The sequence below is a fragment of the Akebia trifoliata genome, chromosome 16 (assembly GCF_017979445.1).
Source record: "Akebia trifoliata isolate Shusen 1 chromosome 16, ASM1797944v1, whole genome shotgun sequence".
NCBI classification, from domain to species: domain Eukaryota; kingdom Viridiplantae; phylum Streptophyta; class Magnoliopsida; order Ranunculales; family Lardizabalaceae; genus Akebia; species Akebia trifoliata.
The window spans coordinates 21732333-21804421 of record NC_141390.1 but is presented as its reverse complement, the minus strand read 5'-3'; the positions used below and the strand labels follow the sequence as shown (position 1 = coordinate 21804421).

Sequence of the window (72089 nt, the reverse complement as noted above, 5' to 3'; positions counted from 1 at the left end):
TTATCGCTCAAGCCGTTTCTTCCTACTCCGATGTTTATACCATTGTATTCTTGCCCCGCTCTACAAGGTAAAGGATGAATTAATTGAATTTCTACAAAAAATGGAAGAGAAATCGGCACTTAAGACAAGTTTATTGATTTTTGATTGTTTTTTATTTCATCACAGGTCACCCTACCAGATTTTTTCTTGGGAGACCAGCTCACTAGTCAGCCCTATTTTAAAGAAATATTTCTTTCATTTTAAGTGTGGTTCCATCTTTTATTATGTCAGTTGGCATAGACAGTAAATCCCATGTGAATGGGATTGAATGTCAAATTTATTTACACGCAGTTGAGAGGTTTTGAGTTTGCAAAAGCAGTGACTTTAGTGCTCGAATCATTTACTTTGGAAAAATGGCCTTCTTACTCCGACATTCAAGGCAAGTGTTTCATTTCAAGTTTTGCTGCAAACTTAATTTCTAACTTGATGATCAGACCACCTAAAAATAATATTTAAAAAAACTCCATATTACAATCAATATAAACCAATTCAAGATGGGTCAATCTCCTAAATCCAAATGATTCCAATATTTCTCATTGATTTTCAAATCATATTACAATCAATTTTTATAGACTAATTCTCTAAACAACTAATTCTAATCCAAATTCATCCAACTCCATGTTTAAGCAACTAGTTATACTACTATGGAACCTAACTTATATCATATTATTGTGTACGCCTAACTGCTAATGTTCATGTGTTTAACTGCTATCAACAACCACAAAACAAAACAAAACAAAAAAACTGTAATTGAAATGCCTCACTATGCTTTGCACCTTTACTAATACCAGATCAAGAGACCTCAAGCAAGAGCTTACTTTGCTAAAGCAATATCAAACATGTACGCAGAGCTGGCCAAGTCCAAGCCAACGACACATAAAATTTTGTGAACTAGAATTTATAAGGAAATTGAGGAGAATAAAAGATCATGATCTCCAAAACAAGGAGACTCGTTGTTTTTCCCTTGGTAATAAAGTTACAAAAACTGATCATGGTGAAATTTTTTGTACCCACCTTGATTGTTGTTGAATTATGAAACCAGTATTTAAACATGTCTTCCTTTCCACCAAACTGCATATTTAAATGACGTTGAGGTTTTGAGAGCCCTTGTGCTGATTAAATCTTCATTTCATTCGTTTTAATGCACCAAACTGGCATATTCCTTCATCTTTTCCCAGTGAGAGTTTTTCTGCATATGGTTCTCCACAAGTGGACAAGTCAACAGATTCTTTCTCATGGAGAAAGCCAGATTTGTTTGTTCTTCACAAGTGAGTCATATTCCCTTCTTTTTAACCATTAATTTTTGAATTGTTGGACGATTTATCACATTTTTAATGCCTTACTGTAAAATATTGATGCTGGATGCCCATGATACACCTGGTAAGAAGGTTAGACAGTTTCCTAGTCAATATCACTGCTTCCCTATACATCTTTATTTTGGAAACAGATGCTTTTTAATCCTCTTATACCTGTTAATGGTACTATCTAAATTGTTCCAGGTGCACTAATTTATTTTTGGTTATATATATATATATATATATAAGAAAGATTGTATGGGAAAACCTGCCAAGAAAAAAAAAACTAAGAAATTAACTCAACCTTGAAAGTGGAACTTTTAAGGTTATGGGGGGTTTTGCTACCCACTGATGAGGTAACAAATTATTGGGTTTTTACTCAGTTTACTGAATGGCATCTAAAATCTGGAATTGGTATTATTAGTTATTTTACTGTGAAAATTGATTATGTTGCAACAATCTATCCTTTGCACCTATTTTAATGCTAAGAGCTTACTCTCATGCTGGTGCTACTTACTATAGGTCAATGTGGACAATCTTGTTGTAATGGTGATTATTTATATTTCCATATCTTTATTTTGAACCCTGAACTGGTGTACCACTTCTCAAAGACCATAGCCCTCAAAAGAAACAGTTTAGATGATCTTAACCACCCGAACATTTAGGAAAAAATATAGTCAGTTCAAGTGGCTTTAAGAAACAGTTTGGTGACAGTGTTCAAGAACTGCTGTTAAGATCTAGAACTGTGATTTTTTGGTAAAAGTAACTTATGCATACTAGATAGTGAAAATTCTTGGTTGACAAAGAGAGGAGAGAGGTCTAGTTCAAGGACTTCTTTTGCGCCACAGCGAAGGTGACCACTTTCTTTTGTATTGAACCCAATAATGAATCAAGTAGAATAAATAGATAAGCGATTTTGATGGGGTTTGTTGCTATTAGAGATAAATTTGGATGATATTTTATTTTAATTTTTGGCATGACATAGGTTAATTATGCAGCACTGGAGCGATATAAATTGATCATACAAAGGTTCGCTCATATGAAATGAAGGTGATACTGACTTTGTTCCACCACTCACTTCTTCCATGGGCTGGAGAATATGGAGGATGGAAGCTTGAGAAAACAATTGATTATTTTATGGATTTTATAAGGTTAGTTTCTTGCTTGTTGATCAGGTTTTTATTTTATCAATTTCATTTTCATCGCTTCTTCATTGAGAATCCTTCACTTGGTAATGTTGAAAAACTGATAACATCAACTAAAATTTGATTTTTTGTTGTCAACACGGACTCTGGGTCATTTATCTTAGGTAATTTAATTTGTATTCAATTTAGTTATGCTTCTGATTGGACTGTCTTTAGAGCTGAACAGTGGACATGAAGGTTTCTTACCTTATAGTCCTTGGTTCTTTGGTTGATCAGGAGCACTTGCTTCTCAGACATTCCTTTGAAGGTGCGGAAGCTCATCGCGAGAGTATGCAATGTGGTTATACAAAAGGCTACTCGATTGGCAGTTGCGGGCATTGTGAGGTTCTTAAAGAAGAAAGGGAGTGATGACATTGCTTCCTTGTAGGCACTTGTGTTTGTGTAACGATTGTGAAGGATTTATCGATGCATTGTAATTTTTGATTTGTAAATTATGACTCATTGCAACTCTTTTTGTGTATAAATTAATGTGATAGAGAACCTCGATGTTCTCTATTTGGATCTATTTTAATTGTGGGTAATAGGTGAATAGAAAGAAAAAAAAAATTTAATTGATTTTTTTTTTTTAAGGTTAGATATCAGTTTATGACAATTTTAGATATCGGTTTGTAATTAATGTCTAAAGTTTTACACTTAAGACATCCGTTTTATAAAATCCGATGTCTAAGATATTTTTTTTTGTTAGTGGGTATTGATATTTAAACGCATATTTGGAACGGTTTTCCACCGTTCCAAATCATGAGATCTAGAACCGTTCCCAACAGTTTTAAATTCATTAATGACGCCTCGATTAGAGACGGTCTGAAAACCATTCCTAATTGAGATATTTGTTGTAGTGATATAAGGGATAAAATGGTTCAAGTTCTTAATCAACTATAATTTTGTGAAGGAACCTCTTAATCCTATCCCTGAATTAAGGGACAAAATGCTAATTCACTGTCCTTTGTCTATAGGCACCTTTATCACCAATGAGATTAAGGGGAGATTACTAGCTAACTAAATCCAAAAGAGCCTATAGATTAAGCGCCAAGAGGCAAGTCTTCTAAAAGCCTTCTTGAGAGAGGATGACATGTGGCTTGGATAAGAGTTCTAGAGAAGTATCCCCACCTTTTGTTGTTAATCTCACACACCTTCCCACCGAGTCACATGTTAGGACAGGTAAGTAGTCACATTTACTGTGGAGGGGTGTTGTATAAACATTTGAAGTCACTACCTGGGAGCAAACCTAGTCGCTTCCTTGCAATCTCAGCTAACCCCTGATGGGTACCAAGAATGTATGAAAAATCCCTTAAACTCATCCTTAATTATGTGGGCAAAGAGGGGATTACACATCTTCTATGATCTCTTGGTAATTTAATTATCCAAGAGATGAAGGATGGCAATTTCCCTTAATCTGTTAAAATTAGGGTTTCATCTAGGATCGTAGGATCATGCCCCGTATCACCCCCTCTAAAGACTGAGCCAAGTGAAAAGTAAAGGAAAGATTAGAGATTTCCTACTTAGATCTAGGAATGAGCTTTTAAAAATGAGGACCCAAACTCAAATTTTAATATTTTGGGCTCGAGGCCCAAGAACAAATTGATTGCTTGATTATTAAAACCTTTTTTGAGTTTTGACCTACATAAATGAGTTGATCATTTTTTTTTTTTCCAAACCCAAGTTAACAATGCCAAGACCTGACCAAGTTAGGGTTCAATCCGATAGGTTTGGGTTTGGGTTTGGCTGACTCTACAAACTTACATCCCTAATCTAACGGGTTATCACTTACCTTCCTTTAGTCAAAATAGTTGTCGATAAAAGAGTTAAAAATGGAACTTTTTACTTTTTATAAAGACCATTCTACCTATTTTATTTTAAAAACAATGTCATTCTTTTCCATAGACAAAATATCCCTGCAAAAGATGGGTTCATGCATACGTGTGAGAATGGATCGATGGGGGCATGTTTATCATTTTAAAATTTAATTTTTTGGCAATGAAAGGGTAAAATAGTTCAATAACATCCAAACATTAACACAGTCTCTTAACAGCGGAGGTAAGTGCAATTGTTATAATATTAGGGCCTCGACATAGTATTTACATCAATCCATAGTTGGTCAAAGTGTAGTTTACACTAAATATAAATCCCTTACTTAACTACAATTATTTCCCCATACTCCAATAGCCACCCCTAAAGAAAATGATAAGTTTTTGTACCTTGGAGTCTTTTAAGTGTCATGTGCGCTACTTTACTACATTAATATAAAAGCTATATGAATCTTCAAAGAGCAATATCCTAAATAGTTGACCAACATGATCCTTGTGTGGTACTTCAAAAGAGACCTTGAAATAAGTTTAATGACTTTATATACTTGTTATAGCCTTTAGAATCCTAAGTACACTATTTTATTTTATTAATGTAAAATCTTTGGCTTTAAATGAGTCGTATAACCACCATTATTTATTTTTGAGAACTGATGAGTAGGTTTTATACCTACGAATTAACCACTTTTAAATATAATATTTTGTTAATTTTAAAGTCTTTTAGTTGTTTTTATTTAAGTTTAGTTAGTTTTATACTTTTTATGTGATTATATATTTTTATTTGATTTTTATGCTTATTTTACAGATTATGAACAATATGGAACATTGGGATAAGTGCATACGTTTAGGAGAAATTCTGACTCCAAATTGGTTCACTCTCGGAAGAAGGAAGCTAAGCATACAAGCTAAAAAGTCTTCAAGCCGCAGCTTGATAGAAAATGAGGCCGCGACGGGAATTCAAGAATGGCATAACAGAAATATAAAAGTACAAGCCGCGGCATGATATATTGGGAGGCCATGGCTTGCTTACGTTTCCAACTTTACACGTTAATTTGTGGTGATCGAATTAGAAATGGATTTTGGGACTCTTAAACCCTAATGACTCCATATCTATAAATAGGAAAGTTTAACCCTTATTTGGGGACAGAAGTTTTGGGATTTTTCTTGGAGGCACAAGATCGAGAAGGAGGACGAGAACTGGAGATTCGACTTTTGAGTTTTATCTTTCTAAACTTTATCTCTTCTCTTGATTTTTGTAATCTCTAAGAATGGCTGAATACTTTTGTGATTTTGTTTTCTTTTCAATGATGAACTAATTTCTATTCTAGGGTTATAATGGAACCCATTCATGATATTTGATTAGTTTTATTTCTTTCTTCTCTGATTTCACATGTGATTGTTTATTCTATCTTATGTTTAATGCGATTTAATTAACTGGCCATTGATTGAATTGATTCGGTGAACCTTAATAATATCGACAGAGTTATTTTGTGTTCATGACCTAGATAGAGTAACATATGCTAATTTGAGATAGACATATACTCAAGTTGTATGTGCATCCCTTATGAGAGCTTATTCTTAATGAATTCTTCTTAATTTAATTCTCATAGACATATAGGGAGTTAGTTTAGAAGGGTATTTTTACATGACCATCGGCAGAGGCTTGTAGAGAATTTAGTGTTCTTGGGTGACAATTGTAGTGGATTAATTTATCATGGAAGGAAAGATAATCTAATTAAGTGGATTGTTTGGGGGAAATTATAAACCTAGATTTCATCACTTATTGATTTTAATTTACAAATTTATTTTCTCAGTTAGTTTTCTTGTTTAGTTTTAATTCCTATTTTTACTTTTGTTTTGATAAAATTAGAGTGAGATAAATTGGTAATTAGCAATAGATTGGTATTTAGTCTCCGAGGGAACGATACTTTCTTATCACTTTATTACTTGTTTCGATACGTATACTTGCGTGCGTAAATTTAGACAACAAGAACCATGCAGGGCATTGACTGAGGTCCACATTTGAGTCATGTGGACTGCCACATTGGTTCAAATGGCATCTCATCCCTCTTGATTTGTGGTCTAAATTGGGTTTGAAAAAAACATCTAAAAACAATTATGTTTTTAGATTAGATATTTGAGTTTTAAAATAGATGGCCATTAAACTCCCAAATTTAAAATTAAAATCCAACCGTGAAAAAAATATTATTTTTCAATTTTTTTTTTCTGTTAAAAAGTTCATAAAATATCATGCTCTACATATACGTGGCACATGATGGTTGTTTTGGGCACCATGTTGGCATGTGGTCCATAAAGATAGATGATCCTTTGGTCCATATCATCCCATCTATCTGGTTGCTAACTATTTCATCGGTATGATCCCTTCTAAGATAGGAAACCTCTTACATCTCCAATTTCTATCTCTTCAAGACAATAACCTAGCTGGTGCGATCCACATGAGCTTAGTAATTTACAAAACTTAGAGATGCTCTTTCTTGGTGGAAACTCTCTAAGGAATCCAGATCCGATTCATCAGTTTTAGGGCATGGCATCATTGACAGAGCTCTACCTCCAAAATAACTCACTGGGACATAAGGTTCCCCCATTCATCTTTCACTGCCCCACACTCCAAGAGCTGGATCTGAGAATGAACAAGTTCAATGGCAAGATACCCCACGAAATTGGTCTTCTAACTTACCTCACAATCCTTGCTTTATCTAATAACCCGTTTACTAGTGGGCCCATATATACCTTCTTCCATAGGTAACCTTAGGATGCTCTACTCCTTATATCTCTCGAATTCAAGCTTGAATTCCAGCATTCCCAATGAGCTTGGATTTGGCACCAACCTTACTCATCTTGATTTTTCATCTAAGAACCTCTCTTGTCCTTTGCCTCTTTCCATGGCCTCCCTAACTCAACTCCAATCCTTGCAACTCAATAATAACAAACTATCTGGTCAAATCTACCCACATTTTCTGTCCAATTGGACCCAACTCATTTTCTTGCAACTCAATGATAATGAATTAAATGGAGAAATTCCTGAATCAATTTGCAATTTGACTTTTGTGAATATCTTTCAAGCCTCTCGTAATCAATTGGAAGGATTTATTCCAAGATGTTTGACTAATTTGGTTTATCTAAAAATTCTAGACCTTGGAAACAATAAATTACATGATACATTCCCCTTCTGGCTAGAGTCATTGCAATCATTGAAGGTCCTTATATTGAAATCCAACATATTCTATGGTCCCATTGTAAATCCTCTAACCAATTCTGGTTTTCAAAAGTTGCATGTCCTAGATATTTCTTCCAATGGATTTACGGGACCTTTGCCTGCAAAATACTTTTAGAGTTGGTAAGCGATGATGACACCACAACAAGCGATGATACCACAACAAAATGAAGATATGGTGGGGGAAAAGTCTCCAATGTACTGGAGTTGGAGACCAACTAAATCCATATTATAATCTCTCAATTATTCTCTCGTACAAAGGACAAGAAAGGGCACTAGAGAAGATCTTGACCACCCTTGTCTCTGCAGATCTCTCCAACAACAGATTCCAAGGTGAAATTCCAAAAGTTATAGGAGATTTCAAATCACTTATTCTACTAAATTTGTCTCACAATGACCTTATAGGTCCCATCCCATCCTCGTTGGGGAACTTGAGACAGCTTAAGTCATTGGATCTCTCACAAAATAAACTTTCAAGGGAGATTCCTCAACAACTACTTCTTCTTACATTCCTTCCAGTGTTGAACCTTACACAGAACCATCTTGAAGGAAGCATACCACAAGGTAAACAATTTGATACATTTTCAAATGCTTCTTATGAAGGTAATCCACAATTATGTGGAATTCCATTGTCAAGGCTATGTTAAGATGTCAATGCGATTTCACCACCAACGACATTCCAACAACGCAAAGATTTAACATCTACAAGTGACCTTGATTGGAAAATATTTATGTTGATAGGATATGGATGTGGAGTGGTTATTGGCATTGCAATTGGATATACTATGTTTGGGAATGAAAATGGATGGCTCACAAGGATGTTTGACAAGGAAAGATGCAGGCAGGTCAAAAGGTCGAAGAGGATCAATGGACTCCAAGTAAATTGAAGAGAATAAAGGTTGTCCAAAAAAAGTTTAGTTTAAATATAAACTATGTTACCAATGTGTTTGATGAAAGGTTGTATAAACTATTATAATCGGTAGCATACATCTATAAATAAAGTTATCTCGTTTTTCAAATATTATTTTTCCCAAGGAAGCAAAAAAGAAAAATCTATCATAAAGAAGCAAGTCTATGTCTTCTAATCCTTTCAAAATGTCTGGTAGACTTTGATTTCATTGCATTAGATTCTAAAAGCATGACACTCATGATTTTGACTAGAAGACCTTGGTACCAAATTTAACTCTTTCAAGTCCTAGAGAATTTTTTTTATAAAAAAAATGGCATGACTTTTACGACATTTATCAAGACAGATTAATCAAAGTATTATAGTTTATTCCTTTCCTGAGAACCTATGCTTCCTTAGGCATGGTCCAATACATTGTGTTCGTTTTGTAATTATAATATATTCATTGTGTGTATCTTAAGAAGACCTATCTAGTGGCGTGGTTGAATGAAAAAAATGAAAAATATGAATTGTAGAGATGTTTTTTTTTGTTCACCTCGAGATCTACAACTCCTATTAAGATACGCCAATAAATAATTAAAATAATTAAAAATAAAATAAAAAAACACTAAGGAATTTTTTACGTGGTTCGCAAACATGCCTACGACCATGGGCTCGGGGAGCCATTCCACTATATTATGAATCTCCCTGTTACATGAATTTCATATGTATGATCCCTTTTGAGATAGGAAACCTCTTGCTTCTTCAATCTATGTTTCTTCAATACAATAACTTATTTGGTGCGATTCCACATGAGCTTAGTAATTTACAAAACTTACGAACTCTTCCTCTTGCTGAAAACCATCTAACAAATCTAGACCCGATTCAGTTTAAGGGCATGGCTTCATTGATAGAGCTCTCACCCTTTCATAACTCAGTGACAATAATCCATTAGAGGGATAGATTCCATAAGAAATCAAGTATCTTACCAAACTCCATTCCTTACATCTCAATGACAATAAATTTATTGGTATGGTCCCTCCTGAAATTGGGACTTGTCTGCAAACATTCTAACTAGACAAATACCTATGGAACTTGGTGACTGCAAAGAGCTATTATTGTTGAAACTCAGTGATAATGAATTAGTTAGAGAAATTCCTATAGCAATTTGCAATTTGAGTTACATGTATAAGTTATATGATGATGTAATCGATATTATCATATATCAGTGATGATGTCATACAAAGGACTTGATATGATATTAGAAAAGATCTTGACCACTCTTGCCTCCCTAGATTTCTCTAACAATTTATTCCAAGGTGAAATTACAGAAGTGATCGGTGATTTCAAATTGCTTATTTTGTTAAATTTTTCTCATAATGACCTCACGAGACACAGACCATCATCGCTAGGAAACTTGGCACAGCTCGAGTCATTAGATCTCTCGCAAAACAATCTCTCAGGGGAGAATTCTGAGCAACTATTTCTTCTCACTTTCCTTGCCATGTTGAACCTGACGAAGAACAATCTTGTCAGCAGCATACCACGAAACAGACATTTTGATACATTTTAAAATGCTTCTTATCAAGATAATCCAAGATTAGTCCATTATCAAGGCAATGCATAGGTGTTGGTGCGATTTCGCCACCAACAATGTTCGAATAGCTCAAGGATTCAATATCTACATGTGATATTGATTAGAAATTCATGTTAATGGGATATGGATGTGGAATGGTTATTGGCGTTGCAATTAGATATACCGCATTCTGGAATGAAAATAGATGTCTTACAAGAATTTTTAGAGGAGAACTACACAGGCGGATCAAAAGATCAAGGCAAATTGGTAGACTCCAGTCAAATTAAAGCGAATAAAGACAGTGCAAAAAAATCTTCTGTTTAGATTAAATAAAAGTAGCTACCAAGGTTTATGATGATATTTTGTGTATTGTAACTAGTAACATATTCACTAAATGATTATTTTTTTAATCTTATTTGACTATTTTTTTGCCCCCAAAGCCTTAAGAACTTTAGTATTAAATCGTTTCAGAAATGGTTTGGCGCTAAGATTGAACATTTGCTCAGCTAGAGGTTTAACATCATCGAAAACAGAGTTGTTGTAAAGAATCTAAAGTTCCCAACAAGAAATTCGAGGAAATTATTTAGCTAATAAATCAACCTAGTTATTGTTCCAACTTTTGTAGCCCAGAAAATACAACAAAGATAAACGAGGGGGAATTGGCTTATCTAGCAGAGCAAGGACAACTTTCTACATTGATTCTACAAAAGACATATTTAGAACAAATTCACAATCTTTTAATTCAATTAACGTCCACTAGGTAAGCATTATGTATGATTTTCTCTACCAAAAGATTTATTTTTGTAGGGATCATATTTCTTCAAATCAACTTCCACTTGGCATTTCAAGCACCCATTGAATTTAATGTTTCCCATGCATATTTAGAATGAAATAACCCTGAAGATGATGGCGCCCATATGTCTAGATTTACATGAATATGTTAAAATCCCATATGCCATCTCCCCATTCTTCTTTTATTGAAAGATCTGAAGATACAAAAGAAAAAAAAACTCTTCAAAAGTTGATCACTTTTTCGTAAATATCCCTTATTATAGAAAAAGATTTCTTTCCTTCTGTATCTTCGTTGCTGTTCTAAAAAGTTTTATAACGAAAATGTGATCATTCACGTTTTGGTAATTAAAATGAACAGTTAGCCGGAATAGTAAATAACTCATTTTCAGCTCACAAAATGGTAATTCACCCCAATGATAAATAGAGTAGGTATTCATCGTAAATTTGATGCTTCTTTGTTGATGTAAATGAGAACAAATAATTTTACCTTCTTGGGTTGGCAAGTAAAGGTCGATCCACAGGAAAACGTGGGTTGTCAAAATTAAATGAAACTTAACAAGAAAAACAATTGCTTGAAAAAACCGACCATCTAAAAAGTTTTGAAACAACTTTATTTTGATAATTTAACTTACCACTATCCCCTCCATGTTTTGGTTAATATAGGAGGCATCCCTATGTTTTCAAACTGATGACATGCCCCCCTTGACCTAAGACTAAAGAAAAATTACATTAATACTTTAATTTTCAATTTTAATGGGAAAAAAAATCCCTAAATCTTCACCCCAAAACTAGTCATCTTCAACAAGAAAAGTTTTTTGGGTAGACAATTTTCTCAACAACAAAATAAAATTTTATCAAGTACAATGATAATCTAATGCTCTTTTTTCATGTGCCCCTTTATGCTCTTGACATGGCAGTTAGATAACCATAAATCTATTTCTTTTATACCCCAAAGCAAAGGATCTACGGTTCTGTGATGGGGGCGTCTGAAAAAAGAGTGTTAGATTATCACAACTCTTTTATAAATATATTGTCTTACTATCACCCATAATCGATTGATAGTCATTTAGATTTGTTCCACTAATCTTAAGACCATCCAATGGTCCAATGACTGCACATTTTCTTTTTCTTTTCTTTTTTGAGTGATTTAGACTTGTCCCTCGACCTTTGGTGAATGTTCGAGATATCCCTAAATTTTCAAAGATGACACCTAGTCTATAGACTAATGTCAAATAACTAAAATACCCTCATCTTCAACCTTAGTCAAAATGCTTGAATTTTATTGGAAAAATCACTAATCTTCAACTTCTTTAACTGAATTTCATTTTCCTTAACTTTTAAGAATGATAGGAATATTTTTCTGAAGAAGAAATTTGAAACTTCATATAGAAAAATCAAGAGTTTTAACAAAGAATTATGAAGAGATTGAAAACCATGGATTGAAGATAAGATGGCTTGCAAATAAGGTTGAAAAGATTAAAATCGATATACAACATACCTTAATGAGATTGAAAATGAGATTTTTTACTAGACGCCGAAGTTGAAGGCATTTAAATTATTTTTTATTAGTCTATAAGAGGACCACATTCAAGAGGCATGTTCTAAGTTTGAAAATATATGAGAAGTAATTCAAACATCACCAAAAAATTGTAATAGTTATGTCTAAATCACCTTTTTTCCACTTATTTTTTGTTTTTGTTTTTCTTTTAATTTGAAATGAAAGAAAGAACATTGTTTCGTGGGGTTCCTTTGAACATGACTTCTCTCCTTTGAATTCCTCTCTAGCATTTAATGCAATGGTAAAAGATGATCCGTGACTCTCACAAGTCATAACAAATGAATGAGATGTTTTAAGTTGAACCAATGAAAAAGTCCATAATATCCCCTGTTTCATGCTATATTTACTCTCCTCTTTATTTTGGGATGCCCACACATGCTTCACGTGTGGAGGCAAGGGTCCTGTGTGGATGCACCTTTCCGTGCAAGAGCAGAAGTTCAATCTCTCCGCATAAGAGCAGAGAAGTTCAAATGTTTGCTAGCTCACCGTAGGAACAAAAGTCGTCAAAAATCTCTATCCAAACGCAGTGAAGGTTACTTCCATTTGAATCACTTCTATAAGAATTGTTCTTTACTAATTGGATGTTGGACTTTCTAACCTCAAATCATGTTTTGATGTATTACATCAGATAAACAGTTGGGATGCGAAAATTCATTTCATTTGGGCACGTCTCTAGGGAAAATTCTTCGATCTCAGCCTTTCATTTGAAGGCGATTGTCCACCCTTGTTCGAAGGAAGTGCTTTTAGGATATTTGGTAACTTTTGAGATCCAAAAGCAATTGTTTTGAAAATTAATGTGTTTGAATGACTATAATGACCATTAAAGAGAGCCACAGAGGTGGGAAACTATGTAAAGCTAATTTGCTGATTTGAGAGGGCGTGGTAAGATTTTTTTGAAAAAAGCTTCCATAAACGGGCGAAGCCAGGAGCAATCCTAAACCTCGTTTGATTTTGATCTGCTTTTGACTTTTTTCTTTTTTGCTTCTATATAAAATGAAAAAATGGTGGATCACCGAACACTAAATTAAAATCAGGGAGCACTTGTGAGAAATCTACCGACACATTTTCAAATAAAGCTTTAATTATTTTCTAGAATTGAAATCAGTAGGCACCCAACATGAAATGCCAACCCTTCTAAATGAGAGATACAAATTTGGAACTTCAGGTATTGGGGTTTCGAGGAATTTCAACTCCTACGAGATTGAGACCTATGAGTTAACAATTCCAACTCGATACTCAAAACAAGCTTTTATTCCTATCCTAATTACTTGTCAAATCATTGTGCTTAATCAACCTACTTCGTCTGTAATTATAGAGATCAACCCTATCAGAAATGCTAACTTTCACCGTACGATGTTATGTTCATATGTTAGTTTGGGCAATCATAATAATATTAAATACATGCATAATTAATATAAATGATTCCAAACATTTGTCCATATTCATAGATCAAAGAATTCCAAGAAGTTTAGAAGGATATTCCTTCCAAAACTTGATTTTTAATTGGGATATGCAATTCTAATATATTAGAGTAATTTAATAGATTTTTGTTTGCTATGGTTTGTTTTTTAGATAGTAATCCTTAATAGGTTATCTCGACTCTTCTTTTTGGATTTTTAAAGAGAGTTGCCATTGCCACACTAATTTATATTAATGCTGCACCAATCACATGCAATTCTTATGTGATTTATATAAGAATTGATGTGGCATTAGTAAAAGTTGGTGGGGGTAATAACTCTCTTTTTAAAAATAAAAATAAAAAACTGAAAATGTCAAAAAATCTCTCACTTGATATGACAATAGTTTGGTAAACCATTGTCTATATATGCCTGCTTGCTTTGCAGCTTAGGTTTATCTCTTTTAAGTTAAAACTATTTATGAGCTATGATAATAAATGATTATATTGAGGTGGAGTTGTTGGTTGCCCACTATTATAGTTATTTATTTTAGGGGTGGAGAGTGTTGTAGGGGTAATTTGGCATACCCCTCCAAGTTGTTTGAACGTCTAAAATGTCCCTATGTTTTCAAATCAATGATATATCCCTTGTCCATGAAATCTAGCAAGAGAATTATCAAGATATTAGCCAAAGCTTTTTTTTTCCCTAGAGAACTGTAGGTAAAATAGACTACCTCATTCCCATAATTGAATTTTGATGATGATCTCTCTTTGATTCTTGTAAAAAATCATAAATCTAAGAGGATTTTTTAGATCAAGACTCTCTAATGATCAAATTAATAAAAATATCAAAGAATGAATTGGATAATCAGGCAAAAGTCTTTTACCCTTTGTGATGTATGGCGAGATTGTCATTTGTTCTTCATACAATTTGATTAATTATTCAATTTTTTTATTCTTTCATTTTCTAAATCAATAAAAAGAATAGAAACAATTTTTTTTTAATAATGGCTCTTGTGGGTGTGTATGTTTGATAGCGTGAATCAATATAATACTACCCCATGGCCACTCATGCATGAGAAAAATGGGGCCGGACAAACATGTGTAATGTATTAAAAGTTAATAAGGCTTATTTGACGAATAAGTGATTCCACCTGTGACCCCCACATGTCAACTCCTCTGAGTCCAGAATAAGGCTGAGTTAATGCGATAAATGATAATTATTGATCATTGGGTTAAACACGTCCGATTGATCCTTGTAGTTGAGGAATGATAATAGAAATGGTATAGGATTACACACAAATTTTAATAGAAGAATCCTACATATGATCGGGATTTTTTCTAATATTATGATTCTTAAATCAAATTAGAAGTTTCTCAAATAAGGAAGACTTGTGATTATACATGAAATCAAGATGATAACGATAGAAAATTCTTAATTCACTATGGGTAAGGATTAATTGCAAAATTTTCAGAAGGAAGTTACTTGTTGAGAATAAAATTTTCCTCATCTATAATTATCCAAGGTTGAAGATGAAAGGTCTTTCACCATTTTCGTTATTGCCATGTGAGGGCATCAAAAGTGTCGAATTTTTTTTATTGATGTGGGGATTATGTTCAATGCATTATGCTTCATATTGACTATTAATTGACGACGCTCGACTAAATTGCTGTGGAAAATCTCAACTATCTTGGAAACATCAACAACAGTCTCACAATTTTTTCGAATATAGTCTTTGTTTGGAGTAGAAAATAAGAGTTCTAACAAAAAATTGAAGATGTGGATATTTTGGTAATTCAATCTACGACGTTCAGGAGTAATTTCATACGAAATTACTTAAGTCTTTTAGGAAGAATAATTCAAATAATGCGAGGTTCATTAGAAGATTCTAATGGCCCTACATCCCTAAAATGCAAAAAGAATATGTCTCATATATATTTCAATTGTTCCATAGTCAACATCTTGACTCCTAGGGATTGACTAAACACGTGGTGTTAAATTCCCCCAAGGAATTGAGTAAGAAACTCTACTCCCTGTAGTATAGGATCCAGTAACCTTTTTGCGTAGTGCGTGATCGGTTTACCTAACAAAAGGGTAACCCTCCATATTTAGATAATTATTGGAGAAACCCCTGTGTTTTTAAACTGATTAAATAGCCTCCTTGACTTAGGTTTTGTTTGATAATAATATAAAATGACCTACATACCCTTATCTTCAATCTCAAGTAAAAAAAATTTGTCATCTTCCAACTGTAAACTTGTGGGTAAATTAGTTTTATTCTATTGTATTTAATATCTTGTAGGAAACTTTTGATTTTTCTAATCAAAATATATCATCTTTCTTTGTCTTGAAAAATTGTAAATTGTTCTTGAGATTTGAAAGTTGAAGGAGATATAATATTAAGATTGAATTCAAGTTTATCATAAAAATTCCAAACATCTTCAAGTTGTTCATCTTTGGAATAAGTTATTTTTAATATATTCACGACTACTTAAAAAATTTGCCCAGGTTGTCAATGGATCAGACTTTAAATAGGTCGGAAGCCAAAAAATTAGGTCTTAACCCAATCCATCTAAATATCGATCTGAGCCAAATTTTATAAATAAAATCTTAATCCAAACTTGGCCCACTTCCACCTACATTCAAGTAATTTGCGGGTGGGATCACCCATCTGGCTACATTTGAAATCCAAACCTACTTTTAAACGTGCTTAGTCTGATCCGATAATTAAATGGATTTAATAATTAAATCCAAATCAATTCAATATCGATCGGGCCAAAACCTTCCCATTGACAACTCTAGTTTCAACTAGAATTAAAGATGAAGGTATTTACGTCATTTACATTAATCTCAAAGTCAAACACTTAGGTAAAGCGGAATGTCTAGGTCTATAGATCGATCCTCTAGTCTAGAAATAAAAACAAAACAAAATCTTGAGTGGCAGTTCCGATAATACTTATAAGGTGTAAGGGTAATAAAAAGAGAAATCGAGCATATCTTCTTAGCGTAGGCATAGCTTCTCTCTCGCTTCCTCTAATCTAATTTTTTCCACTTTGTCCTCCCACTATAAATAAATTACCATAAAATTTTAAACAAATTCTCATTTCGGTCGTCTCCGCTTACTTTCGCCCAAAAAATACAAAAACCGAAGAACCAAATCACAAATTATTCTCCTTCTTCGTCTCCATTCTTACCTCTCTCTCTCTCTCTCTCTCTCTCTCTCTCTCTCTCTCTCTCTTTCTGCAACTTCTAGGATTAGGGTTTGCGAAATGGGGCAACAGTTTCTGATCTACAGTTTTGTTGCTCGAGGAACGGTGATCCTTGCTGAATACACCGAATTTACAGGGAATTTCACGAGTATCGCATCTCAATGCCTTCAAAAGCTTCCTGCGAGCAATAACAAGTTCACCTACAATTGCGATAGTCATACCTTTAATTATCTTGTTGAAGACGGTTTCAGTAAGTCATCTCTAGATTTAGATTTCGTTTTCTTCTTGGTATTCATGGATTTGTGTTGTTTATGATGTAGGTTTTTTATTTGATCTATGTGTGGATCTTGTATTTGATCCGATTAGGGTTTATTTTTCGATGATCTACTCTTTTTTTCTAAATATGTTCTCTCTTTGATTATTGGTTGATCCGATTATTCTAATGGTTGTTTCTGATTATATTTGGGTTTTTGTGCTCTCTTGTTCATTCTCAAATGTTATTTTGTGATACATCTCCTTTAATTGATTATTGCTTGGAATTCGGATCATTTAATTCTTCACTTTCTTATTATTATTTTATTTTTTTAAATTCTCCATTTTGGTGGGCGTGCGAGGATTCCATTAAGAATTGGTATATAGTATAATCTACATCAAAAGGTTGCAATGGTTCCAATCTTTGATCAGACTTTTCTTTTTTTATTTGTTTGTTTAAGAGAACTAAAGCCTGGTGAACATTTTGGATCTGTTACGAAATAGGTGAACTATGTGCAAAAAAAAATTAAATAAGGGAAGATCACTTGGAGTTTGGGTCTTGGGCATCATTGTCTTTCTTTTGTTTTCCAGAGTTGGGTAAGATAATTCTAATTCTAAAAAATAAAATTACAGGAAACCAAATGAGGCATTAGGTGATGACACCTTCCAATAGGCAGGCATTGTTACCATTATACTCATGTGAGATGTTATTTTCATTCATCCCATTTTATTCTTAGACTAGAAGGTGGCACGTGCAAACACACACATATCAGAAGGCTTATTTGTAATTTTAAACATTAATTAAAAGGATTTTTGAAGATTACTTGGTAAAAAGGATATTTTTGTAATTTTGAAAATTAATCGACTTGATTATAGGGCTGTGGGATTGCAATTGTCTTGGTTTTTTACCTAAATGACCACTTCTAAATATATTCAATTTAAATGTAAAGGTGGGGGCATTTGTGAGATCAAAATTTTGGTGTCAAACCACTTTTGCTCCCCCTTCTCTGGTTATAAGAGTAAAGATATGTGGAATTTAGGCTATTTTAGACTTCTAGCTGGAATGCAAGGAAGGTTAGATATTTAATATTGGTTTTAATCAATAAAAGTTGGTTAGCTTAGGCAGACCTTACTTTGGCTTCTTTTTTATGTGACTCTGAAGGCTTTACCATTGATAAATTAGAGAGAGAACCGAAGCTCCGAGCAAATACGAGAGATCTAGAAGAAAATCCAAAGATGGGTTTTATAAATGAAAATTGATTTTGTGAGAGAAAGGTTGACCTCTTTTGGAGAAAATTGTGTTGACTGATTACTTGGGAGATACTTTTTATTGTCAAGGAAGACATTTCTTTTTACTGATGGCCATGTTTCAAAATATCAATGCATGTTAATTTTTGGTATAAAGCCCATGGGGGCTAGAGATATGGAAATTCCCCCAGTTAACTTAATCGTTTCCTGTTGTTGCTTTGTTGCATCTGTTCTCTTCCATTTCCATTAGTAACAATTTGTTAGTTTGCTTTTGAGTTTTTAAACCTCGTATTTAATTAAAGAACTCATTGGGTTCTTGATGTGCAAATGTTGCTTTATGGGTCGAATTGAGAATTCAATACCAAATGATATTCTATCCCTTACTTATCATCGATTCTCTATATTTACCATGGTTTTCGTCTTTAACCGTTTTTGCCTTCTTCCATTCCATATCCATTAAAAATGACTTGTTGGTTTTCTCTCGAGCTTAGTGTTGCATTATTGTATTAATTGAAAATACAAAACGAAACCATATTCTACCCCTTACTTATCATCGTTTGTCTATATTTCCCGTGCTTTGACTCTTTGACCCCTTTTTTTTTATATAAATATAAAATTTTCCATTGAAAAGAAAGGGGAAAAGGTGGCTGAGTTAGCCCCTAAACAGCAAGACAGAAAAAAACACGAACATTCCAAAAACAAAGAAAGAAAAAAGCCAAAACCAAAAGAAAAAACAAAGGAAAAGAAAGTTACACTTCCGAAGGGGGGCTACGAGCCCCAAATGGTATCCCAATTGAAAACGAAATCTTGGAAGCACACGCCCTCGAAGTCCTTACGCATCTTCAACCAAAAGAAGAGTAAAAACAATTTATTAGTTTTCTCTTTAAGTTGAAAAACCTCATATTTCAAACTGAAGAATTGGTGCAAACACATCTTAAATTTCAGGGGCTTCCCTGGCACCAAATTATGCATTTTTAGCTGGGATTATATGTACTTGGATGTGTTTCCTTATAATGGGTTTATCTCAGTATCTGCTTATACTTGAAATATTTAAGCATGTCTATTTAATATAACATATCTTGGCATATTTTATCCGATCTTAATTTCTCTCAGAACAAAAAAATATGGCACTTCATATTAGTTATTAATGTAATTTGTAAAGGTAGCCTTATTGCTTTAGGCAATCTTATCTAGAAGAGAAAGGTGATGATTTCCAACCCTTGTATAACTATAGTACAGGCTAAGGAAGAATCCAGTTATTACATTATAGAATTAGATAAATTGATTATTAGCTTGTTTTTGTCTCTTCAAATCTTATCTTTTAATCCAAATGGAGCTATGTTTATGTTTTTTTATCCTTGGATGTTGCAGCCTACTGTGTAGTTGCTGTTGATTCTGCTGGCAGACAAGTTCCCATTGCCTTTTTGGAGCGAGTCAAGGAGGATTTCAACAAGAGATATGGAGGAGGAAAAGCTGCTACTGCTGCTGCCAACAGTCTGAACAAGGAATTCGGGTAATTCTCCATATGTCCATTACCCAATTCCATTGATTTAATGTGCCTATTTCTGTTAATTATATATTATAGATGCATAATACATTGTCAACATTTTAGGCCAAAACTAAAGGAGCATATGCAGTACTGCGCGGATCATCCAGAAGAGATCAGCAAGCTTGCAAAAGTGAAGGCTCAGGTTTCGGAAGTCAAGGGTGTGATGATGGAAAACATTGAGAAGGTTAGGCATTATTTTCATAGGATTTGAATATCTGATATTTCTTCTTTATTTACACCAATAGTAACAAACAAAAAAAAAACCGTGTTTAAAACGATAAAAAAAAGACTTTTGTTTTCGTTTTAATCATATTTTTTTTTTCAAAACAAAACCGAGCACTTTTTTATGACCTTATCATTGTTTGTGATTTGGTTCATGAATGTTGTTTAATGTAGATTTTATTGGATTCATCGATTCATTATTATAGAAATATGGGATTTGATGTTATGCTTTTATTTTTTCAATAATGTTTTATTTTGAACAAAAGATATATTCATTAAAAAAAATTAGTATCATAACATGTGTAATTATGGGTGTAGACATGTTATCATGCATAAATATTCAATAGTGTGTTTTCTAGCTCAAAATATATTGACTTAGAATAAATGTTTAATGTATTAAATATATAAATATATAAACATTTTTCTTAATTTTTTATGTTTTATTTTTTTCCCCCATTTTTCCAAAGTTTTCCCTTGCCGTTTTAAGCCCATACTCCGATTTTGTGACTATGTTATACCTGATTCTGCCCAATTCTCTTTTTTGACATTTTCTTAGGTGCTGTCAAACGCTAGCGACATTTTCTTAGAACTATTTTTCCTCGGAAATTGGTTTTATAAAATGTTTTCTCTGCACTCATGCACACACTTACGGAAAAAAAATGGTATGTAGTTTTGGTTAAGAAATGTTATTTTTGTGCAGGTTCTCGACCGTGGTGAGAAAATTGAGCTTTTGGTGGACAAAACAGAAAACCTTCGCTCTCAGGTCTGTATGACTCAGTATAGGGATAGTGGGTGCATGTTTTCTATACTACTCTCACAACAATCTGATCTTTATGCTTGTGATTTTGTTTTAGGCGCAAGATTTCCGACAACAGGGAACTAAGATTAGGCGGAAGATGTGGCTGCAGAACATGAAGATAAAGCTGATCGTCTTGGGTATTCTCATCGCTCTGATTCTCATCATAGTTTTGTCTATTTGTGGTGGCTTCAAATGTTGATCAGAACATCGTCTTTCCCCCAAGCCTTCACTCTACAGCCATTGCAATTGATTAGGAATATCATAGTAGATTTATATATATAGCTTTGATGTTGTTGTTCTAGTGTTCCCCATTTCAATGAGTTTCTTTGGTTCCCTTCCCCCCCTTTTGCCCACAACTTTTGCTTTTCTGCTAATCTTTTGTTTTTTTGTGGGGAAGTGGAATGGTTTGTATCTTTGTATGAGACGCCGCATGTATAGATTGTGTACCCATGAATTCTTTCTATTCTAATTAAAGAGTCCCAGTGATGGAGATGGAGCCTTGTGCTTGGTAAGTTATATTACGCAATAACTCTTTTTGGTCATGGATAAATAATAATAAAAAATTTAGTAAAAGGGCAGTAATAAGACTAGTTATGCTTTAGAGCTGAATGTAGTGGTGTCAAGAAATACATTGAGCGGAATGGGAATTGAGATGTTGCGAATCTTGTTTGGAAATACAAAGAAAGGTAAAATTCAACACAAAATTGAAGGAAAAAATAAATAAGAGAAAGCCTTGACAGATGGATTTGGAAGGTTTAATAAAGGTCAATTCAGAGAATGAGATCCAAAAGAATGTGGATAAGAGGCAGTGAAAGCAGATTTGAACACATCAAATAATGAAAGACTAGTTCTGTACAAAATAGGGAGGAATATGATTCATCCAAGTGATCCCAAATTTGGGATGAGACCTAACCCCAAGGGGTTGGCCCAGTAGCAAGCAGAGCCTTGATAAGCTCCTCATGAAGGGTACGTCAAGTCTTTGAAATCCCATGAAGCAATGAATTCCTTGGGGCCACCCTCAAGTTGACCCTCAAAAGAAGGGGTGGGGGATATGGCCACGATAAGTAAAAATAATAATAATAATAATAATAAATTAATTGGGATGAGACCTTGAGGAGGATGATTTGGATTTTTAAGACTAAAAGTGAATATCGTTTGTAAAGACAGATACGTAGCTAAATCATTTTTGGCCATGGAAAATCGTTTATTGGATAAGGCTTTAAAGTGAATGGAAAGGGAGAGCAACCAACAGCTTTCTCTTCCCTTTTTATCTCTAGCGCTATCAATGGGCAGCTTTCCAGGGATGGACTTTGTTGACAGATATATAGCGAAGTTCTTTACTTAATTAGGTTAAATTTGGATCGTTCAAAGAGTCAAGACTGAAGAAACCTCACCAGGTTGGTAGGCGTTGAAAATCTTTAAATTTGACCAATAAGAGGGCCACTTAGTGGAGGGATCAGCTGTCTTTTTTTTGGCAACTACGCGTAGAAAGGTGTTGATATGGGCTTTCTTTCTAATGAACCCAATTTCTGTTGCAATCAAAGCTATGGTTGAGAAGTTTTCGAAAATTTTGAAAGAAAAGAAAAAATCTGAATAGTGGGATGCACATTTTTTATCTCCTATTTGACTGAATTTGCAAATAGGGTTGGGTATCTCTCTTTCTTAGGTTCAAACTAATTGGCCACACATGGTTTTCAAACCATGTTTCTCATCTTATCTTCCCATCCAAGATTGAGTTTCCCATCCAAGATTGAGTTGACCCAAATGAGTTATCGTCTTGATGACTGAGAGTTCTTTTAACCCATTTAAAACATGGATCTCGATAGATTTGAATGGAGGAACAAGCTTTGTTTAACCAACCCCAAACTCTGGTAAGGTTTTGATGATAATGGGTAGAATATCAAAATCTGTTAGCTTGGTCAAGATTTTTAAAAGGGTAAAATACCATTTTTTTAACATTAAAGTGGGTACAATGAGACATTTAGGTTCGTGCAATTAGCGCATCCCCCAAACCATGGTACGTATAGTAAAATCCAGGCCTGAGTTGTAACAACTCACCCCACACCCAAAGTAGTTCTATGAAAGAGACTTCATCGGTAAAAGATTAATACTGAAGTGACCTCAAAGATTGACCTCATTCTGCACTTTGCTGACGTGGAGGTGTGTATGAACCATAGATGCTTTTCATCAAGATACTAAGTGAAAAGCCTCTATGGTTTTGTGCGCACCTCCACGTTAAAAAGTGCAAAATGAGTTTCAATCTTAAGGTCAATCCAGCACAGCTCCTGGTGAAATCCAGGCCTGAGCAGTAGCATTTTTTTTCCTGTCACACTTTTTCATCGATTCAGAGGGCAACACGTGGTCAAGAAAAGATATATAAATTCAAATAAACCAGAAATCTATAAAGAAGAGGCCTCAAAATACAATTCCAATGAATAACAATATGAAACATTTTTATTTGGACCTTCCCCAGCATAGGGGATTGTTTATTTTGCTGCCACAGAAATAAGCGGTGCTGCTTTAGAAATTCGACAAGGTGTATGATGGACGATTTTATGATTGTCAAAATCCTTGAAACAAAATTAAAAATAAATGTTTCTGATTTCAGATCCAAGCATATGATGATGCAACATGCATTGTAGTTAATATAAGACTAGAACTTTGTCAGACATTGATTTCCATGTTGTCAATAAGCCTAACCTTTCCAAACCAGGCGGCGACGCAAACAACGACAGGACTCTTGATCTCTTCGACAGCTTCCAAACTCTCCTGGTCCACAATCTGCATTCCAAAAAAAACCCAATCAACTCAACATAAAAAATATAAAAAATTAACTTCTACAACAGAATCAAAACAAGATTCTAATGTGGGCCAAAACCGATTCAACAATATTAATTATCATCTTTAAGTTCTAAGATTGGAAGTCCAGTCAAGATATATTGATCAACAAGCTTGCTCACAATTTTCTATGGAGCTCTTAAAGACTACCTCTCTCTTAAGAAATCTTTTACCAATCAGAATATATAAAGCATCTAAATATAAGGTTACATTTAATTTTCTTGACAAAGTGAAGCATGATAAAATTGATCTTAAATTCAAGTCCGCGGGGAAAGTACACAAACTGATACAGATTCAAAGCAGGAAGGGATTTCAAGATGTTACCTCTGCATAATCAATTTTACCACCAGCTTCAAGTATTGCTTGGGTGACCGAATTTCTCAATTCTCTGCAAGAAATTTGACCATTTTGTACTGCCGATTTAACTCTAGAGAGAGACCTACCGATGGAAAGGGCCTACAAGTAAGAAACCACAATTATTCATAGAAATTTCCAAATATACATTCCTAAACATGGGGGGCATGCAAGGGTCAAACATATTGACAACATGTTTCATCCTATATGGGTTACAAGTTTCAGAATGGACTGATATTTATTTTATTTTATTATTATTATTTGAGAATGATCTCTATGGTGAGGAGATCATCCTCACAAAAAAGCAGCACATTCTAAAACTTCTAATCCCATCAAAAGTGGTTTACAAATAATTGACGGTCCACGATTCTTCAACTTGTAAACTATGTTAACACCTGTGACGTTAGATTACAAACAATAAATAGAAAAGATTGTGAAATAAAATAACAAAATAAATTTGAAATACCATAAATGACTATTTTAATATTGAAATGAGCGAGGCTTGTATTGGACACAATAGCCTTAAGACAGATTTCACCCTTGCGATGTACTAACAATTTTCGGACGTCTGACTCCCAGGATACAATGCTTCACACATGTACAAGACAACACTCTTAGTGTGCATGTACAATTGAACTTATACTGTGATTTGTACTCTCAGTGACACACAAAGAAACATTTTAAAACTCCCAGGATACAATGCTTCACACATGTACAAGACAACACTCTTAGTGTGCATGTACAATTGAACTTATACTGTGATTTGTACTCTCAGTGACACACAAAGAAACATCTTAAAACAAAAGGGCGCTATGCAAATAAAGAACTCGAAAATTGAATGAATTCGAATGAGGAAAGTAATGAGAATATATAGAAATAGAAGTGCCTCTCTAGACAATCACCAAAACCGTTGACAAGTGAAAATATAAAGAAATAAAGTGCCTCTCTAGACAGTCATCAAAATTGTTAACAAGTGAACTTGGGTTGTGACTGTTCGAATATACACACTTGTCTATAGAGTTTAGGTTGTGACTGTTTGAATAGACACACATGTCTATAGAATTGAAACACCATTTGTGTCTCTTAGAACAATCATGAGTTGACTCTACTTGAGTCTCTTATAATAGTCACAAATTGTAACTCATTGAGTTCAACTCAGTCCAACAAAGTTTTAGCAAAAGTGGGTCTTTCCCGCGCACTCACGGGAGGTTTAAATCTGAAGATTTGCACCCCCCTCTACGCGCGCATCGCATGCGCACACACGCACTAAGGTTTTTTGGATCAATAGGTCCAAATCGCTTTTAGAACTCATGGGCCCTCACGTGTGCGTGGGCTTGACCCATATATTTCTCACTTACAACACTATGTGAGAGCTTCTATACAAGAGTTATACTTTTTAGTTGCTTCTATTCAATGTGGAACTAAAAATTTTACACAACTTACAAACAAATAACTTAACTCTTATTTTCACTTTTTTACTTTTACTTTTACTTTTACTTTTGCTTTTTCTTTTGCTTTTATTTTTCTTCCACTTCCATTCAAATAGTAGGATACATCCCACATTATTCCAACAATCCCCCACATGACTGGAGAAAGTCGAAACTAGATAAAAAAAAATACAATAAAACATTCTAAAAACCATAGAGAATACATAGAAAAGGTACTACATCAAAAGAAGTAGCTTATGACTTTTAGCTTTCCTTCGTGAGAGTGTATCAAATTTACTTGACTAAGTAGTGAACATAAGTTTTGAACTATTCAATCTTTCCTGTAAATCAAGACAGTAGACTTCACAGATTTCCTTTCCAATCACAATAAGTTCTTACGGTTGTGTTCATGTTGGTCCTGAATAATCTCAGATTCATGAGTACTCTAGAGAATCTAGCCTTTTAAGATTATTATAGAACCGACCCAGTTCTACTCTCACATAAGTGATATCATATTAAAAGTACCATGTTATACCCCACTTGTAGATACAAGATATATGCATCATTAAAAGCTTAGCTTATCCTAAATATTCGCTGCAGGCAGCACTTAATGCGTCATAAAAATGGATAGAAGAAAAATCTTCTAAGTGCTATCGGTTGAGTCACTCACAATTAGTTTTCCTATTGAAGCTAGTCTATGGGATCTCCAATTGCTAGATTAGGTTTCCATTGAGGTGACTCATAATTATAAATTTTAATCTCATTTTCCTCGATGTATGATATATTTGCTCTCTAGACAAACCTTTAATAAGCGGATCCGCAAGAGTTTCTTTAGACTTTATAAAGCCAATAGAAATTACTCCATTTGAGAGCAATTGTCTAACGACTATGACGTATATGTTATGATTTCCCGTTATAAACAAAATTTTGTGCCTGGGCGATAGATGTTTGGTTATCACAATGTAAACAAATTGCAGGCACAGGTTTTTCCCATAATGGAATATCCTCAAAGAAATGAAGTCATTCTACTTCATCGCTTGCTTTATCTAAAACAATAAATTCAGATTCCATTGTGGAACATGTTATACATGTTTGTTTTGAGGATTTCCGTGAAACGACGGCACTACCAAGTGTAAATACATAATCACTGATGGATTTTGACTCTTCAGGGTCTGATATTTAATTGGCATCACCGTATCCCTCAAGTACAGTTAGATATCTAGTATAATAAAATCCATAGTCTAGAGTGTACCTCAAGTATTTCAATATCCTCACTAATGCTTTCCAATGAGCAACTCTGGGGTAACTTGTATATCTACTCAATTTTTCAATCGAATAAGCAATATCCGGTCTTGTGCAGTTCATGATATACATTAGACTGCCTATTATCCGAGAATATTCTAGTTGAAATTTGTTAGGACTAATATTTTTCTTTAAGTTATTATTAGGATCAAAAGGTGTTTTAGTAAGACTAATGTCAAACTTACTGAATTTCTTTAACATATTATCAATATAGTGTGATTGAGATAAAACTAGTCCATCTGAAGTTCTTGTAATTTTAATTTCAAGAATAACATCAACACCACCGAAATCCTTCATATCAAAGTTACTGGTCATCATTCTTTTAGTGGATCTAATGATATCCTTATTAGTCCCCATAATAAGCATATCATCCACATAAAGGTAATTCACATGCCTTATCAATGGTTTTAAAATAGACACACTTGCCACACTTATTGATTTTAAACTCATTTTTTATCATTACACTGTCAAATTTTTCGTGCCATTACTTTGGAGTTTGTTTTAGTCCATAAAACGATTTTACAAATCGGTACACTTTCTTTTCTTGTCTTATGACAATAAACCCTTCTGGTTGCTCCATATAAATTTCTCCATTTAATTCACAATTTAAAAACGTTATTTTCACATCTATTTGATGTATTTCAAGTTTATATAAAGCAATAATTGTTATTAATATCCTAATGGATGTTATTCTTGTAACAGGTGAATATGTATCAAAATAATCCAAACCTTCTTTTTCTTTGAATCTTTTGATAACAAATCCTGCCTTACATTTATCTATAGAACTATCGGATTTTATTTTTCGCTTGAAAATCCATTTGCAACCTATTGGTTTGCTTTCTGGTAGAAGATTTACCAACTCCCATGTACGATTTTGCATAATGGATTCAATCTCACTATTCATGGCCTCTTTCTAATATGGTGCTTCAGGTGTGGATATGACCTCCTTAAAGCTTTCGAGTTCATTTTCTAACAAATAAGTTCGAAAATCTAGATCAAACAACGTAGAGATCCTTGTTCTTTTATTTCGCCTTGGTTCATTATCATGATCTATATTATTATCATGATCATCATTTGATGTAGTATCATGTGTTCTTTTATTAGAACGTACATTATCTATAAGTTTGCATAGAACCTTATTTTTTTTTAAATATTACATCTCGTGATTCAATGATTGTATTTTGATGCACATCAATCACATCTGATTTATACACAAGAAAACGATATGCACTACTATTATTGGCATAGCCAGTAAATATGCAGTCAATAGTTTTAGGTCCTAACTTGATTTTTTTAGGAACTAGGACCGTTACTTTTGCTAGACACCCACACACTTTCAAGAATTTATACGAAAGCATTTTGCTTTTCCATAATTCATAAGACGTCTTATAAGTTTTCTTGGGGGGTATCTTGTTAAAAATATAATTTACAAAAAGCAAAACTTCCCCCAAGTTTTGTAGTAAACCAAAACTAATTAGCATTGCATTCTACATTTTTTTTAATGTTCGATTTTTTCCTTTTACCAACTCCATTTTACTGAGGCGTGTATGTTGTTGTTGTTTGATGAATAATTCCACGTTGTGCACATAACTCATCAAAAGGTAATGAATCATATTCACCACCTCGATTTGTTCTTAAGACCTTCATCTTTTTGTTAAGTTGATTCTCAACCTTATTTTTATAAATAATGAATATGTCCAAAGCTTCATCCTTACTTCTAAGTACACATAACTGTATCTTGTGCAGTCATCAATAAAAGTAATGAAATACTTTTTACCTCATCTAGTTTGAACATATTTCAGATCACAAAGATCATTGTGTATTAAATTTAAAAGTTCAAAATTTCTTTCAATAAATTTGAAAGATTGTTTTGAAAACTTAGATTCTACACAAATTTCACATTTATGATTAGCATCAAAAACAAATTTAGGCAACAATCCTAAATTAGTCATTCTTCTTAAAGAACCATAATTAACAAAGGAGAAATAGAACCGTGAAGAAGAGAACTCTACAAAGTTAATACAGTTGAGGAATTGGAACTCCCAAAAGAAATGAAAAACAGGCCAATATAAAAAAAAAAAGAAAAACGCAAAAAAAAGAAAAAAAAAAAAAAAAAGGAATTAAGAATTCAAAATTCAATTATTGAAAAGATTAACAAGAAAAAATTATGTTAAATCATAGTATCAATATGAGGATTTCTTCTGTAACAGTGGAGCGAAAGATTTTCGAGTTTAAGGAGGTATGGATCCAACGTAATAGAGGAATAGAGATTAAGGAAAAAGGGAGAAGATTGGAATCGACACTTCAGCTATTGGAGTAGGAAGGAGTATGGGCTGCGAAACAACTCGAGTTAGCGAGAACTTCATCGAAATCATTCAAGGCAAAGTATTCGAAGGGTGGAAGAATCTTTCTGATTCAAGGTGAGCAGAACCTTTACGGCAAATTTCTGAAATTTCAACAGTTTTCGGAAAAACTACGTTCACGAGGAATAGCGATCCCAGAAGGTGAAGGAGGAGTAGGATGGGGGGAAGTTAGTGATGCTGTTAAAACTTGGTTCAACCCAATCGAGAAGATGAAGGCGCAGGTGGAAGAGGGAGGGTTAATCAACCCGTGGGTGAAGGATATTATTAGAGTTCCCATCGATGAAGCAGAGCGTCCAGCTTGGTCAGGGGAGGAAAGGAACTCTAGTAGTGTGAACAAGCAAGCTCACAACAATGGTTCATTGTTCGGCAAATGGAGATGGGCTTTTATCGTTAGCTCAAGCTCATTGGAGGCAGATTGGGATGTATTCTTGTCTGATTTGAAGAAAGGCTTATCCCAGCTTTCCAAGATCAAATTATTAGTTTGGGAACCTCGCACTCGGATCTTGATGGTGGGTAACAGAGAAGAATTCTTAAAAGTGAAAATGAATAGTACAGTCTCGTTGGGTGACGCTTCCTTCAGTTTACGCCCTTGGTTCGCGGATTGCAACACTTTAAAGCCAGCATGGAAGGAGAAGGGTACTTGGGTGGGCATCAGTGGCTTACCGTTCCATTTATGGATCAACCACGCATTCCAGAAAATAGGTTACCAACTCGGGGGTCTTCTTGAGGTGGACCCAATCACCCTATCTTGCGCAAGATTAGACAGTGCGAAGCTTAGGGTCAGATGCTCGCCATGGAACATGCGTCGAGGCTTGAATCTTTGGTTCGATGGCTTTTGTCATAAGCTAGGTGTGGAGGTGACAGGTGAGGTAGGCGAGGGGCAGAAATCTTTAACGGAGCTGAGAATAGGGATTAATGGAAGGGGCAGCAGTAGCAACTTTGCGGAGAGAAGTACCCAGGTGGCTGACGAGCATAGTAAGCCAGGAAAAGACGCAGGTCAATTGGAGAAGATGATACCTGGTCATAGTGACACAGGTTGGGCAATAGCAGATCTGGTTGGAGGTGGCGTACGAAATAAACAATATTTCAAATTTCGTTCACCTTTAGGAACACGTGTCAAACGGAAAGTGGTTATAAAGCCACGTCGTCGGCTGGTGCAGCACATTAGTACGATGCATTTATTAGGGAGGGCAGCTAGAAACCTAGAGTACACTAGGTGGCTGCGAGCAAATGGGATGGTGGAGCCTCCTCAACCCAATGGGTTGGTGGAACCTAAACAGGCCTATGTAGGTGGATTGAGGCCCAAGTGGTTGGAAGCCCATGGTCATGAGAGTTGGACAGCAGGTGCCAAGGACTATTTAACCGTTTTAGATGGGCCGAACAGCAAGGACCCGTTTACAGAAAACAGGGGTTCGAAATCAAACACCGACCCAGGCCTTAACAGGAAATCCAATAACCAAATAAAAAGGGCTAAGAAACATGGAGGCCCAACTATTTTTAAGAAAGGGCTGAAAGTGAGGAAAACACGTGGTGATTTAATCCGAGTAGATGAGGTGAAGAGAAGCATCGACAGAAAAAAGGTAATAAAAGGTTATCAGTCGGTTATTTCTTGTTTGAGATCAAATGAGAGAAACGCAGCCAAGCAGATGGACCAAGAGGTGTGGATGGGATCTAAAGCTGACGATACTTTGAGTCCCGCGAGAAAAGTAAATGGGTGTGCTGGGAAGGAGTTTCGAGCAAAGGGACAGAATCAAAGTGGTGAAGGTGATCGAGGAGTGGAGATGCAGGTGGAGAGGTGTATCACTCCAACTCGAACTGAATGTCAGTTAGAAGATTACGACGATACATATCGGCAAAGGGTTGTTAACAAATCGCGAATTTTGTCTAAACGTTCGTTCGAACAAGATGTTGGTGATGCTGACGAGGAGATCGTCTCTGGGAAGTCGCAGCACGAGAGTGGGGATTCGGTAGGCGTTAACAAAGAGGTTTTGATCTCACGTTTGGCTTCACACAGAAATCTGAGCAGACAAGTCCAAGAGGTCGCGAAGAAATTGATATCATCAAGGCAGAAAAAAGTGGGAGAGGAAAAGTCTGAGTACCATTTAATTGCTGTTACAAGGATATGGAAAAGACTTCGAGCTGATCTCTGGCGACACCCGATTAATTCGAAAGTTGCAGAAACCCCAAGCAGTAGTATGGAAGAGTTTAGAAACACGGGAACATTAATGGTTAAGGTATTAAATGGGCCATTCTTTCTTCCTCAGATTCTCTCCCTGTATCCTGGTGAGTCTTTTGGCTTATTTGGCTATAGTTCTCCTGCAATAGCGTCGTTGTTTATTTCTTTGGCTATTCCGTTGTTTGGTCCTCGTGGTGTTTACTCTTTGTACAGGTCTCGACCTCCTTCAGCCCTCATTGATTCCCTGCAATCCTTTGAACTTATCCAAGAGAAGGAATGTAGAAGGAGAAAAGGGAAGATGGAAGTCAGTTAGCTTTGGTTTCATTAATCTCTGGCCAAAAACCAGTGGAATTGGATGTTGATAACAGAACAGAGTTGTATAAAGGTGGAAATCGGGTTGATAGAGACATAGGCGAGCTAACAATGGAATATCGTGAGGCGGGGATAGTGAGGACAGAATTGGAGACAGTGGAATGGCTAGTCAGTGACGCTCTGAATTTGGCAGAAGACTTTGGCCTAGTTCTAGAGACGGAGGATAGAGACTCTTCCTTGATTTTAAGGGTGGCCTTTGGAGATTTAAGAGATACAACTAGCCTGGAAGAGGAACTTAAACGCATTAATGAAGCAAATGGAATAGAGGAAAAGAATGAGCAAATAGAATGTGAGAGCTCCCAAGAGATTCGAAGTTATAGGGATGGGGAGAACAATGAGTTAGTGGTGGTAGTCCCCCTTGGAGATGACAAGGAATTTAATCAGACCTAGAGCGGATAAAGTGGTGGTTAGGGTGGAGACAAGGTAGGTTGGTTCGGACAGTCGTGGGTCTTTATAAGTTTCTAATGTCGTTTAAAGTTCTATCTTGGAATGTTAGGGGATTGAGTGATAGGAGAAAAAGGGCAGCAGTAAAAGCTTTTATTAGAGGTAAAAATCCGTTCATTGTTACGTTGCAGGAATCGAAATTAGCCTATTGTGATGACAATATCATTAAGGAAATTTTGGGGAAAAATATTGAGTGGATAGCTCTTCCTGCCTTAGGTTCAGCCGGTGGGGTTATTATGATGTGGAATAAAGACTGGATCCAAGTGACAGACAGTCTAGTAGGGGCCTTTTCTATTTCTATTTTGTGTAGAAAGAAGGACGAAGATTTTCGATGGGTATTTTCTGGGATTTATGGACCAACTCTTAGTAGGGAGAGAATGCAATTTTGGGAAGAACTTGACGATGTCGCGGGTTATTGGGAGAATCCTTGGGTCCTGGGTGGGGATTTCAACGTCACCAGATTTACTCATAAGAAGAATAGGGGCTCGAACATATCTAAGGGGATGAGAAACTTTAATGATTTTATAGGTAGACACTGTTTAATGGATTTTCCTCTCCTGGGTAGACGATTCACTTGGTCCAACAACCAAGGCAATTCTAGGATGTCCAGAATAGACAGGTTTCTGGTTGATAATGCTTGGGAGGAAAATTTTCAAAATGTGATTCATTCGGCAAGTCCTAGCCCAGTCTCTGACCACACTCCCATCTTGTTGGAAGCAGGGCACCCTAGACAACATCCTCTTCCCTTTAGATTCGAAAATATGTGGTTGGTTCAACCTAATTTTTTAGATCTTGTTAGAAGTTGGTGGAACGACTGCCCGTCCACAGGAAACCCGGGATGTGTGTTCAAGAAGAAACTCAAATTCTTGAAAGACAAGTTGAAGGTGTGGAACAAAGAGGTCTTGGGGAGCATGGAAATGAAAAAAAAGGAGATTTTGGCAGAGATATTGAAATCTGGGACAAAAAGGAGGAGGAAAGCAATTTGAATTTGGATGAAAGAAGTAGAAGAACGGAGTTGAAGTTGGAATTCCAAAGAGTGGCGCTTATGGAGGAAATAAGTTGGAAACAAAAGTCGAGGGTCAAATGGTTGAAAGAAGGGGATAATAACACTAAATTTTTTAACAAAGTTGCCAACTTCCATAGAAGAAGTAATCAGATCGATAAACTCCTCATCAATGATACCATGGTGACAGGAGAAGAGGAAATTAGGGAAGGGGTGGTGAGATTCAATAAAGATCTGTACAAGGAAAAAGAACCTTTGAGACCGAGGCCGGATAATCTAGACTTTAACTCTTTGAATCAAGAGGATAAGGAGTGGTTGGAAAGACAAATAGGGGAGGAGGAGGTTAGATCAGTCTTTTTTTCGATGAGTGGGGATAAGGCCCCGGGTCCGGATGGATTTAATATGGAGTTTTTCAAACATTGTTGGGATATCATTTCGAGAGATTTTATGGAGGTTATCAGGGAACTTCAAGATAAGAAGTGCTTGGATTACAGCCTTAATAGTACTTTCGTGGCTCTGATCCCTAAAAGAGCTGGGGCGGATAAGCTAGGAGAGTTTAGACCAATTAGTCTGGTGGGTTCGGTGTATAAGATCATATCCAAAGTGCTAGCATCGCGTTTGAAAACTGTTTTCCCTAGTCTTATCGGGGACGAGCAAGGGGCTTTTATCAAGGGTAGACAGATCTTGGATGGCGTTTTGATGGCTAATGAGTGTCTTGATTCTAGGATCAAAAACAAGGATAAGGGGTTCATAGGAAAAATTGATTTACAAAAGGCTTATGACCATGTTAGCTGGGAGTTCTTGGAGTATATGATGGGGAGGATGGGTTTTGGTTCGAGATGGATAAGTTGGATAATGAAATGTGTTACGACGGTATCTTACTCGATTCTCGTCAATGGGAGTCCAGCCGGTTTTTTTAGAGGGTCGAGAGGTTTGAGGCAAGGGGATCCTTTATCTCCCTTTTTGTTTTTGATTGTAGCTAAAGCTTTGGGGAGATTGTTTAGAAGAGCGGTTGACTTAGGTAAGCTTTCGGGTTTTAGGGTTAATGACGGCCCTTTGATTTCTCATCTTCAATCTGCGGATGACACCTTAACTTTCTTGGAGGATTCGAGGGATCAAGTGAGGGTGCTCCGAGTGTTATTATGTTGCTTCGAGGCTATATCAGGTTTACATACTAATTTGCAGAAAAGCAAACTTTTTGGGGTAGGTGAGGTTAATGATATTCATTTGATGGCTTCAACTCTGGGTTGTGGGTATGATACTTTTGCCTACTTCCTATTTGGGCTTACCGTTGGGAGCACCCTACAATAGTATCAAAATTTGGGATGGTGTGATTGAAAGATTGGAAAAAAGGTTGAGTACGTGGAAGGCTAATTATCTTTCGAAAGGAGGGAAAGTGACTTTGATTAAAAGTACCTTAACGAGCATTCCGGTCTACTTTCTCTCCCTTTTCACGCTTCCGAGGTCCGTTGAAATTAGATTGGAAAGGCTTATGAAGAATTTTTTGTGGAATGACAAGAGCGGTAGGAAGAAGTATCATTTGGTTAGATGGAAGGTGATTTGCATGCCCAAGACGAATGGAGGGCTAGGCATTAGGGGTATTAGATTAGCCAATAGAGCGCTTCTAGGAAAGTGGCTTTGGAGGTTTGGCGAGGAGAGAGGTAGTTTGTGGAGGAAGGTCATTATGGCTAAATATGGGGAGAGGAGTCTAGGTTGGTATAGCGGTGAGTCTAAAACCCCGTATGGGTGTAGCCTTTGGAAAGGGATTCTGAAAGTTAGCAAGGATTTTGAGCAAGGGATTAGATTCAAAGCGGGTATGGGGGACAGAATCAGATTTTGGGAAGATTGTTGGTGCCGACCTTCGTCGCTGGCGTCTCAATTTCCGTCTTTATACGTCTGTTCTGTTAAGAAGAATCATTCAATCCAGCAATGTTTGATTCGCAACGAGTCCGATCCTACTTGGGATTTGGGGTTCAGGAGAAATTTTAATGATTGGGAGCTAACCGAGGTTACATCTTTCCTCGATCTCCTGCATACGCTTCATCGCAACGAAAGTGAACAGGATAAGTGGGAATGGATTAGAGTGAAGGACTCGAGATTCTCTGTTAGATCCTTCTATAAATGGCTCACTCCTAGTGCTGAGCGTGTCATCTCGGCTTCCATCATTTGGTTCAGGTCAGTGCCTTCTAAAATCTCGTTCTTTGTCTGGTTGGCCTCCCTTGGTAGGATTCTTACAATGGATAACTTGATTGCTCGGGGTTGGATCACTCTTAACTGTTGTCTTCTTTGCTTGATGGAAGGGGAATCTGTTGATCACATTTTAATTCATTGCCCTTTTTCCTATAATATATGGTCAAGTTTCCTTGGTTTATTCCGTATGACTTGGGTTTTCCCTCGTAAGTTTTCTTCGTTGTTGAAAGAGTGGACCAGTAATGTCTTTCACACCAGAAAACGTTACTTGTGAGCTATGCTACCTTCGGCTATTGCTTGGGGGATTTGGAATGAGAGGAATAACAGGGTGTTCAATGGCAAGATTAGAAGCTTTTATGCAAGTTTTTTGGAGATTTTGGGCTTTTTATACCTTTGGTCCAAACAAAATATAGAGTTTGTGGGAACTTCGTTTGATGATTTTGTGTTTAGATGGAACTCTTTATGTAACCATTGATGTTGTTTGCTTTTCTTCTTTGTTGCTTTCTATAAGGCTTTCTCGGCCTCCTTGTATTCTGTTTTTTCTTTCTCCTTGAAATACATTATACTTTTCAAAAAAAAAAAAAAAAAAACCATAATTAACATGTCATAATCTATCATGCCAGATATCAGGTAACTCAAGCATGTAAGTAGAAGAATTAATTTTATTCATATTGAAAACGTTGGGTACAATAGTCATTATATTCATAGAAATTTTCACATATACATTCCTAAACATGGGGGGCATTCAAGGACCAAACATATTGCCAATGTGTTTCGTCCTATATGGGTTACAAGTTTCAAAATGGACTGATATTTATTTTATTTTTATTTTTATTTTTATTATTATTATTATTATTATTATTATTATTATTATTGAGAATGATCTCTATGGCGAGGAGATCATCCTCACAAAAAATCAGCACATTCTAAAACTTCTAACCCCATCAAAAGTGGTTTACAAATAATTGACGGTCCATGATTCTTCAACTTGTAAACTGTGGTTAGAAGTTTTGGTTTGGGCTGATTTTTGTCCTAAGGAAATCATCCTCACAAAAAATCAGCCCATTCCGAAACTTCAGTCATATAGGACGAAACACATTGGCTAAATGTTTGGCCCTTGAACCCCCCATAAACATATGGTCTCTATACTTAGAAATAATAGGGTAAATTGTGGAATGAACTTTACCTCTTCATTTTGGAGATGTGCTATCAAATAAAAACATTAATAAAGTAGAGAAGTAATTATACACAAGTAGCTATTTCAAATAAGATGAATGAGAAAGCAAACATTTTTAGAGAAAAAGTGCTTGAAGAAGTTCTAAGAATTGGAAGTGAAATAATTTGCACCGTACTTTGATGCATTGAGTTGTTCTATAGAACATAACAATGGGAGCAATACTATCTTTCGAGTTCCAAAACAGACGAATAAGAAGAAATAACTAAGTAGAGGTAGACAAACCTTTTCCCGCTCCTCGGGTGAGAGGTGCACGTTGCGTGAGCTCAATGCAAGACCATCAGCATCACGCACTATTTCTGAACCAATGACAGTTATCGAAAAGTCAAGATCTCGAACCTGAAGGAGGGTCAACCAGACAATTAATCTATTATAAGCTCATCTCCCCACTTAAGATCACATGATGCTCTACTTCACAGTCATCATTTTCTAAGAAACCTCTGGAAAACAAACGTATACTCACAAAAAAGAATTATAAGATTTGCTTTAAGAATCTCATAGGAATTGGAAAATACAATGTCACAAACTGAAGTAAATCAGGTCCAAGAGTATTGGTACGCAGTGTACTCAAAGGCACTATGGGTCAGGGGTCCATCGGGCTAGGCAATGGGTAATGCTACAATTTATTTGTTAAATTATTTCTATCAATTTTTTTACAGAATATTTATTCAATAACTTGGAACTCAATAAATTATAAAAAAATAATAATAATAATTAACTACCAATAGTTGGACTTGCATTTGAGGATGCTTCCCATAGTGGTATGTTTGGGAATTTGGGAAAGAGTGTTTCAGGGCTAAGAGGATGACACTGACGCTATCATCCTTGCATAAGATATTTTATGTTCCACCAATAGTCTTCTCTCTTTGAGGAGTGCCGGGGGTCGTTCTTTGAGGAATCCCGTGTTCATAGCGGGGGATTGTGAAATTTCTTTCTTCTTTTCTTCCCCTGTTTTGTGTCTGTCTGGTAGGTGATCAACCTCTAAGGCTGCTTATTTGTAATTCCAGCCCCAATATTCAGGTAAGGCATAAAAGATGATGATTTAATAATTTTGAAGGTATTAACCTAAAAGTGTACCATCTTCAAACACCTGATTTGGATGAGCAAATCAAACAACATTTCGATAAATTTTTACACAGATATATCTGGAAATCTACATTCAAACTAAAAATGTTCAGCAAATCAAAAAGGTCCTCCTTTCCTATAACGTTACAATATACGTGTCTTTTCAGAAAAGTTAGTAGGGTCCACATGGAGCTAATTTTGGTGTGAATGATCTTTTTAATGAGAATCGATCTCATCATAATGAAGATAATCCACACAAAAATCATGTGATTCTGAAAATTTTAAATTGTAATCATAATATCATATCATAGTAAGGAGATCATCTTAACTAGACGTATGCTGCACAAATCCATGTAATGAAACTCAGTACAAATTAATTTTCCATTAATTTACGTGCAAACACAGAGATGTTTGGTACCCAGAGGTCCACTTTAATTATTGCCTGCACGGGGCATGTTTTAGGTGCAGGGTCCTACTTAGACAATTCACCAAGGTAAAGCTTTGACTACACTCAGAAGATCTATATCCAAAATGATTAGATTGTTATTGCTGCTTTAGAATAATGTTGTTGAACTTTCAAAAATGGGCCCAAATCTTCTTCGACAACACCCTTAAATTCGTTTTCCTCTCATCCTCGAACATCAAGAGTTAGATTATGTGCTTTAACCTCATAGTTAGCTGACCCTGTACTTGAGTTGGTCATAATTCTCCCCGCTTAATAAATCCTACTTATCCAAAACAAAAAGAGGAATTTAAAACACGGTGCTTCAGCTGAACCCAAAAACAAAATAGTATGCTTATCCCAACTATTATTATTGGGAAACCATATTTACCAAAACAATAAGTTCAATGCTCTATGTTACCCGGGAATGGAACGAGTGTGTAGACCTGGCATTTACACTTAAAAAGTGAAGAATTCAACATATATGTTATAAGTGTACTGATAACATAGTTTATGCATCTCAATTCTCAATTGAAGATATCATCATTATTATCAAAAATGTTTAAAATGAAGCATTCTTGCATCATTTCCGAGTCTGCAAAACAAAACTCAGAATTTTAAACAAAAGCACAACACATTGTCTCTCACGAGCGAAAGAATCTAGGTAATAAAGCATATGTAAAATTATTTTACATGTTCCACGCCCCATGTTACCTGGGGATTGAAAGTGCATGTCCGCATGGCATTTACACTTGAAAGTGATGAATTTCACATACGTTATAATTGTCCTGATAACATGGTTAACACATCTCATTTCTCAATTGAAGATATAATCATAATTATCTAAATTGTCTATATAAAAAAAAAGGAATTCTTGCATCGTCTTCGAGTCCAACAACTATAGTACTAATAGATTAACCTCTATTAAGAGCACAAATGCAAGTTCAAAGAAACATAAACCAGAATTTTAAACAAAATTAAAATCCTCTCAAAAAAAATTCTTACCATTCGACAAATAATTCTCCATTGCTGATAATCCTTCTTTCCAAAGATGGCAACATCAGGTTCTACTATATTGAAAAGTTTGGTCACAACAGTAGCAACCCCTCTAAAAAAAATAGGCCTACTCTTTCCACACATCCCTCTCTCCAACCTCTCAACTCTAACCCATGTCTCCTGCCCCAATTTTCCATCCTCAACGCATGACACCACCACTTTCCCTCTTCTCTCTTCCTCTCCTTCACCACCACCACTACTTGTCTCAATCTTACATGATTCAATCCCTTTGTTTCCATAATCATAGAGATTCTGAGGATGAAATACAACATCAACACCACCAGATAATCCCTTGAGCTTACGTATATCTTCATTAAAATCAGATGGGTAGGTGGAAAGGTCTTCAGATGGTGAAAACTGACCTGGGTTTACATAGATTGAGACAACAATGAGATGGGTATGTTTCTGTGCTTCTTTGATAAGGGAAATGTGGCCTTGGTGAAGGTAACCCATTGTAGGAACTAAACCTATGGTTTTACCTTGGGCTCTCATGGATCTTGACCACTTTCTCATCTGGTCCTTGTCTGTGATAATCTCTGGTTTTTCTGTTTTTCGATTTTCCATTGAAAAAAAAAAGGTGGGTTTGTTTCTTCTTTCTTTTCTCTTTCTTGGGATAGTGATGGTGCAGAAAGTACTTAGTCTGTAGATTTGGGTTTTATTTGGTTTGATTGATGGATGCGAAGGAAGTTGGTAAGGCACCGACTTTGCAATGAAATCTGGTATTGAAGGTGAGGTGAAGGGTGAGAGGGTTTGTATTTTTTTTTTTTTATTCTTAATTATTTTTTTTTTCAAGATTAAGGGGCGGTGGCGGCGGTGGTTTAGGCAGACCCCCTAACAGAAAAAACAATACACCCAATAAGGATTTGTACTTCAAAGGGGATTTTGGTACCCACTTGAATGCAATGAGGATTTGTTTTTGTAGTAGACAAAACCCATCCCTAATAATAAGGGTGATTTAGTTATGTCCCACTCCTTCAACGTTTTGACCAACATTAGAGGCAGCTCCATTATCAACTAATGGCATGCCCTTGACCTAGGTATTCTATGAGAGATTAATAGAAATGACCTAAACACCCTATTCCTCATCCTTTAGCCAAAAGCCACTTGTTTTTTAATTGAAATTTTGAAGTCATCAAGCTGTCGACATCGAGGGTAAACTGTTTTTAATAGGACTGCAATCTGGGTGGGTTGGAAGGTAAACCCAAGCTCAACTCAGGTAGTAAAACCCTCAATTCAACCCGACTATCAGGCCTAAGTTCACTAATCCAAGCTCAACTCGAGCTTGATCTTCTAAAATCAAGTTGAGTTCGAATTAGCCTGAGTTATATAATTTTAAGAGGTTTGATGATCGGGCGGATGGGTTAGACTCTTTGAATAACCTTAATTTCATTTTGATTAGTAAATAAATTATATATATATATATATATATATATATATATATATATATATATATATATATATATATATATATATATAGGTCAGGATCAAGGGCCATATGAAAAAACATATGTAAAAACAATGTAACATTAATAAATTTTTAAAATATGGATTAAATATATATATATATATAGGTCAGGATCAAGGGCCATATGTAAAAACAATATAACATTAATAAATTTTTAAAATATGGATTAAAAGTTTTGGATTGAGCTGATTTTTTGTGAGGATGATCTCTATGATGGGAAGATCATTGGAAAAAAAAATCAATCCAATCTGAAACTTTTAACCCCATTAAAAGTGATTTAGAAGTTTCAAATTGAGTTGATTTTTTGTGAAGATGATCTTCTCATCATAGTGACCATCCTCGCAAAAAATCAGTCAATCCAAAACTTCTAACCCATATTTTGAAAAATCGTTGTTTTTACATATGTCCCTTGAACCACCCCCCATATATATATATATATATATATATATATATATATATATATATATATATATGGGTCCCGTTCAGCACCAAACATTTTGGCCAACATTTTAGCCAACCATTTTTGTCCTGCATGGGTTAGAAGTTTTGGAATGAGCTGATTTTTGGTGAGGATGATCTCTACGGTGAGGCGATTATCCTCACCAAAAATCAGCCCATTCCAAAACTTCTAGCCCCATGTTTACAAGTTGAAAAATTGTGGACCGTTCATTTTTTGTAAACCATTTTTTATGGGGTTAAAAGTTTTGGAATGGGCTGATTTTTTATGATGATGATCTCCTCATCGTAGAGATCATCCTCACTAAAAATCAGCCAATTCCAAAGCTTCTTACCCATGTTTTGAAAAATGTTTTGCCGAAATGTTTGGTGCTGAACATTTCCCTATATATATATATATATAGGGCCGGTTCAAAGGACATATGTAAAAACAATGGTTTTTTAAAAATATGGGTTAGAGGTTTTGGATTGAACTGATTTTTTGCGAGGATGGTCACTATGATGAGAAAATCATTCTCACAAAAAATCAGCTCAATTTGAAACTTCTAAATCCATTAAAAATGATTTACAAATTATTGACAAAAATTGGCAAAAAATCAACGGTCCACATTCTAAATCACTTTTAATGGAGTTAGAAGTTTCAGATTAGACTGATTTTTTTTTTCCGATGATCTTCCCATCATAGAAATCATCCTCACAAAAAATCAGTTCAATTCGAAACTTCTAACCCATATTTTGAAATTTATAAATGTTACATTGTTTTTACATATATCTTTTCATATGTCCCTTGATTCTGATCCTATATAAATATAGAGGGGGGAGGGGGGTGTTCTACCAAAAGATTAACATGCCCTTGTCTTTTTTACTAAAAGACAAAATAGGTAAAGATATTATTGAGAAAAAATGTGGTGGAAAGTGAGAATGATTTTTGTCCTATATGGGTTAGAAGTTTTGGAATAGGCTGATTTTGTATGAAGATGATCTCCTCATCATAGAAATCATCTTCACAAAAAATCAGCATATTCCAAAACTTCTTACCCCACCAAAAGTGGTTTACAAAAAATTTGACGGCCACGATCCTTCAACTTGTAAATTGGGGTTAAAAGTTTCGGAATTGGCTGATTTTTAGAGAGGATGAACTCTATGGTTGCGAAACTTCTAATCCTATCAAAAGTGGTTTACAGAAACCGTTGTCATACTTATTGTCCATTGAACCGTCCTCACACACACACACACACACACACACACACACACACACACACACACATATATATATATATATAAACGGCCCTAAAGTTTGCCAAACATTGTGCCAAACATTTTTCAAAACATGGGTTAGAAGCTTTGGAATGAGCTGATTTTTTGTGAGGATGATCTCTACGGTGAAGATATCATCCTCTCCAAAAATCAGCTCATTTTGAAATTTCTAACCCTAATTTACAAATTGAAGAATTGTGGACCGTCCAATTTTTTTAAATCACTTTTGATGGGGTTAGAAGTTTGGAATATGCTGATTTTTGGTGAGGATGATCTCTTCATCATAGAGACCATACTCACAAAAAATCAGCTCATTCCAAAACTTCTAACCCAAGTTTTGAAAAATGTTTAGCACAATGTTTGGCAAACTTTAGGGCTACTGAACTGCTCTCATATATATATATATATATATATATATATATATGGAGTCGAAGAAAAGAAGAAGAAGTTAGAGGTCTCTTTTTTTCTGAAAAAAGAAAAAATAATTTTTAAAAATAAAGACCATAGAACAAATTTGATTTGGAGGAGGAATTCAATTTTTGATTTTTATTTTTGATTTTTTTTTTTGGCTTTTGGGATTGCAATCATAAGAACGAACTGCAATGGGTTTTTTTTAAGTGATGGGGTAATTGGTTCAAAGTGGTTAGGAAGTCGTTGCTCTCTGAAAAATAAGTTTTCAAATATGTAGGATGTTTTGTGTCCAAAACCGTTGGTTCATTGTACTTGGATTTGGGGAGAAACCCTACTTTTGATCAAAAGAGATGACTAGAGGATTCAAACACTGCTTTTCATTAAAAAATAAAGTATAAATCTGTTGAGATTTGAGACTAGGGAGAATTAACTTTCGAGTTCTACAACTTTTTATTACTATCTTTCAAAAGAGACTTTGAGACTAAAAGGAGAACAAACTTTCGAGTTCCACAACTTTATTACGATCTTTCAAAAGGGGCAAGGAAGTACACTTGGAATTTTCCAAATTATGAGTTACCCCTCAAATTCCCATTATTTACATATGTACCCCAACACCCTAAAATAATCTACTCCTTACACCCCCACACACATCACACACCAAACAAACAAAGGAAAAAAAAAATTCAACAAGCCAACTGATCCCTATTTTGGGATATCTCTTCAAATATGGGCAGTCTCCTTGATCTAAATGGGGTCCACTCATTCAATAATTTTTCGATCCCTTCAACAATAATTTCTTCCAGGTCGTACCCTGACCCCGAAGAATTCGACATTAATGGGGAAGGTTCTGTTGATTCAAGTTCCTGCATTAGTTCTTTGGCACGGTTCCTAGACTTACAATCATCAGAACCTGAAATTCTACCTTGTAAGACATCTTCAAGAATAGACCGGGCCTCATCATGCCGGGCCTGTTTTATTAGGCAGAGGCTCAAGTTGCATGCCTTATTGGCATCAGGATCAAACATCTGGGCTTTTTTGTATACCACCTCGGCCAAACTGTAATTTGTTTGTTGCATATAAGCCCAACCTAGATTTCCCTGTCACACATAACAAGAAGTTGAGGTCACAAAAATGGAAAAACAAATTGCTTATATTTGGTGCACCTTAAGTGCACTTGCTGCTAGTTTGTGTCATAATAAGAGTTTATACTGTCGTACTCTATGAACGGAATGAAATGTCAGCTCAGGATTCATGTTAGGGGTGGTGGTGGGATTTTACACTAGAAGCTAATCTGATGCACCCCTCCTTTATCCGGGCTTGGGATCACAATCTGGTGTAAAGAGGACATCACACAGGCAGAATAGAGCCCCATTTCAAAGAAATATTTGAGTTAAAGATTCTAAAATTTTCGGATAAAGCTTTGTTGTTGTTGTGTTGTCACATAATTTTTGTATGCAACACACTAATACATGAATCATATATCACACAAAATAAGTATAAAAATACACCAAACAAAAAAAGGATTCTGAAATAAAAGGGAGAAAAAAGAGGAAGAAGGGAGCAGTTGCAATGGCAATATGACATCAGTTAACCTTCGATTTCTTCCAGTATATATCACTTTCTCATTCTCATAACTAGCCTTTTTAGACCTTGAATATCTTTTCTCACTTGATCAGAAACCCAAATCAAAGAACTTCAAATGGAAGGAGTGATATCAATACAAAATAGAATGGTTATCTACACCCCCTAAACGATATCTAATTCCATTGTTTGGCATGTTATAAAAAAGTTGGTGTGGCAATATAAGCTCTCTAGAAATCTTCATGTGCATGATAGATAGAAGCTCACAGAATCTTGTGTGCTTCTTGATGCAGAAATTATGAATCGAAACCGACATGGTTGTTCCAATCCGTAACTTCTAATTTGGCTTCAAAGGGTAGTGCAGACTTGCCTTCTTTCATGGAAGAAGGTTGTATAAGAATATTTTGTGTATAAGAGTTGCACTTGTAGGAGCTATATATTAGCTGCTAAGAAAGCAATTGGAATAGTAGAAGTACCAGAATCCTGGATGTTTCTCGCTTGATGGAGACCTGGAATTTCTTGCCATGTGAGCGGGCGGTCTTGGTAAGCTTGCCATTGAAGGCCTCCCCTTGGCAAATCATCCAAAGCTTCTGTTTCAGAAGCACAATCTGCTCCTCTATTTTCCCGCATTTCTACAACAAAGGATTATTTATAAGGATCAGGACTGATACAATAGGAAAGGTGTCTACATGGAATGTGTTTGGTTGGAGTTTAAAACACATCGGGCTCCTAACCAAGCCGTTTTTCTAATCGCAGGGAGCCTGATGTGTTTAATGTCCAATAAAAACGTACATGTAGACACCATAGGTTGCTATACGAACAGGACACTGTTCTGGATTGTGACTCTATTTATAAATTAAGAATGAAAAAATGCTTTCCAAGTTTTTCTTTTATAACAAAAAAAAAAAAAGGCTTATAGAAATAGAATAGAGACTTTGATCAATACGTCTCGTCCACGGAGATGTTAAGATTTTACTAAAAGGTTGATGACTGCTAAAACCTTATTATGCAATATCTGTGAGAAACAATTTGAACATTTTTAGGGAAAAACTACATCTTCAGGCGAATGATACACCATCTAACCAGACATCCACTATGGCCCACTCTGTAACAGCTTTTACTCTGGTACCCTTCTTTTTGAGCTCTTATTTTGCCTCTACCGAGATGTTGCTCTCTTATATCGTTTGGTAAGAACCGAACCAATATACCAAAGCACCTATATGGTAATAGTGTGGAAAGTTAAGCCATTGTCTCTTGGGCCGTTATACATCGATCTTTTATTGACACTAATTCCTGACTTAATTAAGAAATCCGTTGAATTTGACCGTTCATTCTTTTCAATAATCTACTGTTTTCTTGTACAATCTTCAAATGGGTCTTCAGCTCACAAAAAGTAATAGTTGGACACGATTAGATTTTAGAGGAATGCAATTGCAACAGATCTTTCGAAAACAAAGAAAAACACAAGCATGGACAGCATCATTCAAGGTCAATCTAAGTTTTACATGTGCAGTTATTACCTTATATAAGTCGATGAGGACGTTGTCCAGTGATTCCTGGGCCTGTTTGGAGCAACGATGCCTAAAGGACTTGATTGCTTCAATGGCTTCCTCAGCTCTGTCTTGCTGCTTCATCACTACTGCCATATCCTTCAGAGCGCTGTCTACTTTATCTCCCTCATTTATTGCTTTCCAGAACAAAACTATTGCCGCTTCCGGATCCTTCTCAATCAGCTGAAAATCACATGAACAAGAAAATGAAATATGGACAAAAGATAAACAGCACATTTGAAACACAGTTAAGAACTTGTTTGATGCTAATGCTGAAAATGAGATGGAAACCTTCTATTAGAAAATGAAAAGCTTTTTGTTCAAGTGTGGTGCCATCAAATACCCATCTAGCATTTATTTCCATTACTTAACATTTACTCATGAATCAACTTGAGAACATGTGCATAACATTTACTTAACAATTGTGTAGTGTGGGGTATTTTTGTTGTTTTTCATGAAATGAAATATTGTAGAGAAATGGGCTGTTTACAAGAAACTTGTTTGTCTTGTTTCTTGTAAACCCGAAATGGTCTCAACTGGGAATGAGACTAGAAATCTCATTTAAATGACAAACACACGTGAAGCTTTTATAAGATAGAATTACTTTGTCTCAGTCATGAAAGCAGTTGATTTTAAACCTACAAATGGATATATTGTTACGCTAAAGTTTGCTTGTGCCTACTATAGAGGCATCCTCTTTAGGGTTTTGGGGGTAAAAGAGAAAAGACAATAAATTTGGGGGGGTATTATTGAAAAAGAGGAAAAGCAATATAGAAAGTTAAAGGGGTGTTTTTGAAAAGGGGTAGAAGAGAAGACAATGAAGTTAGGGGTATTCTTGGGAAGAGGGAAGAAGAGAGAAGACAAAAAAAAAAAAGATGAACAATCATCCTCGAGATACGTTGTATATCGGTATAAATCTTAAGATAAAGTCCCACACAAAATCCTCTCATTCTGAAACTTCTACCCCTTGTTACAAGTTGAAGAATCATGGACCGTCAATCTCTAGCATTAATTTGTATACAAATTTTGGTGGGGCTAAAAGTTTCAGAATGGGCTGATTTTTTATGAGGTCTATCACCTCACCATAGAGATCATCCTCACAAAAATATCAGCCCATTCCGAAACTCCTAGTCATATAAGACAAAACTTTGACTCCATTTTGGCACCTCTAAGGTTTGGCTGCCGAATGCTACCCATGTAATTGATCAAAAGATCAAAACTAATAATAGGGAGCCAAGATGAGGAGCACATGCTAAGCTGATAAAAGTTTGTAAGTGTTGATACCATAGTGCCAATTAAGTTTGGATTGGCATGGGTACAACTCAATTTCATGCGGGAAAGAACTTAAAAATTTTGGGAAAAAAAATTCAAGAATTATAAAAATTTATGATATCTGTAAGCAATAAAATAAATAAATAAATTACGGAGATGGTGTTTCAAGAGATGGAGAGAGGATGAGGTTAGGGCTGATTCAGTGTGTGTGCATGTATTGTTTTTATTTAGGATTAACAATAGTATTCAGCTATGTCAACGTGCATGAGGCATGACCTCAGGGGCATTTCTGTAAATATGCAGAGAATAAAGATATAAACATGAAAGATAAAAGAGTGTCATTTGCATGAAACGTGGCACTTTTGACCCTTCTTGTTTTTTAATCTACACACCTAGAATCAACCTGATTGGTAATTTACCATTTTTCTATGTGTTTGGGACCCAAATACAAGAAGTCTACCAAGGTTGGGTCAAGCCAGTAACTAGTGTGACAAGTGGTTGCAAAGGAGACCATGAGTTAGTTTGCAAAACAACCCACGAGAGTACAGTATCAGCATACAGGTAGTGAAGAATAAGAAGCGGTCAAAAATAATAGGATCCATAAAGCACGGGTCAGTCAAGAACTGTACGGTCCAAAACGCGCCTGAAATACCGCAAAAGATGAAAGAAAACTATAAAAATAAATAATCCTTTTAAAAATAATATGCATGTAAGTGGGTGGGCCCACATTGATCCAACGGTTACGATGACGCATCAGTATAGAACTTGGATTCTTGACCCCACCCAATAATTGTGCAGCTACTTGGATTCATGGCCACACCCAATAAATGCGGGGCACACGTTCGAACATGGTTTTAAAACTCGGTCGGGCCAATTGGATTTTGTATTTTTATATAAAATAATGATTAATAAATTATTTTTTTAACTAATTTAAATGTTTTTGTTAGGATGTTAGAAGATGGATCTTGTGTTTGAGCATCTATTAATTCACCTTTCAATTATAATTATTTTAAATATCATTATATACCATTAAACAAAATTTATATTGTTTAAATGATTTGACTCATTCAAGATGAGATAATTCAGATGAGTCAACTCAAAATAGGTCAAGACGAGATCCTGATTTTAAAAAATCACCTGAGATCGAGATAGGTCATGTTGGTGAACGAGCAAGATTTACAAGGTGAATCGACGTTCACATTTACTCATACTAGGTCTAATATGACTCTCCTAATGCTTTGAAACTATCGGATGTGTTTAATATCGGATAAGTTAATAAAATACATTTCAGTCAACTGGGTATTTATAATTTTTTGATAACATAATTATTTTTTAGAGGGCAATATGATATTGCAATAAACATTTTTTTAATCCATCCTATTTATTATAAATTTTTTTTATTACTTTTGAAGATATGGGTACCAGCAACGAAAATTTATCTTGTATGACTTAAAAGTTTTGGATTAAATTGATTTTTTCAAAGTTTTGAATTAGGCTAATTTTTTCTGAGGATGATCTCTAAGGTGATTTGGACTATTTGAGACGAGATAGAAATATCGAGTTTTAAAACCATGGACAAAACAACTAGTTTAATTTGAGATTTAATTATTGATAATTAATGAAGATAATTTTATGGAAAAAATATATCAACTCAATGAGTTGAAATTCATATTTGATATAATATATATATATAAGAAAAACATGCTCAAAGATTAATTGAAGTTTATTTTAAAAAGAAAAATAATAAAGAAATTTTTATTGAATTTTATCAAATAAGAACTGATTTTAACAAGAAAAACTCACAATTGCGTAAATAAATCAGATCTTATCGCCCAACATCGAAATTGTTGAGAGAAAAAATAACAAAATTACTTAGAAACCTAATTACACCTCAATAAAAATTAAAAATTTGATGAGTTGAAATTCAGATAAAGAGATTTTTATCTCAAATAATAACTGATCTTAACAAGAAAAGGCTAGCATTTGCACAAATAAATATCGAAATTGCAGAGAGAAAAATCACGAAATTACTTTAAAACCGAATTACACCTCAATAAATTAAAATTTAAAAAAAAAAATTTGAGGAGTTGAAATTCAAACAAAAATCTTTAGAATTGTTAACCAGAAAAGGCTTGCAATTACGTAAATAAATCAGATCTTATTTCCAAATATCGAAATTACGGAGAAAAAGTCACGAAATTACTTAAAAAACGAATTACACCAAAATTTAAAATTATAAAAAAATGAGGAGTTGAAATTAAGATAAAGAGATTTTTATTGAAATTATATCAAATAAGAACTGATTTTAAAAAGAAAAGGATACCAATTGAAATAATAAATAAGATATTATTACATCTCAATAAAAAACAATAAAAATAATATATAAAAAAAAAGTTGAAATTCAGACCTGAACAGTCTTGGCTCGACCATAAGGAGTATCTCCTGAAGGAACCTTGTGAATTACATGAAAAGCTTCTTTCTTCTCTCCTTTTCTTTGCTTCGTCGTCATCTCTCTCTCTCTCTCTCTAAAATTTAGATAGTTAGTGAGAGAATCCGAGAAACTGAGAGAAAACTTGCTTGATGAGAGAGAGGGGAGATAATTTATAGAGGGACCGCGAGTTTTTGATGTACCTGGTCCGAATTCCGCCTTCCTTCATTTTGTATTGTATTTGGGCTATCCGAACATCTGACCAACTCATCTCTTTTGCCACGTGTATTGGGACATACGTGTCGGAATTTTATTTCAAGTGACGTGGCATACTGCGAGTTGGGAGTTTTTTTTTTTTTTTATACAAAATATTTAGAGGAAATCTTAGATGTTCACCGTTTATACTTGTGCCCTTGTATTTGTAAAAAAAACTATATCAAGTGATTAGATCAATGAACCAGTAATTAGTTGATGATTGTTGATTAATCATAGTTCTAAAAGTCGGTAGTCGGCCTCATCTCCCATCATTTAACTTACTTTATTATTATTATTATTATTATTTATAAAATAAGTTAGATTAGAAGTTGTTGTGTCAATGGATCATATTCATATTAAGATAATACATATTTAAGTATTAGAAAATTAATTCTGTTTAGAGTCTAATTTATTGATTCGATCTAGGGTGGATTTACAGTCAAGACAATGGAGGCACTTATCCCTATGTTTTAAAATCTCATTTTCGATCCAGTGTTTTGATTTTTGAAAAAATCAAAATGATACCGAAACAATTTAGAAACATTCGAGATATTGAATTAATGTTTTAAACAAATCTTTCAAATGAGACTGTGGTCAAGGGGTATATCATTAGTTTGAATCACAGGAGTATCCTAAGTATTTATCAAAACATGGGATGTTATCTAAATAATTGAGTCTTCTAAGAACAAGTTCTAGGGCAAGTTATTTGATTAAAACTATTCAAACCATCAAAATTTTAAATAAAAAATCTAGAAAACATAGAAGAAGATGAGGGAAAATTCCAACATCAGCACGCATCTGACTACGATATCAACTAGGTGTGTGTGTGTGTTTTTCTCCCCAGATCTCCCTTGTAAATCAAGTAAAATTAGAATAAAACTATCGAAACCTTGTTTGTTTCAATTTGTTCATAGTTTCATCTCCTAACTAAAATTTTAAAATGTTTCATATGAAACAAGGCAAAATTTTAAACCATGTATGTCCCCACAACGATTTTTGAAATTTATATGTATGTTCTATTACAACTCATGGTAGAGGTGAATAAAAAAAAAATTGCCACTATTACCTCCACAAGAATTTTAAAAACTTGTAATGGTCTCAATTGCCCCCACATAGGCAAAATCCTAATTCTGCCCTTGAATTGATGAATATTTTCAAATTAACAAACATGTAATATTGGTTATCAGATGGTTTACATTGAAAATCCCAATCGTTCAAGAAGAGTTGTCTCAATCTTGAATGATTTATAAAATCATACAATTAATTCCCTCTTCAACCTTAAGATTTTATCTTCTTCTACTTTTCAATTTCAAGAGCCAGGTAGGATTTTAGGGTAGTTGAATTTTGTGAGTTTTTTTTTTTTTACTTTTACAAAAAAAAAAAAACCAAGAATACCATTTGTATGCTATCAATTTTTTTGAATTTATCTGAATTAAAATAGACTTATCTGTCTAATAATTACCAAATCTGACTTTAATTACTATGATCGGGCCATGTTCCCATGTTGGGTGAAAGGTTAGACCACGTGGCATTTGTTAGCAAGACAAACATGGTAGACAGGTATTATGAGAAGCACCTCAGATTTTCGTATAATTGGGACAGAAATCCACGGTACACAAAATGAACGTACACGTGTACATTAGAAGGAGAAGAGGGCTGATCCAATTGATGACGTGGACGATCAAATGAACTAATGTCAAGGGGCGTATGGTGAACCTGGGCGTACGTTAAAAACAATGCTAACTTAGCCTTGAAGAAGGTCGGATACACATTAGGAATGGATCTTAGTGGAGTGGAAACGAAGTGATGGTAATACAGACAACACAAGGAGTTAGGATAGACGGTACAATGTATCCAGACTTGATCTTGAATGAGAGAGATCCAACGGTTGTGATCATTCAAAGAATATATCAAAGATATGATTAATTTATTTCAATTATTATCCACAAAAAATAAAAAGATGGACGATGATTAAATTAGCGACGAAAGAATGTTTATTATATAATTCAAGTGCACAAATAAAGTACATCAAAAATTTATAAGACGACGATAAAACTTAGGATTGTATCCTTGATTATAGATGAAAAATGATTCATAGGTGATCCCAATTGTTAAAATACGTAAACGCGTGAAACGTGACAGTTGGATTTCGTGTGTTTAATGGTTGGCATCATGAGTTAATTTTCATGAATAAGGGTTGGTATGGGATGACTAATGGAAAAACATATAATCTCGATGGTTAAAATATGATAAAATCGGATCATTGGATTTTGTGTTTTAATTGTGGGGATCATTATTTTTCATCAAGTCACATGAACCTAAACCTAAAGTCAGTCATACTTTTTAGAAAGCCACTTAAGAAACATTTTATAATGAAAATAGTAAAAAAAAAAAAAAAACCTCGATGAGGGTTAGTTAAGATGTTAAGAAGCGACTGGGTTTGTTGTCTAGGTCATGACTTCGAATCTCTTTATTCCCCTCCACAAAAACGTGGTTGCTTAAATGGTGTCACATGACAGGGTGGGATGGTGGTGATGTCTAGGCAAAGGCGGATTTAGAGTGGGGGCAGTTGCCCCCACAAGAATTTTCAAATTCTATGGATTAATGCGCTATTGTGATAGATTTTAGTAACGAATAAAAAAATCTACCACTATTGCCCTCACAAAAAAATTTTCACTTTTAATTTCCCCTATAAGTATTTTTTTTTTTTTCACTCTTAATTATACCCACAAATTTTTTTTTTCTACTCTTGGTTGGCCCCACATGAGCAAAATCTTCACTCTGCACGTGTCCAGGGATTAGTCCTATCGGATAAGATTGTTGTATGGGTCGGGCAAAAGCCGATGGACTGTGGACAACCCGCTAGCCATATGGATACTCAGTTTCAACAAAAAAAAATAGCAAAGATATGTTGAGATGAATGAGTTGTAATAGTATAAAAATAAATAAATAAATAGATAAAGGATGATTAAGACATATATCCCCACTTTGAAAAATATTTTAGATACCCATTGTTTTTTCAAATTACTGACATGGCCCTTGAACATCTAGTAAACTACTAGACAGCCTAAATGTCATCCTCTTCGACATGTCCTCTTCAACATCTTGGGTAGAAATTTTTATAGGATCCCCTCTACTTCATGTTTGTAAAAATACTGTGAACATAATAGACATGAATCTAGGATTTGATCTTAAACAAACAATAGAATAATTGAATCGTAAAGCAATGATTGTAAAATACCTAGATTCACTTTTCCAATTATCTGAGAGGAATACGTTGATCTTGATTTGCAAAGAATAGATGCACTACCCCAACTTTGCTTACACTTTTGATGATGGGAACCTCTATCTCAATAATAGAATAATCTGCATGTAGAGAGGGAGGAATGACCACCTATTTATAAAAGAGGATACTGGATTTTCTACCCATCGTAGAATTCTAGTATTAAGTGAATACCACTTAAATTTTGATAGGATGTCCACTAACCCATCATATTTGATGCTGGTAATCAATGCCAGACCACTAGCATGGATTCCAATTTTATCCTTAATGTTTTGAACAAGTTACAATCCAGTATTTATATAAAATTTGTATATGTGAAAATGCCATAAAATAATTTTGATAATGAAAATAAATAATAATTCCAACAATCTCCCACTTGGCCTTCACATATACATTTTGTTTAAAATGACTTTCTGGATTGTTACTTTTTGAATAATTGAGTGCACTCTTTTAAAAAATAATTATTCAAAACAATTCAGATAATCTTTAACTATCACCTTCATTTTAAGACATCATTAATGATGGATCATGGATGTAACAAAGTGCTCATTTATCGACCGTAAGACAGTTTTATGGTCTCAAAACTAGTACCATCAATGAATTTCAGGAGTTTACCTTTACGTGAATTTTCTTTATGGTATTAGGGCAATGTACACTCCTCAATGTAGTTTGTATATACATTCCATAAGTGTCCAGCTTCATATTCATTGTATGTCATTCTAATATCTTACTAGCAACCAACTATGTGATATTCCATCACCTTTCTATTTAGAATGAAGACTTCATCAACGTGATGCTAAGTCACGTCTAGCCCAAACATTTATTCAACACTTTACGAGTATATTTACTCATAGGCAAAGATAACATATGTACACAATAATGCATAAATAATGACTAGTCATAATCAATTTCTTTAAGTAACAGTAAATAGTCTATCAAGAGTATAAATAAATCAAAACAAACATAAAATAAACTCAACACTTAAATAACATGAACAAATAATATGATAACTCCCATACGAGTCACATGTTCCTTGAAAATCTTTGGCAGAAGTCTTTTTGTGAGAGGGTTAGCTATTATATAGCTAGAATCTATCTTGGTAATCTCGATCAATCCTTCATAAATCTTTTCACATAGTAAAAGGTATTTTATTTCGATGTGCTTGTTTCCTCTGGTCACTCTTTCATTCTTTGCAAAATCAGTAACAATCTTGTTATCACAATAAATAACAATAGGTCTATCAATGGAATCCACAATCTTTAATTCACCGATAAAATTCTTCAACCAAACTGCTTGATAAGTTGCTTCATAACATCCAATAAATTCTGAATACATGGTCAAATCTGTTAGAATGATTTGTTTTGAGCTTCTCCATAAGATAACTCCATGCTCAAGCATGAAAATATTACCTGAAGTAAACTTCAAGCTATCACAATATCCAACATGATCTACATCAGAATAACCAATAACTTGAAGCTCACTTGATCTTCTATATACTAATATAAAATATTTTGTTCTTTGCAAATACCGAAGTACTTTCTTTACTACTCTCCAATGAGTAATATCGGGGTTCTGTTGATATCTCCCAAGCATACCAACAATGTAATTGATATCAGGTCGAATGCAAATCATTGCATACATAAGACTACCAACTGCTGAGGTATATTTTGATGCATCAACCTCCATCTTTTCAAACTTGTTCTTGGGACACTGATCTTGGCTGAATACATCTCTTTTTACCATATGAGCCTCACCAGGAGCACATTTATCCATACCAAATCTTTTGAGCACCTTTTCAATGTATGCCTTCTATGACAAACCCAAAAAACCCACTTGTCTATCTCTATGAATTTTAATCCCTAGAACATATTGAGCATCCCCCATATTTTTCATGTCAAAATTTTTTATAGAAAGGATTTTGTATTACACAAGAGATAAGCATCATTGCTTGCTAGCAATATATCATCAGCATAAAGTACAAGAATGATGAATCGACTCCTACTCTTCTTGAGATATATGCACTTGTCAACAACATTTTCTTTAAATCCGTATCCAGTCACCACTTAATCAAATTTCAAGTACCACTGTCTTGATGCTTGTTTCAACCTATAAATTGATCTTTTCAGCTTGCAGACAAGATGCTCTCTTTTATCAACTTTAAAATCATCAGGTTGTGCCATGTAAATCTCCTCATCCAGTTCATCATTCAGAAAAATGGTTTTTACATCCATCTGATGTAAATCTAAATCATAGTGTGCCACTATCGTTAAGATGATCCTCAGTGAATCTTTAGAAAAAATTGGAGAATAAGTTTCACTGAAGTCAATTCCTAGCTTTTGCTTAAAACACTTCACTACAAGTCTTGCTTTGAACCTCTCGATTTTACCCTCTGAATCCATTTTAGTTTTGAAAACTCATTTGCATTATATTATCTTACGACCTTCTAAAAGTGTCGTTAGTTCTCATACTTCACTTTTTCTCATAGATCTCAATTCTTTTTTCATTGCTTCCTGCCAGAATTGAGATTCATTTGAGTCCATCGCTTCTTTGAATGTAGAAGGATCATCTACATTGCTTTTGATAACATATCCTTCTTAAAAATACACCTCATAATCATTCGTAATAGCGGATCCGCGTTCTCGAGTAGATCTCCTAATGGGAATGATTGGTTGTGGAATTGGGATCACCATCACTTGAGGATTGAGTTCTAGTTGGATTGTTGCATTTTCTACTACAACGATTGTACGGACAGGTGAAGCCACCAAATAAGGTAAATGTTGCAGAATAAAATATATTGGTGGATCACAACTTTTCTCTTCAAATATAATATTCCTTCGTTTTTCACTCCTACTGTTTTGATCATATTCAAGAAATCTAGCACGATTGGATTCAACAATCTTCATATGTATCGACGGACAGAAAAATTTATAACCCTTCGACCTCTTGGGATAACCAAGAAAGTGACAAGTTGTCGTTCGAGGATCTAGTTTTTTCTTATTCTTAAAATTTTTGAACTTTTTTCTTTGCTTGAAGCTCTTATTGCAGTCTTTCTTGAAAATTTTCTCACTACTTGCATGAATTGTCAAGTGTGCTGACTCAACTTTCAAACCTCTCAATATTGCCTTCTGATAATACAAAGAGAAATCAGTTGATTCAGATCCCATTTAGTTTCTTGTGCACTGTAATTGACTTTAAAAGTATTAAAAGATTTAGGCAGAGATAAAATTGCCATGTGAACTAGAAGGTCATCTTAAAAAATAATCTCTTGCTCACAGAGACCAATGACAAGCTTTAACATCTTCAAAATATGTTCCCGCACATTTTCATTACCATCATACTTTAGATTCATTAACTGACTCAAATACTGATACTAAATAGATATCTTTGTTCCTACAAATTGTTTCTTGATGATCTGTAACAATTCTTTAGTTGTATCTGTGGTTTGAATATCACCTTCAAAAGTCTCACTAATATATGCTCAAATGATCATCATAGACAATCTATTAGTCTTTTCTGATTTAGCAAAATGGGTCCTCACCAATTCCGTAGAATCTAGAAGTGGAGTCGGTGACATGTCCTCAAAAAAGAACAAAATCAAAATCTATGCATCCTAGCAAGATGTCAATATTCATCATCCAAAATGAGTAATTAGAGCTATTAAGAGGCTCAATTCCTACCAGACTCTTTTGAATGAATGATTTATCCATAGTTGGGTTCAATTCTTTCAATTCGTACCAGGAATTTTGGTCGAATCATTTCAGAGTGTTTTATTAAGGGTGAAACTTTCCACTCTGCAGGTAAAAACAAGTCGCATCATCAAGACTCGTCTTTGGGCTGAAATTTTAATATGATGTATGTTCTCTAAAATTGCGTTAGAGTATACACATAGACCTAGCCACTCATGTTCTAATTCAATCCAGACACTATCCACACCTTTAGGTAAGAGGGTTATCTTTCTCTCCCCTTCACACTTGTGACTATTCTATTCACTTGATCTACATAAACATCCCTAAATCACTTTTAGGCAGAAGTTAGTGATTTCATACAAAAGAGTGCCATAAAGTGATCTTAGTGAGATATTAAGTCTTAGAATTCAAGAACCCATAACTTCCATAGAACGATCACCTTTAGACAGACTACTATCATATTTCCATCACGTTCCTTGAACGATCACTTAAAGTGTCTTCCTAAACCCTTATAGGCAAGACCTATACCCTAATATATCTAAATTTGATTTTTAATTATTCTTGTTTTGCATGTGGGTACATTAAAAAATAACAACTAAATTTTCTATATAAAATAAAGCAATTATAGATATATTCTCCAAAAGTGTACAACTTAATCTAAATTTTATTGTTAGATGTTGCTGTCAACAAATTATTTTAACATTTTTATTGAATATATCTCGAAAAAATATTCAAAATGGATTCTTATTTTGTCCAAATCGGAGTTAAAACAAATTAGTTATGATTTTTCAAAGTTTTTAAAGGAAAAAATGGTTTTCTATGGTCTGGTTCACGTTTGAACCAACTGAACCAGTTCGGCTAGACCGGTTTGACTCGAATTGAGTCAAATGTTAACCTTAATTAGTCGATTAAATGGGTCGGTTCGAGTCTGAAACGGGTTTAACCCAACAGACTTTAAAATCATAAGTTGTATTATGAAACAGGCTTAGCCCAATCACAACAGCCAAATGGGCTTGGACCAACAGAATTTAAAATGGGCTTAGCCCAATCAAAATATAAAGCCCAATCGAAACCCGAAACGAATTGGCCCAAAAACAAATAACAATTCGTCTTCTTCATCAATAAGACCGAACTTATTGAAAACCCTAGTCGCACCGCCACCCAATTGTCGACCGGCAAGGCTGATCACCGACGTTGGACGACTAAAACAGTCATCGAAAAACGTCTGATAACCTCAGATTAAAACCCAACGATCCGATCAGATTGACTGATTTGCAAACCGAAGAGTTTATAGATATTTTTTTATCCGATCTAAACAGAGTTTCACAATCGTTCTATCTTATTTATTTGACTTCATAATCTCTTCGACTTCAGTTTGTATAGGTTTCGATTTCTAATTAATAATCGATTTATTTCAAAAATAAATCTGAATTCGTATCAAATTTAATCAAGATCGATTTAAATTCAAATTAGAATTTAATCAAAGTTTAGTTCTTTTAGATTGGCAGAACAAGATTTAGAATCTCTGCTTTCATTAATCTTCTTTAAAAAAAATGGCAGATTTTATTTTCGAATAAATTGACTTTAATAAATCAATAAGTAAATAAAAATATTTATGTCAAAATTAAATCTATTCAACTCAGATTTAATCAACAGTTTTGAACAAGAACAAATCCAGAGTGGGCTAATATACCAATTATTTGTAAAAAAATATTGTGAACATAATAGATATGGATTTAGGATTTTATCTTAAACAAACGATAGAATAATCGAATCATAAAGTAATAATTCTAAAATATTTGGATTCGCTTTTCTGATTATTCGCAAGAAATACGTTGATCTTGATTTACAAAGAATAGGTGACTACCCCAACTTTACCTACACCTTTGGTGATGGGAACCTCTATCTCAATAATAGAATAATCTACGTGTAAAGAGAGGAGGGGGGGGGGGGGGACGACCACCTATTTATAAAAGAGGATACTAGATTTTCTACCCATCGTAAAATTTTAGTATTAGATGAATACCACTTAAATTTTGATATGATGTTCACTAACCCATCATATTTAATGCTGGTAACTAATGCCAAACCATTAGCATGGTTTTCAATTTTATCCTTAATATTTTGAATAAGTTACAATCCAATATTTATATAAAATTTATATATATAAAAAGACCACAAAATAATTTTGATAATGAAAATAAATAATAATAATTCCAACACTTCAACTTTCAAAATTAAAAGCAAGATAGGAATTTTGAGAAAGTAGAAGATGAAATTTTGGATAGAAAAATCAATCGATTCAACAAATAGTTGAAAAGAGGTTGAAAACTATAGATTGAAGATGATGTAATATAAAATAGATTAACATATAAAAGATATTATCAAAATAGAAATAGTTTTTAAATTTTATACATACTTTGGATGTGTCTGATTGGAATAAATTCATTTCAAGGAAAAATATTAATTGTTTGGGAAATGATTATTGGAAAATGAATTTCACCTCAAAAAATATAAAAATGGGAACTGAGTTTTCATTTTGAGAGGGGATATTCGTGGGAAAGCACCACTGAAAGGTGAGAAAATCATTTCCCCTATGAGAGGGGAAAACGTATTATCTCACATGATAGAAAATCATTTTGGGTGAAAAGTTGAATTCTAGGGAAAACATGTTGAGCTAAAGATCATGTCTTTCAAGAAAAATCATTTTCCAACTTGCTTTTCAAGAATAATCATACAAACCCTTCATACCTTACTCGGTAGTTGCTCGACGAATATGTTGATCCGAAAGTACAAAGAAAGAAAAAAATTAAAAATTTATTCATTAACTTGGACTTGGGCTTGAGTTCAACTATTACACTTTTTCACCCCAACCTGAGATTAAACACACATACACGCACACTAGCGTTTGCCATGCCTACATAGGCATCCCCTTTATGGTTAATGGAGTAGAAGAGGAAATACAGTTAAATTGTAGGAGTATCATTAAAAAGGGGTGGAAGAGTAAAGACAATATATAAAGTTGAAGAGATATCTTGGAAAGGAGAGTAGAAGAGCAAATACAATAATGCTGGAAAGGTATTCTTGGAAAGGTGAGGGAAAAAAATTAAAAATTATCCGACATTCGTGACAAAATTAAATCCCAACCCCTTTATGTGGAGAGAAAAATATCGAAACAAGGGAGTGGTACAACCATCTTATTTTATTAATATATATACTAGAGTTTTTTTTTCTTCAGAAAAGAAGGTAGAAGAGGAAAAGATAATAATGTTGCAAGGGCATTCACAAGAAGGAAGAAAAGATAAAGGGGAATAAAGTTCAAAGTTTTCCTCGAAATTCATAGTGAGATTAAATTCCAACCCTTCTATGCGGGGAATAAAGGGAGTCGAGTCAATTATTGTATTTTATCACATAAGCTAGAGTTTGTCCATCCCAATTATCCTCTTTGGTGTTTAGGGGTAGAAGATGAAAATAAGAAAGTTAAAGGGGCATTATTGAAAAAAAGATAATAGAGAAAATATAATAAAATTATAAGGGTATTCTTGAAAATAGATGGTAGAAGAAGAAAGGCAGTACAAATGAGGGCATTCTTTGAAAGAAGGGAAGACAAAGAAGTTAAAATTTGTCTTTAAGATTCCTTATAAGAGCATCTTTTTCGGGATTAAGGCGCAAAAGAGGAAAATAAAGTTAGAGAGTCATTAATAAAAAAAATCTTTAGTACTAAAGGGGCGAAAATGGGAGATGAAAGACAATGACGTTGGGAGGGTAATATGGAAAAAGGGAGAAGAGAAAAAAAAGTTAACAAGTAATACCTCTTGTGATTGCTTATAGGGTACAAATCTGTTATTATTATTAACAAAAATAAACACTTTCGATCCTTCAATAAATCAATCAGAAATTAGATCTCTGCAGATTAAAATTCTCGTTCTCAATCTATGACCACTATAAGCCAAGAGAAATAACTCCTCACACTCCTTTCCCTCGTACATGGGTAAATGCATTTTATTTTTATTTTTAAAGATACTAGATTTTATTCATGAGTGAGATTGAAATCCTTTATATAAGTAGATGTGTTGCCCGAGACAGGGTTAGAAAGAAAACAACGAGAAGCTAACAGATGTGCTTTGGCTATTGAACTTTCTCCTGATAAAATGAAAGCTGAAGTCATCCCCCAGACTGATTTTAGCAATAGGCACATGAATTTCCCAAGAATAAGTTGATGTGGGATTTCGAATGGCATTTATGACTGACAAAGAATCACATAGAAAGGCTAATCTATGATCACCATAATAAAGACAATTTACCTTCATTTGGACCAATAAGTAAACCTAGAAGAGTACAAATTAGAGTAAAAACATATCATATATACACTGTCAGAATCTGATTTTCTTAATTTTGGGCTAAAATAACAGAAAACAAAGGCTAAAGCTAAAGGCATACATACACTGGAAAAATGGGATATTTTGACACAAATGTGTCAAGGGGGGCTGGGAGTGAAACTGATAGCAACAAAGAGTAGCTAAACTTGCTCTTGGCTATAAAAACAAAAACAAAAACAACAAACATACCAAGACTACCCACATCCATATAATAGAGAAAACAACGGAAAACTGCTTTCAAACGGCCCCCCAAAAAACAGTCATCAAGCAACCTTCTTCCCTATTAGCCAAAGGCAAGCATTTTAGATATATAGAGCAAAACACACTACACACCAACTATGCCTGGTTTCCATTGCCACCACTACCGTTTCCATTGCCACCACCACCTCTTCCACGGCCACCCATCCGTCCCCGCCCACGACCATAACCTCTCCCTCCTCTGCCTCTTTCATATCCAGAACCTGCAAGAAACAGCCGGTCAAATGATCAACCCTCGAAATGAATTCGGTTATATAATGAACACAAGTGCAACTAAAAACATTCACATCTTCCCTTTTTCTCTTAGGCAAGATTCTCTTATTTACCGATAAGTTGATAGGGGGTTTAGGGTGGCTGTGTTATTAGGCAGGTGGCCCTACCAAGCTAGCCCCGGGATCAGGCAATACTACTCCTACTTGGAGAAAGTCATACCCACATACAAAGCATGAAGAACAGTGTTTTATGTATGTGCACACGCTTGGTCATGCACATGCAATCTCCTCAGTTGCCCGACCCAAACTTATGGTTATAATTTAAAAATATTTTTAAATATCTTTGTTTCTTTCTCATTCATAATTCATATTTTAAACTATAGTTAATCTTTATCATGTTTTTCATAACATTTGCACATAATTTCACGTATGCAAACTTTGAAATATATTTTTAGGATAAATAATTGTAAATTTAAATTTTTTTACATACCACTTATCTTAATATAAATCATTATCATTACTATATTATCTAATATTAATGAGGAATGAGCCAACCCGATCAACCAGACCAACCAGACCATATTTGGGTTTGGGTTGAGCATTTCATGCCCGAGATCGGGTTGGGCGCAGGTGCGGGTTGGTGTTTGTCAGTGTGGGTTGGGCATGGGTTGATCACCAACGCACCCGAGTTGCAGGCCCTAGTCCCAATCCCATTGGTCAAACCAGGTTTAAATTTTGTTTAGAGGAATGTTTCAATCAGGAGAAAACCTGATATGGTCTCGATTGAAACATCTCAAAACATTCCAGAAAAATTTAATGTCTCTGTTTACAGCCAGAACTGGAATGCTCAGCCAAAACATTCTGAATCAACACAGAACTTTGCACAATGGGTCAAACTAGGTGGACAAATACAAGAGGGCACTCATGTGCATGTGGATCATTTTCCTTTCATCCATGCGGCATAGGTACATACTCAAATATCTTCAAACTCAATAGTTCTATAGAAACTGTGTACAAGGAACCTGAATCCATGTATGGTGTGTACTAAGCATGCCTACATAACATCAATGCCCACACATGCATACATGTATGCCAATACTGAGAACAAAAAAGCACGTGCAACATATATTTATCTGCAAATCAAACAAGCTTGAAATGCATCCATTCTAGTAAGAGCGAAAATGTAGATTAACTGTCGCTTACCACGATAGCCCCAACCTCTGCCACCTCCACCTCCTCGACCACCATTCCAATACCCACCATTTTCTGCCATAGAGAACCTAAGCATGTAAGCAGGGATATAGCATTTCTTTACTATTATAATGAGAGAAGGCGGAGTTGAAGTGGTGCAACACCAAATTTGAGTGGTCATAAATGCCCCCACTTCTATATTTATATTTAATATAATCAAGTTCATTTTGGTAAAAATCCAAGAAAATTGCAACCCATGACCATATACACACGTTGCTTCATTTTCAAATTTCAAAGGTATCCTTTTTTTCTATCTAATCTTAAAAAGCCCTTTAATCAATATTTTAAATTGCAAATAAGCCCTTTTGATATAAGTGTGTTTGCACATGCCACCTTCTAGTATAGACGTAAAAAAATGTGATTTGAAAATACCTTGATGGTTCCCATATCCGCCTCTGTATCCACCTCTGTCCCAACCCCGTCCTCTGCCTCTGCCCCGGCCTCGTCCTCGGCCATATGAATCTAATTGTCACACATGGGGAACATGTTAAAACTTTGGTAAATTATAAATGGATTGGGATCTGTTGACTCCTAAGAATGACTCCTGAAAAAAACACGTGATCCCAACCCCTTTAAACACAAATCCAATGGTTGAGATTTATGAGTATCTTGATAACACAAATCTCAGAGATACTTATCCCAAAGATAAATCTCAACCATTGGATTTTGCATCATGTGTTTTTTTCACGAGTCCTTCTTAGGAGTCAAGGGATCCTGACCCATTATAAATATCCAAAATCTCCACCCCATAAATGATACTTCACCTTCATTAGCACCAGTAACAGCAAAGGGTTCTTGTTTTGGTTGATGCTGTTGTTGATGATACTGACGCTGTTGTTGGTAATACTGCTGTTGGAGCCTGGGCTTCTCTACATATAATGGAGCTTGGTACCTATTAAACGCAAACATCCCTCCAATCTTTAATCTCAAAAGCATAAAAAGGGCCAAACAGAGCCAACTCGTGAGCAAAAAATAGCAGAAAATCAGAAGCCATTCATACAGTAATCAGATTAGTTCAAGTCAGAATACTTGACAGAAGATCTAGAATTACCCAGGTGAATTCTTGTTTAGCTCTCTTGTTGACAAAGAGATTGAAATCATTGAAACATGTCGAGTCATCTCCACACTGCATGAAGTGTTTACAACCAAAATATCAAAATTATGTTACTGAGATATGCATTTATTTGGAGAAGGAAAAAAGAAAGGCACTTACGGTACAAGACCCTCTTCAATGGGCTCCCAGACATCAGTTATGCTTGTTGAGCTGATGGTCGTTTCTTGATGCAACCCAGGGATTCTCTTCTGTTTTTGTATGTAAAAATGGCTAAGTGCAATTCTGCATTTGTAATTGTAGAATCAAGAAAAAGGTGTAAATCAGCTAAACTACCTTTATAATCTCGGCAATGGCCACTGTCTTGCTGATAGCCTGTCCCATTGCCTTCAAGACAATCTCTCTCACACGTTTCTCCTGAATACAGTGACATACAATTGATATTGGGAGTAACAAATAATTCAGGATGAAGAGTGTGGTAATGTACTATGTCAGATAATTGCAACAAGGATATTCTGGTAATATGGTATAATACTCTTAAATTCTAGAGTACTCAGTGGCACAAGGGTGTAAGAGTATCATGGAATATATAAATAATGCACTACATACCAAAATACCTTTTGTTGCTCTTCAACAAGAGGTCCCAAGCTCCTCTAGAGAGGGAGCATTAATGCCTACCAAGGCAGGGCTGCCAAATATCTTTTCAATTGGGTGCTGCTCACCAAAAGCCTTCAACAAAATATCAGCCAACTAGTATTTTATTTTATCCTAAACGAAGAAGTCAATTATGCTTTGGGTTCAACCTTCTCACACAAAAAGGTAACTACCAACCACATGTGTTATGCTCCATGACAAAAAAGGGGACAGGAGAAAAATTGGTTAGCTCTGATTGTATCAATAAAGTTTCATGGGACCATGGAAGAATCAACCAAAAAGAGACAAGTTTTTCCAAGAAGATCCAAAACATACCACAACTCTCTACACAAGGCTTCACCTAGCAACATTACATTTTGGTGTGCACTAAGTAAGAATGTAACATTTACAAGAGACCATCCAATTTCACATTAGTATGGGAAAATATATCATGATAACACTTGGCACATGAGATACTTGGTCTTTGAGAGGATTTTGAGATCTCAAGATCCTATAAACATCATCAAAAGAGGGTCCTTTAAGGAATGCATGAATTGGCTCAAAACAGTATGGCCTACCAATGTTTGGTCATGTAGATATGAGACAGATTAATATTTCCATTTGCCTCTAATCTCTGATAAAAGCAAGGATTCTGAATTGAATCTCTAACTACTGCATGCCTATTCGTAAATCAATAGGAAGTGAACCGACTCACCAGTCTCATGAAGCATATCAGCGTAACCTCACAGAAAAAAAAAATGAAGGATAACTTTGTAGAATTAAATCAAATACGTTCTCATGATCAATTTTCCCACTAAATTCTGACATGGGGAAGGACTAGGAAGAAAATATTCTTCAGGAACATTTCTGATCAATGAGAAGTTCTTATGATCAATGGTTCAGGGTCAATGTTTAATTCAGGTTTCGGTACAAACCATGATGTGTCATAGAAACAATTTGAACCATGGTCCTGCTTCCTTGGTGATCAACTAGCAGTGTTATAATTTAATAGATTTTCTTTAAGATATGAGAAGTACTTCTGCTGAGCAACATATAATTATCTGGATTGAAACCCAATCCAAACAAAGCACTCAATAGAAACAAGATCATTAATATAAAAAATGAATCCCAAATATCAAATTTAATAATTTTTCCATTAAGATATGAGATGCCCTTTTGTTGAGCAACACATAATTATCTGGACTAACAAGCCTACTATTGTGGCAATCAATGTCATTCCCGAAACATTCAATGTTTTGTTGTCAATGTTTCGTATCGATCTCAGCAGATAAATTCCAATATTTTAAAACATGCTTATAACAACTAAATATTCAAATTAGTCCTTTATAACTACTTAATTTCCTTCTCCCATTTTATCAATGCAGTCATAAACATAGATCTAAGGTGCAGTAAACCAAGCCCACTCCTATTATATTATATGGCTTGACTAATAATAGTAGATTGAGGGCTTAGACCCATGGCTCAGTTGGTTTGACACATTGCAAAATAACTTTGAGGTCGTGGGTTCATGTCTAGCTTGCCCATAAAAATAAAACTAAAAAATTAATGGTTGATTGAGTCAGTGGGAACAAATTAGAAAACTATTAACAAAAGACAGTTTTATAATGAAGGAAAGCAATTCATTCAACAAATCCCCAGAATTTAGGGATAAGGTTTGATGATGATAACGAGCTTGACTGGTTATACACACATGAAATGTGTGCCAAGCAACACTGGGTAACTCATACACAACATTATAATCATTTGATGTTCAGTGAATCACAAGCAAATGAATGCCCATCCCAAATACTCCCCAGTTTCATTAAATCAAAGTATCAACCCTCTTTATAAACCACTTTTGAAGCTTCTAACCCATACATTGAAAAAATGTTTGGCTCTCTTTAGGGCCTCCGAACACTACCCATATATATATAAACTCTATTCTTATTTAAAGTTGAAACTACTCTTTTACTCCTAAACTAAATTAGTAGATGGAATTGTGAACCGTCGATTGTTTACCGAAAATTTGTAAACCACTTTTGATGGACTTATAAGTTTCAGATTCAGCTGATTTTTGATGAGGATGATCTCCTCACCATAGAGATCACCCTCACAAAAATCAGTCCAATCCAAAACTTTTAAGCCACATAGGACAAAAAATTTGTGAGCCTTTTGTGAACCTAAGATTGTGAGCCGAATACCCCTCATATATAAACTCTATTCTTATTTAAAGTTGAAACTACTCTTCTACTCCTAAACTAAATTAATAGATAGTCTTTTTATTTTTTGCTAAGAAATTAATAGATGGACTTGAACAACCTTAATTTAACTTATTTAAGGGAGAGGTCTTGAGTTCAACCCCCCTCGTTGGCCACCCACAGGGATTTATCCCTACTTACCTGGTATGTGTGGCTTGTGGGTTATTGCATGTACCCAGGGGATTTGGACGAGATATGGAGCTCTAAGAGGCCAGTTGCCTTGCCCTTGCTAGTCAAGCCTACAAGTCCGGAACCCCCATCATAAAAAAAAAAAACTATTTAATACTTGGGGGCTAGCTTTTCTCATTGTCCCTTTATGTAGAAAAACCACCCTTTGTTGGCATTAGTTGATTGCCAATAAATCCAACATCAATCCACAATGGCTGCTCTACATAAAATCACTCAACAACTAATTTGACATATCATCGAGGAAGTGGATAAGTTGGGAGAAATCCTGCAACTCATCAAACATTGTTGTTTGGCTATTGAGAATCAATGTATTCACCTTGGAAGATTCTCTTTGACATAAGATAATGATATATTATAGTCAACGTAATTAAAGGAGAGAGGCATTCCCGTAGGCGATATGATGCCATCTCGCCACACCTACCATAGGTGAGGCCTCAACACCCAAAACATCAACATGAAATTGAGAAGTCCCTATTGAGGGTATCTTGGTCATTTTCAACTTTTTTAAGGTGAAACCCTAGGGTTACACTCATAAAGCTTCCTAAACCTATGAAACAAACCCAAATATAACCCATTTTAAGATTAAAACACCATAAAATCCTTGAATGTGCCTATTGCATTGGCTCAATTTTGGTTAGGGTGTTGCTATCACAAAATAGCTAATACATGAGGTATATTTTTGTTGTTTTAACTGTTATAGATTGCAAAGGAGAGAGATTTAAAAAAGTAATACATCTTAACTATCACACATTCATAGTCAACAAAATCACTATCAAACAAGAAGTGGCACACCATGTATAATTAGGTGGATTGATGGGACATCACTTCACCACATTTGTTCTTCATCGCAATTTTGAAATCATGAACAGATAGAAGAGACTAAACTTGCAATAAGGGGATGAAATTAAGGAACGAATAAAGTGCATGTTTCAACTCTTCAAGATATACAGTAGAATTCCATCCACCAAATAAAATATTTTGATACTATCCACGATTTGTATAAAAAGCAAGGTCATGTCAAGTTCAGAAATTCTCTTTAGCAAAACTATAATCCCGAGAAAAAAAAAAAGAATGTGACAAAGAGATCAAAGATTATATGCGCATTGCGATGTCCAAGGTGTGACGGACCGGGTAAACTAGGAAAGAATTGTGTACAAATTAATAACGAAGTTCCTTGCTTCCAAAACTAAGGTGGTTTTGGAGTCAGTATTTTCCTAGGACAACATTCTTATGTAAACAGAAGCGGATTTACAATGGGGGCACTTGCTCCCATAAGAATTTTTAAAATTTATAAGGATTTATGTGCTTTTGTGATTGAAAATTGAGGCAAAAAAAATCTACTGCTATTGCCCCCACAAGAATTTTTAAAATTTATAAGGGTCTTAGTTGCCCCATTAGAAAAAATCCTGGCTTTGCATTTCAAGACTAAAATGGAGGAAGTGGATTCATTTTTCGTTTATTCCCGACTCCTTTTCCATGCTAGTTAATGGACCCTCAATGAGTTTCTTTAGAAGCTCAAAAGGGAAAACAATTTCTATTAGTTGCAGTTGTGAAGGGCTTGGGTCGAATGAAGAAAATGTGGTAGAACACTAGGAATGCTTTGTTGTGAAGGTAGAATATCAACTATTTCATCTCCCATTTGTGAATGATATTTTGTTCTTCATTGTAGCTTACCATTAGTTGCTTAGGTATTTGAGGTGCATGGCCTTCAAAGTAGTCTTGTTCAAGAATCAAATTTAGTAGGTAAGGTACAAATGTTGGGGGGACAACCTTGATTGTATGGTGGAAGTTTTTGTTCGATGTATTTCAGTATTTCTTTGGGCCTAATATTGCTATAAGGCACTATATAATAACACAATAGAGATATTTGAAATGAGGTTAGCGTGGCTTAAAAAAGTGGCGACCTTTTTAAGGGCAAAGATTATTTTCTATAAAAACACTTTTCTTGTAGGTAAGCTGGACTTGAACCCTGGATCTTAAAGTTGTATGGTAATATGTCAACTAATTGAACATGGCTCTAAGCCCCAATAAAAGCATTTTTCCTGGTAAGAACAGATATGAACACATCAAATTAACAGAAAATATGGTTTTAAAAAAATTAAATAGAGGGACAAGATTCATTCAACCAATACCAAATTTTTGGGATAAGGATTTGATGACGATGACGATTCGTTTGGGAGAAGATTATATATGGGATGGGATAGTCTTTTTGTTGTATTACCTTTCATAGCAATCTCAATATTATTTATACTAGAGTTTGCTCATGCCTACTTGCACGGGAATCCTCTCTGGGGTTAAAAGGGTAGAAGAGGAAAGATAATGAAGATAGAAGCTTAATATTGGAAAGGGTGGAGAGGAGGAAAGATAACAAAGTTGGAGAGGTATTATTGGAAAGGTACTAGAAGACTAAAAGGCAATATATAAAGTTGAAAGGTATTCTTGGAAGGAGAGGGTGGAAGAGGGAAGGCAACAAAGCTGGAGGGGTATTCTTATAAAGGAGGAAAAGAAAAAAGGAATAAAGTTGAAAAGTTGTCGTCCAAATTTGCCGCGAGCTTAAATCTCAATCCCTCTTTATTTTTTTATTTTTTATTTTGTGTGTGTGTGTGGGTGGGGGGGGGGGGGGGGGGGATAAAGAAAGGGAGACACCAATCGTATTTTATTATATACAATAAAAAAAACTTCCAATTATTAAAAAAATGAATCCAATTATCAGACCATGGCCAACATTTATAATTCCACCTTGATGTAAAGCCAACATCCACCAAACCCTTGAAAAAATGGGTCATAGCCAAAACTTGTTTGCAACTAAGACCCATAGTGAGAAAATAGCACCATGTATTTCTTAGTAACTAAAAACTTGATTCATGCAAGGGAACCTCCAATCATGCCACATGATATGTTCTACTTAAGAAGGTCATAATTCTTTTGCTAGAAATACAACAAAGGAGTCACCCGAAGATCATTTAAATATGAAATTAACCATCTTCGAGAACCCAAAGCATATGTCACAACCAAATAATTTTCCAAAGGCCAAATTCATTAGAATTACTTCAAGCTTTAAAAACCAAATAATTAACGCGTTCATTGGTAAATATCATCCAACATATTTGTTACACAGAGAACTAACTTTGCACCAAAGGGATGAATCTTTAAAACCTATCTTTTTACTTAATAATAATTTTAAACCATTGATACCAAAAAATAAAAAATAAACCATTGATCATAACATGATCTAGAGGTTTATGACCATGTAAAGTCTCTTTGCTAAGGCAAATAATATTCTTTCTTTAGTTAAAGTATTTAAAGCTATTAATTTCATTTTTCTTGTTGGAACAACCAATAATTAATTAAATTATAGATTGCAAAGTGTGGATAATAACATATTCCATGTTAACAAGTTTTGTTAGCTATTTTCAAATAAAAAATTGCACACTTTTTTATGACAGAATTGAGGAGGGTTTGGCAAGTTCCCCAAATGGGAACCTTCCATCATCTACTAGTGCAACAAAACACATCCTTGCTGAAAAATTTCATGACGTAGGACAGGCATTTCGCATCTAGAAACTTATGTAATTCCAACCATTACTGTGGGAACTAACAACTATAATGAGTATCTTAAATGGAAGTACAAAAAAAAAAAAAAAGAGATTCCAACATAACCTCCAAAAGATCAAATATAAAAGTAAAGATGCATGACTATCCAGATACCGACAGTACTAATACAAGAAAGATGGCCAAGACCATAATCAATCACATGCATTCAACCTAGGAACTTCAAGAAAAAACAACAAGGTTTAAGCTAAAACACAAAGTGCTCACAATTGAAGTACAACATGCGCTTCAACCCATCCATTTACTGATAACTTCTTTTTTTTTTTTTGGATAGGTAAATGCAAGATATATTAAATGTGGTTGGGATGACCAACAAAAAGAGTACAAAACAAGACACCCAAACAGCAACTAAGCTAAATAACAGACCCACTCCCTCTCCCCATGAAGTCCTCAAAGAAGACTCCTTTGAACACAATGAACACCTTACACCAAAAGAAAAGAAAACCTTTGATGGACACGATAATGCTCTCAAAATAAGTCCCATTTCCTTCAAACATGCGACGATTCCTCTCTTTCCAAACACCCTAACATACAGCAAAAGGCAAAATAGGCCATGATATGCGTTTAGCCTGCAAGAACGAAGCACCTAAGCCCATCCAAGCCTCGAAGAGACCTTTCACCATACAAGTAAAGCAACCCATAACGCCAAAGAGATCCCAGAAGTACATCCAAATCTCCCGAACGAACAAGCAATGAAATAACAGATGCCTGACTGACTCTCTGTCCCACCTACACATAATGCAAAATATCAGAGTACAAAGCCCCCCCCCCCCCCCTCCCCCTTTCCTCCTCTGGATAAGACTATCCAATGTCAGAATGCTCTCCCAAAAAACGGACCATATAAAGAATGAAACCTTCGATGGGACTTTAGGTCCTTAAATCGCAGCAGCTGGGAAGACTACCCTGGTGTCCTCCTGTAAAGCCCCATAGAAAGATTTGTCCAAGAACACTCCATCCTTAGCCCCCTTCGAAACCCACATGTCAACAGATAACTTCTTTACTTCTTATTTACAGATTCATACTTCTATTGTTGTTCTTGGAATTAATTGGTGGAAGATTACATAATTTTTCAATCTCTTAGAACACGTTTCTCACTTTCCTATTTAGTTATTTTCGGGTCAATTATTGTACTCTGTTTATTTTCACTTAAAACCATTATTATTCTCCAACAAAAACAAAAGAAAAATTCTCAAATGAAAAGCAAGGTATTCTACCCAAGCCCATTCAAAAAAGGGACAAAAATTAAAAATCAAGATATAAAAATTTGGAATT

The 72089-nt window shown here is 34.8% G+C and overlaps 5 protein-coding genes across 7 annotated transcripts in view; 2 read left to right on the top strand and 3 right to left on the bottom strand.

Annotated features, from left to right (window-relative positions):
* LOC147382851 (phosphate transporter PHO1 homolog 3-like) overlaps window positions 1-3042 on the top strand; it is an 8329-nt gene extending 5287 nt beyond the window's left edge. For all 3 annotated transcript variants that reach the window (XR_015173331.1, XM_086427683.1, XM_086427682.1), the window contains 5 exons: window positions 1-67; window positions 166-418; window positions 1218-1307; window positions 2320-2485; window positions 2756-3042. The exon at window positions 1-67 is cut by the window's left edge and continues 38 nt beyond it. Coding sequence is in view for 1 of the 3 variants with exons in the window: in XM_086427682.1 (XP_086283808.1) it covers window positions 1-67; window positions 166-243 (145 nt within the window). In the remaining 2 variants the exon portion in view is untranslated. The remainder of the gene's footprint in view (window positions 68-165; window positions 419-1217; window positions 1308-2319; window positions 2486-2755) is intronic.
* A 13815-nt stretch (window positions 3043-16857) lies between these two features.
* Window positions 16858-21576, top strand: LOC147382850 (vesicle-associated membrane protein 722). The gene is made up of 5 exons (XM_086429383.1): window positions 16858-17244; window positions 19866-20007; window positions 20107-20227; window positions 20966-21028; window positions 21120-21576. Exons 1-5 carry the CDS (start codon window positions 17055-17057, stop codon window positions 21261-21263), a joined length of 660 nt encoding a protein of 219 aa, XP_086285509.1. The 5' UTR covers window positions 16858-17054; the 3' UTR covers window positions 21264-21576.
* A 1920-nt stretch (window positions 21577-23496) lies between these two features.
* Window positions 23497-40203, bottom strand: PANC (pantoate-beta-alanine ligase). Its single transcript, XM_086429382.1, has 4 exons — window positions 39280-40203; window positions 36993-37106; window positions 24227-24358; window positions 23497-23845 (listed from the first exon to the last, which is right to left on the bottom strand). The coding sequence occupies exons 1-4, from the start codon at window positions 39892-39894 to the stop codon at window positions 23729-23731; spliced, it is 978 nt and encodes a 325-aa protein (XP_086285508.1). The 5' UTR covers window positions 39895-40203; the 3' UTR covers window positions 23497-23728.
* A 3198-nt stretch (window positions 40204-43401) lies between these two features.
* Window positions 43402-49931, bottom strand: LOC147382848 (protein SULFUR DEFICIENCY-INDUCED 1-like). Its single transcript, XM_086428942.1, has 4 exons — window positions 49730-49931; window positions 46021-46233; window positions 44977-45132; window positions 43402-44016 (listed from the first exon to the last, which is right to left on the bottom strand). Exons 1-4 carry the CDS (start codon window positions 49829-49831, stop codon window positions 43603-43605), a joined length of 885 nt encoding a protein of 294 aa, XP_086285068.1. The 5' UTR covers window positions 49832-49931; the 3' UTR covers window positions 43402-43602.
* An 11366-nt stretch (window positions 49932-61297) lies between these two features.
* Window positions 61298-72089, bottom strand: part of LOC147382847 (uncharacterized) — an 11352-nt gene continuing 560 nt past the window's right edge. Inside the window, exons 2-8 of the mRNA XM_086428083.1 lie at window positions 64462-64542; window positions 64288-64376; window positions 64126-64200; window positions 63839-63966; window positions 63447-63536; window positions 63027-63089; window positions 61298-61814 (exon numbers count right to left, since the gene is read on the bottom strand). Coding sequence (XP_086284209.1) covers window positions 61690-61814; window positions 63027-63089; window positions 63447-63536; window positions 63839-63966; window positions 64126-64200; window positions 64288-64376; window positions 64462-64542 — 651 coding nt within the window. The 3' untranslated portion in view covers window positions 61298-61689. The remainder of the gene's footprint in view (window positions 61815-63026; window positions 63090-63446; window positions 63537-63838; window positions 63967-64125; window positions 64201-64287; window positions 64377-64461; window positions 64543-72089) is intronic.

Coding starts and splice junctions, on each gene's coding strand:
- LOC147382848 (XM_086428942.1), bottom strand. CDS start 49,831: ATGACGACGAAGCAAAGAAAAGGAGAGAAGAAAGAAGCTTTTCATGTA. Junction 46,234..49,729: donor GTCGAGCCAAGACTGTTCAG/GTCTGAATTTCA, acceptor TGTGATTTTCAG/CTGATTGAGAAGGATCCGGA. Junction 44,017..44,976: donor GAGAAACATCCAGGATTCTG/GTACTTCTACTA, acceptor TATGTGTGACAG/GGAAATCTAGGTTGGGCTTA.
- PANC (XM_086429382.1), bottom strand. CDS start 39,894: ATGGAAAATCGAAAAACAGAAAAACCAGAGATTATCACAGACAAGGAC. Junction 37,107..39,279: donor GGAGAATTATTTGTCGAATG/GTAAGAATTTTT, acceptor ACCCTCCTTCAG/GTTCGAGATCTTGACTTTTC. Junction 24,359..36,992: donor CACCCGAGGAGCGGGAAAAG/GTTTGTCTACCT, acceptor TCTTACTTGTAG/GCCCTTTCCATCGGTAGGTC.
- LOC147382850 (XM_086429383.1), top strand. CDS start 17,055: ATGGGGCAACAGTTTCTGATCTACAGTTTTGTTGCTCGAGGAACGGTG. Junction 17,245..19,865: donor TCTTGTTGAAGACGGTTTCA/GTAAGTCATCTC, acceptor TGGATGTTGCAG/CCTACTGTGTAGTTGCTGTT. Junction 20,008..20,106: donor AGTCTGAACAAGGAATTCGG/GTAATTCTCCAT, acceptor TCAACATTTTAG/GCCAAAACTAAAGGAGCATA.